The 72089-nt window shown below is 38.1% G+C and overlaps 2 protein-coding genes across 2 annotated transcripts; both read left to right on the forward strand.

Moving 5' to 3' along the window:
• The first annotated feature begins 1588 nt into the window (after positions 1 to 1588).
• Positions 1589 to 12956, forward strand: TMEM35A (transmembrane protein 35A). Its single transcript, XM_061178737.1, has 2 exons — positions 1589 to 1815; positions 11284 to 12956. The coding sequence occupies exons 1-2, from the start codon at positions 1696 to 1698 to the stop codon at positions 11695 to 11697; spliced, it is 534 nt and encodes a 177-aa protein (XP_061034720.1). The 5' UTR covers positions 1589 to 1695; the 3' UTR covers positions 11698 to 12956.
• A 1689-nt stretch (positions 12957 to 14645) lies between these two features.
• CENPI (centromere protein I) lies at positions 14646 to 43791 on the forward strand. The gene is made up of 15 exons (XM_061178451.1): positions 14646 to 14774; positions 16429 to 16664; positions 17286 to 17423; positions 21670 to 21788; positions 22075 to 22182; positions 31528 to 31576; positions 31842 to 31888; positions 35804 to 35893; positions 36238 to 36360; positions 36596 to 36763; positions 36913 to 37033; positions 38169 to 38260; positions 40099 to 40216; positions 40300 to 40364; positions 43693 to 43791. Exons 2-15 carry the CDS (start codon positions 16442 to 16444, stop codon positions 43789 to 43791), a joined length of 1560 nt encoding a protein of 519 aa, XP_061034434.1. The 5' UTR covers positions 14646 to 14774; positions 16429 to 16441.
• Positions 43792 to 72089: the final 28298 nt, after the last annotated feature.

Below are 72089 nucleotides of genomic sequence, written 5' to 3' on the forward strand. Positions count from 1 at the left end.
TAAAGTGTTACCACTCCCCAGGATATTTGCATTTAATTCATCAAATTTTTCCCAATCAAGATATATTAGGATCTGGTGCACAACAGGGGTTGTTCTAGGTACTGTAGGGGATATACAGAAGTTGTTCCTCCCTTTTAAATGCTTATAATCTAAACCAGTTGTGGAGTGGATTAGGAAGGCAGAAGAAGCAAAAAGAGAACCACATCCACTGAGGTATCATTATGTTAGACACTGTGCTAGGCAATTTACTAACATGGAATTCTTACAACAGACCTTTGAGGCAGAATTTTCATTCACATTTTATAAATGTGGAAATGGAGGCTCAGATAAATGACTTATCCAAGTTCACAGAGTTAGTGGTAGAGCTGGGATTGAAACCCTGGACCTTCAGGGTCTGATGCCAGACTGTTCTCTCTCTCTTAATGAACACTGCCTCTCTAAAAGGTGTGTGTGTGTGCACGCGTGCACACACGCACACTGTGTAATTGTGAGCACTGTGTAATTACAATGCTCAGCAGTATCAGGTAAGTGTCATATTTACGATACAAAATATTATACAGAGAGGCAGTAGAGCAATGGATAAGAACCTGGGCTCTGGAAATGACTGCCCAGGTTTGAATTCTGTCTCTCCACTTACTAGCATATACTCTTGGGCAAGTTGCTTAACTTCCCTGTGCCTCAGTGTCCCATCCATAAAATAGGAACTCATATCTAGCTCACAGTGTTGCTGTTAAGATGAAATTAGTTAATACAAGTCAAGGGCAGTGTCTAGCACTTAGTAAATGGTCAATAAATATTGGTTACTATCACAGGAAATCAGAGGAGGGAGAAATCATGTCCAGCTGGCAGTGGATCAGGGAAGGCAAAGGAAGTGACATTGAAGAAAAGGCTGAATGCTAATGAAGAGTGATAGAGCAGGGAAAGGGAATGTAGGGGAGGTAGGAAATCTCAGGTTGGATGGGACCATGAGTGGATAGGAGATGAGGGGTGGTAGTGGGAATCACTGGAAGATAAACCTCCAAAGAGAGGCAGAGGTCAAAATGTGGAGGCCCTTAAATGCCAAATTTAAAATTCTGGAGTTAACCACTGGGCAATGGGAGCCATGAAAGGTTTTGGAGGAAGAGGAAGATAAAGCCTTCTTTGGCAGCAATCAAGCTGGACAACTTTGCAGATTTATCCTCGAGTGTTACCAACTGCAGAAACCACCAACTCTGAGGACTAATGTTTTGACTGAGGGAAAGGAAAAGGGGAGAGAAGGGGAGAGGTTGGAAAAGGGGAGTGAATAATTAAAGGACTATACAGATAAAAAGCACTCCTGGTGCGAAGTGGTAGAACGGTCTTCCTTCCTCATTGCAGAGGCAGCCCAGGGACTGAACTCGAAGCATAACCTACCTTTTCCGCCATTTAAGACTTGAAGTTTCCACCTCAGTTTAGGATTTCCTTTAATATCGAGACTGTGCTTTTGGCCAGTGCGGGGAGAGCGTAGGGCATTAGGACCCAGCGATTGTTGTAGTGAGAGAGGTTGAATCTCGGTCTCTCAATTTTTCCCTCGAGCTCCCTCCTCTCCCTTTGTCATTCTAGCTGCCTGCTGCCTCCGCAGCGTCCCTCTAGCTCTCTCTGTGCTAAGTGCCTGCGCCTTAGACAGACAGGGTGCGCAAAGCAGCAGTATTAGTCGGGACCTGCCTTGGTGACCCCATGGCATCCCCTAGAACCGTAACCGTCGTGGCACTCTCAGTGGCCCTGGGACTCTTCTTTGTTTTCATGGGGACTATCAAGTTGACCCCCAGGCTCAGCAAGGATGCCTACAGTGAGATGGTAAGTGAAGCAAACGGGTGATGAGGAGCGCACCCCCAAGGGATGGCGAGTACCTCTCCCCTTCTTTCCTTCCCGGTCCACGGTCCCAGCCCTTTCACCCCTACCCCCACCCCGGACCCTCCCTTCTCCCCAACAACTTTGCAGCTGGGAAGGAGCAGCCGGACGAGAGCGATTTCATTTGCGGGCTATGCCGGGAGCAACTGTTTTGGAGCCACTGAATGCCAGTTGGGGGAGGGGTTGCCCAGTGAGTACCCCCACCCCCAAGTAAACCGGAGGGCTGAGACCTGCGTAACACCTGTCATTGGCAGGAGCCCTTCCCTCCTTCCAGCACACCCAAAGTCCCGGCAGCCAGTCTGCAAGTCTGATTCCTTCCCTTGGAGCTAAGAGTTTAGCAAGCTGGAGAGTTTATTTATCTTGGGGAAGAACAAAAGGCAAGGAGGAAATAGCTGAGGGCGAATAGGGCTACTGAAACAAGGAATTTTTAGGGGCGGGGAAGGTATTCCTCATCCCTGGCGGAGAGCCGATGGTGTTCCCCTAGCCGCCTGGGCGTGTGTCTATATCCTGGAGACAAAGCCGTCTTGGCCCAAATAAAGGTCACCGAGAGCCTGCTTCTTCCCCTTCTCTCAAGGGAGAGCTGGATGTTTTGTTTTATTTTGTTTTGTATATGGGCTAATCTGCAAAATCTGCAAAGTCTGCTTTTCCTCTCCTGCAAAATAGTCCTTAATCCCCACCTTGTCTCCTGTGGATGCCCAGGGCCAGGCCCTCTGCAGGTTTTCCCCTCCGCAGAGTTAGAATCACCTGAAGGTGAATGGCCAAAACATCTCCTCTGCAACCTGGGGGCTGGGCTGCTCTCCACAGTTGGGTGTGAAGAGGACTTGTTCCTATGCTGTGGAGTACGAGGTGATGGCAGGGGATGTTTCCAGCACTTCCGCTCTCGCTTCTCCCCCTGTCACTTTGCCTCTTCATTTCCCCACCCCAGCTGAAGAGAACCTGCTTCTCACTGCTTTTGCCAGGCTGCCAGTAATGGGAGGGAGCCCATTAATGGGTTCTCAAGGTCAAGAAGGAAAAGAGCTTAGGGGAGGAACAGGAGGGAGAAAGAAGAAAGGCAAGAGGGATTCCCCATTAGGGCTAAGGCAAGGAGGAATAACCCCACACGTTGACAGTTGACAGGAATAAATAGCTCTCCTGGAGCTCACTGCGGAGCCTTCCAGAGCCCCTCAACGTGAGCTGCAAGTGGATGGAGTCTGGCAAATTGTAGACGCTCAGAAATGTTTGCAGGCAGCTCTGGCTTCTGTCTCAGGGTTTGAGCTGGTGTTTCCCATGTCTCCCTCACCACAGGATCACCTTGGGGTCGGGGAGGGTGGCTGGGACTCAGGGGCCAAGGTCTAGCCCCAGTTGCAAATCCTAATGTGTTTCTCCTTCCCCCTTTCCCTCCTCCCAGAACATTTGACCAGATGGAATTGAAATCAGGTCAAAATGAGTATCCAAGGCCACCTGCATTGGGGAGGGGAGGGGAAGTGGGGTAGCAGAAGCCACCAAAGGCAGAGGGAAAGGGTGGAGGGGAATTGCCACTATATTTTTGTCTTGGCAGCAGTAGTTTGGTGTTAGATTATAAATAAATGCATATGCTCTTGCTTTTCTTTCCTTTTCATATATGCATACATTTATATGTTTGTGTGTGTGTGCCTTGGGTATATTTAAGCTTTCCCTTGCCTTAGGGACATAGTACCCTTCTTCAGTATACTCCCTGTCTCCCTATATCCTGCTCAGCTGCTTTAGAGGCCGCCCAAGCTGCACCCTAAGTACAGTGTTAGGTTTTGCAGGCAATCCAACTAAGATGGAGTCACCGGGAAGCTTCCTATCAGCTTGGCAGGAGCACATGAGGAGGACCAGCCACAAATGGGTTTGCAGTAGGTTTCTTCCTAGGGTGTGGAGCTGTCTATTACAGTTTAATGAAAGGCAGAAGAAATATATGAAGATTCCATATCATACAAAGGAACATATTTAAATAAGTATAATCTAATACAGCAGTACAGAACCATTGTGTGTGTGTGTGTGTGTGTGTGTATGTACGCACAGTTCCGTGCTTCTGTGCTCGGGCATCCGGAGGCAATGGAAGAACTATATCTAGCTGGGAGGTAAACTTCACAGTAGCATGAAGCTTGAGGAGGATTTTCAGACCGCCGTTTTCCAGGGTCCCCTCCTGCACTGAGCATTGGACCCCAGGCTAGAGATGGCTTTCTGGCATAGGGCCCACTGCATAGTGCCTGGGCCGGCCCAGCTTTATTGTTGAATCCATAGGGAGTGGGGACAATTCAGTTCTAGTACAAAGAAGTTGCTCAGTTTATATTTGTTGAGTGGCTGGGTGAATGAATGAGTCATTGTAGCATTGTCTTGGCTTGTCACCACCCTTCAGATTTCTCTGGTTGGCTCTTGATGATGCAGTTCAGAAGCCATTTCTTGCCCAACCAGAGATCAGCTGGGATGATTATCTGGGATTTTCTGTTTTGCATTTAGGAGTGATTCCTCTGCATTGATGGACTTAGTCATGTATTGACTGCAGTGGCTTTTTGTATAAAATCTCAAGGTGTTGTTGTTGCTCTTGTTGTTTATTTGTTCTTTAAAACATCTCTGTGAGGTAGATTCATTTTTTAAAGTTATGCTTATTTTACTGATGGATAAACTGAAACAGAGCAAGTTTAATGACTTATCCAAGATCCTAGGGTAAGCTGCTGTTGGAGCAGAGATTAGAAACCAAGTCTGTGACTCAGTATTCCCAGTAGAGGAGTCATTAATGGTTACAACTGCTTTTTTGGATGTCAGAACTTACAACCGATTCTTGAAAATATCTGGCACATTTTTTCTCCTTTTTTGGTACCAGTTTAACTGCCCCAATCCCATATTTTGGGGTTTCATTTTACTTCGAAACCAAGTTTTCAAATTTAGAGTTTTGTTTTTTTTTTTTTTTTGCTTTTCTGTCAACTATTTTTTCTTGTTCTAAAGCTATTAGTGTTATGCTTAGGTGTTATCCCCTCCGTGGAAAATCACTGCTAAAAACCAGACAGACAAATGACTATGAACTTCTTTCCTGTCTCTACTGGGGAAGCCAGGAAAGGTTAGTGGAAGGAGTACAGACTTTGAGTCATGTAGGTTTGGGTTCAAGACCTGACTCTCTTAGTGTCTGTCTCGGTCTCCTCATCTGTAAAATGAGGATAACAACCTACCACAGGAAGTTGTTGTAAATATTAACTGAGATTACATATGGAAGCATCTAGTACAGTGTATGAATATGGTAGGTGTTCAAGAAATGCTCTGGGTTGAGGTGATGATAATTGATTCTATTTTATGCAATGGTTTCCTGACTAATTTGAATGGCCAGTTTAAGGGATTGAAATCAGGCATGTAAAAGAGCAAGATGCTATTTCCTTATGCCGTGGTGAACAGACCTCTATGCAGTTAGCTAATATAGAAAACTCCACACTTGCTGCTGGGTAATACACAGTGGATCCCATGCAGAATTTCCGGATGCCTCTCTTGAATAGCCTGTTTGGTATGTGTCACTCCATACCTCCTCCCAATTTAGCAAGTGTCATTATAGAGTACTCTAAATCCCACGTGAATTCAACACGACTGACCACTCCCCTGACTAAATGCCTTCATTAATTCACTTGAAATTGTGAGACAGCACTTACAAATGCTGCTAAGCAGTTTAACATATGAAGGGTTGACTTGCTCTAAATTTGGTGTTCAGCTCTTTGTAACAGTGGTTCTATCCTATAAGCACAAAGGGCCACAAATGGAATAGTAAGAAAACACCACAAATCCTGTCACATTGAAGCCAAAGGATTTTGACCCTGAGGAAGAGAGGGCAAGTCTCTGACAGGGCAGGTCTCTGCCACTTCTTTGCATCCCCTTATAGGGAAGGTTTGTTGTTGATTTGGACGATTTGCTTATTTATAGTTAAATGCCCTCCAGTATTTCCCCAGGGTTTGTGTAGCCCTAGGAAAATACTCCAGATAGGTTTGGGCAGTTTATTTAATGTCCATAGGTGATCTTTTATACTTCCAATCACACTATTAATTGCTTTCCAACTACATAATAGTTGGAATGATAAGGTAATAATACTAAGATAATAATAATAAGATAGTAATTTACTGATGCTTAGACTGTTCTCTGAGGTGGTACAGTACGTTTATTCCTTCAGAGAGGCAACTGACCCTGAGATGTGAAATGACGTTGCTTAGTTCACACAGCTAGCCATCCTAAGCTAAACTACATTGAAATTTATGCCAGGGAGCTTATAGCCTCTCAATGGCCAACAGCTGTGCTTGTTTCAGAGCGACTTTTGACTGACAGTGGAAGTCAGACCCTTCTCCCCTTAGATGCAATCTGGGAGGGATCCACTTTGGTTAGTAGGACCAGGTTTGCCAGCTTCCTTTTTAGGTGGGCATTTTATGACAGTGGAAGGTAGAACTGCTTAAAAGGTGTTTTTCATTCACATGGATATTTGGCAATTAAACATGTGATGGTTTATTATTGCATTTAAGAAATGATCTATGATTCACATATGGCTATTTTTCCTACAGAGATTCAGGAAAATCATACTTGAAACAGTAAATTTTGCAGCACTTATGTAGCCTTTATGATCTAAGATATCAACCAGGCTGAGATTTTTAGCCAAAATATATTTTTGTCAGTGCCCTCTTTTGCTTTCATATAGTTTTTTCCCTGTAAATTGTATTGAGGTATAACATACATACTGAAATGTGCGCCTAAGTGTATACAGCTTGAGGAATTTTCAGAATCCCCCTGCGTAACCAGCACCCATATCAAGAAGCAGAACATGACCAGCATCCTAGAAACCTCCCTCCTGGCCCCTTCCGATTACTACCTCCCCAAGGGTAAATCCCAACTCCAACAATATAAGTTAGTTTCATCTGTTTTTGAACTTTATATAAATGGAATTATACAGTATATTAGCCAAAAATTTTTTTCTTTTACCTAACTAGCATAAGTGAACTAAAGTAAACCAGTTGTGAGCTGCTCAAGTTTAATGTAATTAATATGAGATCATGGCCCCTGGGGTGTTGTGAAGAATAAATGATAAAAAGAAAAAAGGTATAACTAAAGAAAGGCTCCATATGATTTTTACTCATGTCTGAATCATATCGTCTCATACTATAAAAACGGACCTGCTTGAATCATTGCTATTATCATTTAAATAATTACTGTGGCTTGCAAACATATGGATTTCTAATTGTGTGGTTCATTAATGATAAAATATGTGTGTGTGGCCCTTGGTTGATGCTATGACGTTATGATTCTTTGACCAAATCTCCAAAATGCTCATTTAATTTACAAAAGGGGAAACTGAGGTAATAAAATACTTAGTAATTTTCTGCAAGCAATTTAGGGGCAAAACTAAAATTGGAATTTAGCTTATCTTAGCCCAAGGATATTGCTAGATGACTGCCTTTGACTAAAGGGATTTGAAACATTTGACTAAACCCTTCTGTCTCCTGCTTCCTTCCCCTATAAGGAAACTATGGTTTCAGGGTCTGGGTCATGGCAATGAAAAAGAAACAGACATAACAAAGTGAACTTCCAGAGCCTTTTGGGAGAGTGACTCAGTCAACTCCCTTTATTCTTACTGTCAGAACAATTAAAGTCGTTAGAGATCTAATTACTATAGACTTAAGACACATGACCCTTCTATTGTTGGAATTGAGGTGGCCCAGACCAAGTATTGTTGCTGCTGGCAATAGCAGGATACTTTTGATGTCTCTATCCTACTCCACAGGAGAAAGAATAAAGGGCTTCCTAGACTGTCAAAACCACATCCAAGCTTAGTCCCATCTCTAAGTTAAACATGACTTCCCTATCAGGAGTCATGGAGAATAGATGCTATCTGTACCTACTCAGCTTTGAACTAAAGATTTGATGAAATGGCTTATCCACATGCAGTTTCCTCTTGAGGAAAGAAGGAAAGAAAGAGGCAACTGCTGCATAAAAATATCTACAGCTGCAGTTTAAGAGGTTAGGTAAACAACTGAAAAAGTAATATGGAGTTAGAGCAAATGGAGAGAACAATGATCACTGAAGTCATAGGAACTTGATTTAAAGACCTGGAATTTGGCCTACAGATTTCACTATAGTATAGATAAAAATCTATTCCTAAATGATGGGTGGTTAGCCCTAGGCAAAAAAGGAATGTTTCCAGAAGCCATTCAGTCAGCATCTGGAAATCTTGGCTCTGCACTGACTGTAAGAAACTCATCCTGCTTCCTGTGTTCATCATGTCAGAAGGTTACACTTAGGATTTAGGAACTGCCTCTTGGGGAGCTTTGTGTTGCTAATTTAAAAAGGTCCTAGCTTGAAAGTGTTAAGGAAAACTCTTGGGTCTAGATTTCTTTCCCTTATGTCCCTCTGCTACCATCACCAGAGTGTTGAGGGAGAGAGAGTGGGCAGGTGGCATCTAGGTTAATAGTGAGAGGAAACTACCAGATGCCCTAATCCTCGGCTCAGCTCTGCTCCACATGGGTCTAGCTCAGTTCAGCCCAGGGTTTTACTCTGCCTACTGGTCAACCTCTCTCCTAATTTCTCTCTGAAAATCCCTGATTTAACCTAAAATGGGAAGAGGGAGGAAGAACGACTGATACTTTGTGTTTCACTATATGCTCAGGAACAGGTTAGGGACTAGAGGTGAATAAAGGTAAATAAAGACAGGATCTGACAGGTCTAGGATTAGGAAGAGGTGTGAGGCAGTGTTGTGCAAGTGCAGAATCAGATCCTGCCTCTATTTAAAGTTGTGATATTTTATTTGTTGTGGATATTATTTACCTTAATCAATGAGTGTTTTGGTGCCTTCTTAAATTTTGCACTCAGGGGACATAGGCTTACTTCATCTTAGTCCCAGCCCTGCTCAGGAAAATGAGGCTCAGAGAGGGCAAATAATTTGCCCAGGGACACCAACTAGAAAATGACAGAGATGGGATTTGAAGCCAAGCCTGTTTGAATCCAAATCCATTCTTTTTTTTTTTTTTTTTTACTAAACCACTGGTCTTGAAACAGTACTCATAAAGGACTATCTTGTGCTACTCATGATAATTAATCCATGAAATAAAGGTGCATTCACTAGAGAAATGACTTAACATTTGTTCCAAACTAGAGTGTGTGAACACTATTCTAAGCACCAGATGCTCCTGACAGGTCAAGTTGGCTTTCTGCCTGATTCTTGTAATACTTGTCTTGCATCTGGTGCTTTTGACTATTCTCTTCTTAAAATTTTTGGCCCCTATGACCCCATCTCTCCTGGTTTTCCTCCTACTTTTCTGACCACACTTGCTTCTGTCTATTTTGTGGATTCTCTTCCTCCTCCCATTTTTTAAATGTCTGTCACACATTTTCCCACTGTATACATTCTACCTGGGCATACTGATAACTGTCAATTCTGTATCTTTACCCTAGACCTCTATTATTGAACTGCCTACCAGACATCTCCACTTAGGTGTCTTAGAGATACTTCAACTAAAAAACTCCAAATTGAGTTCCTCATTCCTTCCTGCCCCATCCCCCTCTTCTTCTGGATGCATTCTTGACTTCTCCATTTCCCTCAGTATCCACATCCAATGAGACATCAATTCCTGTTGATTGTGCATTCAAAGTATCCTTGAGTCTCTCCCCTTCCCTCTATCCTTACTGTCATTACTCTAGCCCAGTTCTCTCACCTGATCTCCTCGCTTCCAGGCATACCCCTTCCAATCCATCCTCCATGCTACTTCCAGAGGGACCTTCCTTAAAAGCAAATTATGTTGTTCCCCTGGCTTATAGGATAAAGTCCAGCTCCACAACGTAACACTCCATGATCTGATTCATATCTGTCTTCTCTGTCTCATCCTTTCCCCCTTCCTCCCCCAACCTATGCTGAGCTGGGGCAGTGTTCGAAACACGCCAGTCTATTTTGTGCTTCAGGGCCTTTGCTCATCCAGCTTCCTCTGCCCTCGATGCCCTTCCCTTATTGATCTTGCAAACATCTGCTCTTCTTTTAAGATTCCACTCTAGCTTTTCTCAGTCCCCATCTAGGGAGATTTGACCACTCTGGTGTGCCTCCACTGTACCTACTACATAGTTTATTTCAGCACCCATAACACTTTATTGCACTTATGTACTTCCATAAGTTTTCTTCTCATAAACTCAAACTTCAGGAAGGCAGGGCTTTTGAATGATTGATGTCTGTATCCGGAGTACCGAGTACAATGCCTAGCACAGGAGGCACTTAATAAATATTGAATGAATTAATGGATACTTCATGAAAACAAAGTAGTGGGCAAAACCAGAAAGACACTTGATAAAATCTCATCAATTTACTACAAAATGAGGATTGGGTCAATCTGAATAGTGAAAAATACGATTATCTATTACTCTAAGGTCAGTATAATTCTATTACTTTGTAGTATATCCAGTGCCTCCCTTCTCTGTTCCATGATATCTGCCTTTGGGCTACAATTAGACCTTATACAGTACTCTATTATATACCACTAACCATGCTGCTTTATAATGTTGTTTATGCATCTGTTTCCCCCCACTACACTGAGAGCTTCTTGACCCTATCATATTCATCTCTATATCTCCATCACATAATTCATAATAGGTATTCAATAAATGTTTATTGAATTAAAATTAATGAACTTGAACCAGGCTAATCAAAGTAGTGTCTTGTAAAATCCTAGGGATTTATCTCAATGACCATAAGAATGATTTTTGTCTTACCATATTTTAAAGCTATATAAGGGGCTAACATTTGCATACATTTAAATTTTTCTGTTTGCTTAGCACACACTTCTTTTATTTTTACAGATTCCACAAATGTAAACTCCAACTCAGCTCTTTTTTGAATTAACACAGATTCCAAATTAGGGAAGTCCAAATTAGTGAGGCTTTACCGCCTTGTCTCATTTTTGTTGGTATTCATATGCCTCTGGGTTTGGACAATGTAGGCACTAGAAAATGTGGATATGGCTAATCAGTACCAGTTTTTATGGGCCCAGTGAATTTTCTTTTAAATTCTTAATGTTGTTTATGATTTATGATCAGAAAAAATTTTTTTTAATAAAAGGTGCTTCCACTGCAGGGGGCATGGGTTTGATCCCTGATCGGGGAACTAAGATTCCGCATCCCGCCCACATGGCGTGCCCCCCCCCCCCAAATTTTTTTTTTAAGCTATAAAGCCAAATTCTCTTACCTTTGGTGCTGTTACTAAGGTTTAAATCACAGGGATCTCAGCAGATTGCTTGCTTTTTTCCTTAATTACAAGGCTTTTATTTAGGGGGCACAGTAAAAAAAGAATATGACACCCTTGGCTGGTGTGGAAAGGGAATGGTGGGGAAGGAGGACCTTGCTTGTGTTTTCTTCATTCTAATGTTAAAATCATGGTTAATGCAGCGATTTCCTTATGGTATTCCACTCTAGAAACGTGCTTACAAGAGCTATGTCCGAGCCCTCCCTCTGCTGAAGAAAATGGGGATCAATTCCATTCTCCTCCGCAAAAGCATTGGTGCTCTTGAGGTGGCCTGTGGCATTGTCATGACCCTTGTGCCTGGGCGTCCCAAAGATGTGGCCAACTTCTTCCTACTCTTGCTGGTGTTGGCTGTGCTCTTCTTCCACCAGCTAGTCGGTGATCCTCTCAAACGCTACGCCCATGCCCTGGTGTTCGGCATCCTGCTCACCTGCCGCCTACTGATTGCCCGAAAGCCCGAAGACCAGTCCTCTGAGAAGAAATCCTCGCTGCCAGGGAATGCGGGGAGTACCGGCAATGCGGGAAATACCGAGGAGCAGCCGTCCTTATATGAGAAGGCCCCTCAGGGCAAAATGAAATTGTCGTAGGAAAGCGGAAGTGCAAGAAAGTGGACCTTCCAGGCAGTTGCCTCCATGACACCCAGGAAGATGTCAGTGTGTGTTTTTCATTTGATTTATTTATCTTGGGGGAAAAGGGACAAATATAACCTGCAAGTTAATGGCCCTATTGGCTTGTGTACACCTATACCCTAAAATGACCTCCCCACATAGATGTATGTGCACCACCTTTAATCACTCTGGGGCAACTCTCACATCTTGCTGCATGTACATGTATATGGCTAACTATTGAAGTGTATTTGTGAGATGGACTCCAGCAAGCATGTGACTGTGAGATTAAGTGTGGGAAAATGTTACTTACTGTGTGGGTGTGTTTGCGTGTTTGCACACACGTGCGAAGGAGAAGGCTCTGATCTTGAACTAATCCTGCAAAGGTATCCTTCCCTTCATAGACTGATTCTAGTGAAGGCAGAATAAAATAAATCCCCTATAAAGAGAATCCTACTTACTTCTTGGTATAAAACAAACTATGTATTCCCATGGGATGGGGGAATCCCTCGCTAGATTAAGCTGAAAACTTAAACCTACCACCTTAGGAAAAATTTCCTTCAATTTGAGACACTGAGTTACATGTAAAATGAATTAACGTCTACTTTAACAGTTGTTTAAATTGTAACTACTCCATACTGAGTTTAATTAAAATAAGGGAAATGTGCAGTCAATAGATAATCTAATTCTTCAAGTGATAAAATTGGAAGTTTCACCTTGCCTTTGTCGGAGCCCAACCTACTAAGCTCCTTTACTCACACTTGGAAACTGAAACAGTAAACTTTATATCGGACATCTTTTTTGGATTTTCTTAAGCCAAAAGCTGCCTCACTTCCACTATTCTCAGCAGCTAACCAGGATTTGGCAGCTGCTCCACTGTTGCGGTTGAGGGAGCGAGGATTAGTCCCGTTAGAAGTCTGTGAATCTCAAAACTAGCTGTTCTCTTAAATCATCTGAAATTTGACAGAGGAGCCGTATCCAGTGTTTTGCTGCCAAACAGATTCACTATTCCTATTGAATTTTCATTGAGCTTTGCTAGTGTAAGCAGAGATCCAAGTTACCCCCACAGCTGTCTCCTCTACACCTCTTTATCATTCCAATGAGTGGAGTTTAGCTGGGGGAAGGACATTTGATATAGGTTAGTTGGATTGAGCAGTATGAAAATTTGCTTTCTTCATTACGTACTGCTGCTTCTCCTTGTTAGATGTGCTTTGATGGTTTTAATATTATTGTGCCAGGGATGGGGAAAGGGGTGGGAGTGTTGTGTGTGGGGGGAGTACAAATTATTGTATTTTCTTCGATATTATTGTTCTTGTTGATTGATACCTCTCTGTCTTATTTCTCTCATTCTTTCAAAATAAAAATTTTTGAAGTTTGGAGGAAGTGGTCTGGACAAATAATGAAAATCTGGAAAGAAAGGGTCATGTCATGGGATTCAGGTTGTCTTATTTTTGAGTGGATGAGGGAGGAGGATAAAGAGAAGGGGGAGTACAATAACTTAATATACTAATGAGGTTACTAACTTTCCAATCTCATTTAAGTTTCCTCACACTTCTGTGATGTCAGCACATAAGACAGAAAGCCACAAAATTAGATCTCAATACAGTTCCCAGGTTTGGGGAGTTCTGCTTTATTAGGTGATGCCAAGGGAAGGTAGAAGAATGAGTTCAGAAATAATTGCAGGTATATTAAATAAAGATGAACCAGTGTCTCTCACTATATATGCATCCAAAAACTGGCACAAATTCCAGTGCCACAGACTTGTCACATTAGGCAAGTTATTTTACCACTCAGGGCCCCAATTTCATTTACAAAAATAAGGGGATTGAAGGCTTAAAATTCTTTCCAATTTACATTTGAGTATGAAATGATTATGAAAAAATGACTCAAGAAATTTTCAGTTTTACTAGATAAGGAAGATCAGCTATCATAGAAAATACTGAACACTCAGTTCTCATGCATGATTAAATATGATTTCTTGAAAGTACTTTGAAAACAATGTAAGATGTGGTAAATAATCATTTTTTGCTGTAGTCTTTCCCAAATACATCAACTTAGTCTGATTCTTCATCTCTCCCCAAGATTTCAAAGTTTCCTCCCACACTTTTGCCTATAGTTTATGGGTATATTTTGGCCTCAAAAAAATCAGTGAGAGTCATTAAATTTTTATCTTTCCTCTCCAGTTCCTACTCTAGTAAGAGACTAAACTAGGGACTAAGTTCAGGTCTCAGACTAAGCCCTTGCTGCTGTTTTAGCCAGTTTCTTTAAGGTCCATCGATTCCTCAAAGTTAGGAATCTTTACTTGTTGACTGGCCGGCTACCTACAAGATGCCACATCTGGCTCAGGACATACGTTTCCAGCATACTCTAGAAGGTATGCGTGCCCATCCTCGGTAAAAGGAGGGCAAATTCAGCCGCCGTCCTTTCCTCCCACCTCCTAGCGACAGCTTCGGAGGTGTCAGACCCTTTAACCTAATTCTCTTGCCCAACATGGGAGAAGCAGCCTTTATTGAGAAGTTTGCAGTTTCATATTTTCCTACAGATTCAAAGTCCCGACCTTTGGGGTCAATCTGAGCAAATGGATCACTGTAATTGGTCTTGTTAAATTCAAGAACCGAGACACTAATTGTTCCGTTTTAGGCACAGTGACGAATGGGAACAATATTAGAACAGTGGGAACATCAGCCAATCGGCTGATTTCAGCAGCAACTGCCCGCTAGCCGGGCGTCCCCGGGCCTGGCGGGTGTGGCCGGCGGCTCTGCGGAATTGCGTTTGCGTCAGCGTGGGCGCGCGCGCCGCTTCGCGCCATTGAGCTGTGACCCAACCAATCAGGCTTCAGCAGAGCGCGCGGCTCCGCCCTGAAGCCCTCTGTGTCGCCGCGGAAGCGCATGCGCGGGGCGGAGCCCGCTCATTCGAATCCGGGAGGTGACGTTTGGACTCCAGAGGCTTTGGGACTGAGGAATATTTTAGGTGAGGTGCTTTTAAACACCGGGCAAAGTGGGAGCCCCGAGGCCGAAGGGAATCATTCTCCTGACTTCTGAGCAAGACTGTCCTACAAGGTATCGGGTTTTTCCCCAGACCGGGAATCTGCCCAGTGGGTCAGTTGTCGTGGCCAAGTTCCCTCCCTGCTGGGGCAGGCTGTGAAAGGGGGTCCTTGGGGAGCGATGGGACGGTTCCACCGGAAAGGGCCAGAAGCTGCTCGCCCGCCCTTCTTTCGTAGGACCCGAGGAAACAACTCGGAACCTGGAACCTCTCGGTGGGTTAGACATACATATTGCTCTTCTGCTCCAGCCTCATCTGTTCTAGGGAGGTGGGGTTGAGTGTCATTACGACCATTCCCTTAGTTTTTCCTATTTGAAGCCCAAAACTTAGAAGTCATTCTGGCTTCCTCTCTTTCTTTTTCCCTACATCCAGTTCCTTTATTACGGCCTTGCCCAGTCTCCTTCCAAAACATTTCACGAATACAATCATTTTCTACCTCTTCTACCATTTACACCTTAGGCCAGGTTCAGATTGCAGTCATATCTCTTCTGGACTTTTGCTAGACCCTTTTAATTGTCTATTTCCACTCCTGCACCCCTAACATTCTATTCTCCGCACTGCAGCTAAAATGATCTTAAAACATAAATCAGATGGTATCACTCCTCTCTGTAACAGTCTTCCCTTCCCCCATAGTTGCTTATGACACTTAAAAACCAAATTCCTTGTTCTGGCTTACAAGCCCCAATATAGCAGTCCCTGTCTGCCTTTTTGACTTCGTCTCCCACTACTCTGTACCTCTTTCATGCCACTACCCCACCGACCCTCGCCTCTTACCGGTGTTGTTGCTGTTTCTTTAACACACAGAGCTCTTGCTTTAAGGTCTTAGCATGTCTTGTTCTTTCCTCTCCATGAAATACTCTTCCACCAGCTCTTAACATGGTTGGTTCCTCCTGGCATTCAAATCTCAGCTTAAAGGTCACATCAGAGAGGCGTTCTCTGAACACTTATTCCAAAGTAGCTTCTCACCCCCACCTCTCTTCTATGACATCACTGTATATTATGTTCACTATTAGTTATTTACTTATTTATTGACTCTCACAACTCCTCTTCACTCCACCCCCATAAGTTTCATGAGAGCACAGACCTTGACTGTTTTGTTATTTTATCCCCGGTGAGTAGAATTGTGCATGGCATATATTGTAGATGATGCTCAGTAATTATTTATTGAATAAGTGAATTATCGGGGCATGTTTCTGTTCTGAGAATCCTTGGTTTGGCCACCAGTTTGTCTTTAACTTAGCACTGACAAAGCAGGCAGCATTAAAGTTTAAAAGCAAAATCAAGGCAGGGTGGAGAAAAATAGGAGTGGAGAAAGTAACATTGAGTTCATGAGATGGATTAGTTTTGGACTCACTTATGTGATATAGCCCTTTTAAGAGAATTTGTTATGTTGCCTGTACTCTTACTGTTTTTTTCCCCTCACAAGGCCAGCTAGTGAATGTTACCTTGGAGAGTTGTTTCTGTTCCTATTTAGGTCAAGGGCTTTTTGAGAAAGTTAACCTATAGATTTTGTTGCCTGGATTGCTGTCAGTTTTTTTATTGTGTACCTGTATGCTAGGTCCTCTGTACTAAATGTGGGAATACCGGCATGTGTGATCCCTGTCTTTGTGGAGTAAAAAGGGAGGGACAGTTTGGCTGGTTAATGGTAACTTGACACTTGTTTCTGTATAGAACACGTGCAGTAATGTCACTTCAAAGGAAAGTTAAGAACTCTCAGGCACGAAAGAGGACTTCACAAGGTAGTAATAGCTATCAGACTAGACTCTCGGCCTGGAAAGTAAAAGAGGACCTAAGTGACTCAAAGAGCATCTTGAAACATGGACAAAACAATCCAGTGGAAGATTATGAACATGCTGATGATCAAGTAGAAGGCGCTCTGCAAATAGCACTGACATACTTTGAGAAAGGTAAGACAGATTGTTTTCCTTATGTTAAGTCCTATTCCTGTAAAAATATTCAGACTTTTTTTCTTAAGGATTTTTAAAGGAAAGCATATTTTTGCTCATTCGTGATTTTTGTTTATTTAATGGACATTTATTGAGCACTTACTACATATCAGTATGCTAGGTACTAGGGATATAGCAACAAAGCATGTTCCTGGCAGAGTGGTTTCCAAACTGTTGCACATTGGGATTTCCCGAGAATCTTTAAAACCCGCTGGTACCTGGCATCCACTCTTAGACTTTCTGATTTTATTGGTATGGGATACAAGCTGGGCATTGGGATTTTTTAACGGCTCCTTAGGTGATTCCAATGTGCAGCAAAGTTTGGGAACCACTGCCCTAGTTTTTGAAACAGCTTAGTCTAAGTTCAGTGCTTTTAGTTAGTTTAGAGCAGAGAAGCCAGGGCAGGATTCAGTTTTCCTGCTTTGCTGTGAAGTGTTCTAGGGTTTTAAAGGCTTTGAAGGGTTTTTAGGAAGACATCTTTTACGTAAAGCTATTCCTTTGAAGAATCCTAATTGTAACTGTTGAGGCTGAGGAGTGAGAGAGTTTTAAAGTCCTCACTATTTAATATTGTTCCTCTTCCAGGTCCCATTAAAACTTCACAGAGTAAAGATAAAACCTTGGAGAAACACTTGAAAACTGTGGAAAATGTGGCGTGGAAGAATGGGTTAGCTCCAGAAGGAATCGACATTCTATTAAATGTGGCACTCAGTGGCAAATTTGGTATGTCAAGGGGATAAATTTTTCAGTTTGCTATTTGTTTTGCCTTTCAGACTTTGAATTAGATTGTTGATTGGAATCAGCTGCAGTTAAAGAACTATATATTTTTCCTATTCTCTTCATAAAACCAATCTGATAAGATTATATCAATAAAATGGGCCTTTCTTGTGTTCAGACTACCTTATGAACCAAAAGTTTCTATGTGCATATGCTGAAAATGGCTAGTTATCACATATCTTTACAAATAAAATGGATTCTTGTCACCAAATACATGGGAGCCATTTTTAGTATTTCTCTTAAGAAGGATAGATAATAATTTAAATAGTGTTGCTGGAAGGCACATTAAGAGTTCACTTGGTCTATTTTATTGCCTTTAGGTTCACTTATCTATGGCAAGTCCCTGTTGATACTGTCTCCATTCCAGTGTCTGTGGCCTTAATAGTCAAGATGTTTTTTCTTTTGTGCCAATGCTTCCTTTTCTGTTCTAAGTTCATTTGTAATGGCAGTGGGGGGAGATTCTTAGAAAGAAATATCTGTCCATTATTCTTTTTACTTGAGAAGAACCTTTTAACCTACTGTCACCCAAATTGAGACTTAGAGAGTATTTTAGCCCTTGAACATTCTCATTTTAAAGGTGAGGAAACTGAAGCCCAGAGTGGTTAAAGAGACTTGCTTAATCTCAGAGCTAGAACTGGGGAACTCAGATCTCCTAACTTCCCTTCTAGTGTTTATGCTGCACCACACTGCTACTGGGTTTTCTCCTTTTTTTTTTTTAAATTAAGACAACTATCAAAATTGAATACTTTATATACCATTTTCTAGCCCTTGCATATTGGGTTCCTTTGTGCATACCCTATCATGTTTGCAGGTGTGTGTGTGTGTGTGTCTGAGAGAGAGAGACAGCACATTACTAGCCGAATTCAGTATATGACTTCCAGGAATTTTAGTTCTCTATATTTTTTAAAATTTTTATTTATTTATTTTTGTCTGCGTTGGGTCTTTGTTGCTGCACGCAGGCTTTTCTCTAGTTGGGGCGAGTGGGGGCTACTCTTCGTTGCGGTGCACGGGCTTCTCATTGCAGTGGCTTCTCTTGTTGCAGAGCACGGGCTCTAGGTGCATGGGCTTCAGTAGTTGTGGCACGCGGGCTCAGTAGTTGTGGCTCACGGGCTCTAGAGCACAGGCTCAGTAGTTGTGGCGCATGGGCTTCGTTGCTCCACGGCATGTGGGATCTTCCCAGACCAGGGCTTAAACCCGTGTCCCCTGCATTGGCAGGTGGGTTCTTAACCACTGCGCCACCAGGGAAGTCCCTAGTTCTCTATTTTTACCTGATTAGTTCTCTTTGTTTTCCTAGAAAGTTAAACTTGACCTAATAAAATTGGTCTTCTTCTAAGTGGTTTCAGATTGGTTTTGACAAATTTCTAGGAATTCATATTTAACTGATTAGTGTCTATTGAGAACAATTCTATCTATCCCTTCTCCCCTTAAAACATGTATAGAATGTACAGATGTTTTCTAGTTTGGAATTTCTCTTTTCTTTTTTGATATCTCAGAAATTAATGTTTAGAAGGTTTTTGTGATGTTTGCCAGGTCTTTTTTTTTTTTTTTTTAGCAAACACGCCAGTATCTTTTTTTTTTTTTTTTATTATAGACTATCAAGGAGGAAGGAGGGCTTATTTATTTATTTTTATTTATGGCTGTGTTGGGTCTTCGTTTCTGTGCGAGGGCTTTCTCTAGTTGTGGCAAGCGGGGGCCACTCTTCATCACGATGCGCGGGCCTCTCACTATCGCGGCCTCTCTTGTTGCGGAGCACAGGCTCCATACGCGCAGGCTCAGTAATTGTGGCTCACGGGCCCAGTTGCTCCACGGCATGTGGGATCTTCCCAGACCAGGGCTCGAACCCGTGTCCCCTGCATTGGCAGGCAGATTCTCAGCCACTGCGCCACCAGGGAAGCCCTGTTTGCCAGGTCTTGTTGCAAATGCATGCATGTTTCAAAATGCATGCCTCAGACTTAGAAACTTGTATGTAACAATTTAAAAAATAATCTCTGGCTTTCTAGTCTAATTTCATTTTTCTGTTAAGCTGGAATTTGGTGACATTAAATGTAGCCTCATTAATTGCTTTTCTCCTTTTAGTTATTTCTGTGATATCCACTATCACTACCAGATCTTTATATGTAACTCTTTTGCTAAGTTGAAATAACATATTGAGGGGCAGGTGTGCTAGAAATGTCATAATTAGGTACAAAGGGACTTTGGACTCTTTAGTAATTGAAAAGTCACTGGGAAGTAAGAATAGAGTCTTTATTGATTTCTCCCTTTGAATTTGGTGCATGTGTAAAGTGTTAGCGGTCAGACTGTTGTAAACTTTACAAGGCTTGGGGGATGGGAGTAGGGGAGAAGAGAGGAGTAAAAACAAGATACCACGAGACTGGAAAGCAGAGATTTTTATTCTTGTGATTCATTACCTGCCATCACTGCTTCCTTTCTTCTCCACAGAATGATGGGGTAGGAATTGATGAGATATATTGTTGAAGTTATGTAGGATATATAAATCTAGAGATCTGATGTACAACATGATGACTATAGTTAGTAATATTGTATAGAATACTGGAAATTTGCAAGAGAATAGATTTCATGTGCTCTTACCACACACAAAGAATGGTAACTATGTGAGGAGATAAAATGTTAATTAGCTTGACTGTAGTAGTCATTTTATTATATATAGGTATATAGTGTCTGCTGGGTGTTGGTTCCAGGACCCCCTGCGGATACCAAAATCCTAGGATGCTCAAATCCCTTGATAAAATGGCGTAATATTTGCATATAACCTACACACATCCTCCTGTATACTTTAAATCATCTCTAGATTACTTATAATACCTAATACAATGTAAACACTATGTAAATAGTTGTAAATACAATGTAAATGCCATGTAAATAGTTGTCTTGTGTGGCTAATTCAAGTTTTGCTTTTTGGAACTTTCTGGAATTTTTTTTTTTAAACGAATATTTTCTGTCTGTGGTTGGTTGAATCCACAGGTGCAGAACCTATGGATATGGAGGGCTGATTATATCGTATCATCATGTTGTGCATCTTAAATATATACAATTTTTATTAAAAAAAAATAAGAGGTCTACACTAGTAGGAAAAGAAAAGATGTATAAGATGTTTCTGAGAATGCTACTTGCAGGCGAAGTTAAGAACAGTGTTATCTTGGTGAATGGATGTGATCACCATGCTATAATGCATGTAAGACAGCGTTTAAAGACCTGTATGTTTCTAAGAATGCTACTTGTGGGAGAAGTTGAGAACAGTGTTATACTGAATGGATGTGATTACCATGCTATAATACCTGTAAAACAGTGGTTAAAGACACATGTATCCAAGATATTGTTGAGGCTTCTACTTGCATGAGAAGTTGAGAACACTTTTTTCAGTGAATGGTTGTGATCACCACTGTATAATGCAAATAAAACAATGTTTAAATACAAAAAAAATTGATGATATACATGTATATTTAATTATTGAAGCCTTAATAAGCAGAAGTTGATATAGGGTATGCACAAAACTACTCGCAAAATCACTTCTATTAGCAGATGGGAGGATAGCATAGAAGCCAAGAGAGTATGATGGAAAGATTGGACCAATATAGAATGATATTACTACCAGCTAATAGTATAGTTGTTTCGTTCTGCTATCCTTCCCACTTTTTGGGGGGGGATGGAGACTAGAAATATATCTATTTATTCTTAAACATAGGAGCTCATGCAAGATATCTTAGAGTAGCTTTAAATAAATCAGAATCTATTATGCCATTTTAAAAAGTCCTTGAAATTTTCCTAGGAGTAAAAGACTTTTTGAGGTGTAATTCACATACCATAAAGTTCACCCTTTTGAAGCATACAATTCAGGGTTTTTAAAAAATTTTTTAGCATATTCATAGAGTTGTGCAACCATCACCACTATCTAATTTCCAAACATTTTCATCATGCCAAGAAGAAATCCTGTACTCATCCTCCCTTGTTAGATAAAAATATTAGAACCAAAGAATTTGCTTTATAGTTTATATTAAAAGTTAAAGGTACATTTTTGTTTCAAACTATGTTTTGTAATGATGATAAGAGATATTGAATATTATTTTATAGCCTTCAATGTGAAGTGAAATTTTTAGGACCAAGAGTTAATAATAGTAAGGAAACAGTCAAGATCCTAAAATGTAGTTTGATTTAGAGTTTGTCTGCTTTCCAGGGAGTGCTGTAAACACTCGGATATTCAAGTGTATGATTCCAGCAACTCTAATATCAGAAGATTCTGTGGTTAAGGCGGTCTCTTGGCTTTGTGTTGGCAAGTGTTCTGGTAGCACCAAGGTAATCTTTTTAAACACTTTGATGATAAGTCCTTCAGAACCACTTAAGGGCTGGCAAGGAAGAGCCACTTATGGAGTAATGGCAGTGGCCTTTTGTGCAAAGCCTGTAGTTTTGGAACAATGTAGCTTGATGCAAGGAGTCTGTTCAAACAGAAATTTTTACTGAGAGATAAAATCTATTATCCTTCTTTGTGCTAGAGGCTTCTAAAACAACCCTGAGGGGGAAATTAAGCTCCTTCCTCTGCAAGTTATATTTCTCTAAAGATAAGCATTTTGTCTCTCAATAGGTACTTTTTTATCGTTGGCTGGTTGCAATGTTTGACTTCATTGATCACAAGGAGCAAATTAACTTGCTCTATGGCTTCTTTTTTGCTTCATTGCAAGATGATGCACTGGTAAGTAAAAATTGGACAGCATCATGCATCGATCAAATGGTATGTGCTTGTATATCGATGCACCATATGTGCTTCAAAGTGCCACACAACTTTCCTTACTTATTTTAAAATATATGAAACACATAGAAAAGTATAAAGAGTAACATAACAAACATCTTTACACCTGTCTCTCAGATTATCAAATAAAATTTTTAATGCATTTGCTTTATATCTTTTTTAAGGAAATAATTGTAACAGATAGAATTGAGTTCACATTGGAGTCTCTTTGCTGATCTAGAGCAATGATTGCCATCTTTTCCCTTTTAAACCACTTCAGCAGGGTCCTTTGGGTCACTTATTGTACAGTTTCTTGATTAACACTGTGAAAACCTCATCAGAATTAATGAGGAGAGGATTACTTTTCATGAGATGCCAATGGACTGATTTTGATTAAATAGCATAATTATTCCCATTGAAAACATTAATAACTCTAAGAAATCAATCTACTGTCCACATGGAAGACTTTCAAGGACCATCAGTAGTTCACAGAGCATGTGAACCATTCATCTAACCGAATTCCTCTTGCTTCTGGAAAGGGAATTCATTCATTGATTTCATTTTTTAAAAATTGACTGTGTCCATTGCATTGATCGAGGCAATGTAGAAGATTCAAAGTTTAGCAGAGAGTTTCCATATTCCAGGGGTTTATAATCCAGTTGGGGGACTAAGGGAAGCAGATAAAGTTAAATAACAATGCATAAGTTAAATTATCAAAGACAGTATATGTTAACATGAGGATAATAATTGCTGTGATATTTCCAGGAAGGAAAGAACACTGTAAACCAGAGTGATTAGAAAAAGCATCATAAAGTATGTAGGCATTGAGCTAGGCCGTGAAGGTTGAGTAGGATTTGAGATTTGATGTTTGATATGATAGGAATATTTCAAGCAAAGTTGTGAACTGTGTAAATTGTATTTCAGGAGACCTTAAATAGATCAGACTGACTTAATTACAATTGGTGTCAGGCAGTGGTGGGTGGTAAGGCTGAAAAAGTTGGGTGAGGAAAAATTGTTGAGGTCTTTAAATGTGATGGTAAGGAATTTGAACTTTATCCTATATCCAGTGGGGAAATCACTGAAAAACTTGGGGCAGAACATGTTGAAGGCAACACTGTAGGAAGTTGTATCTAGTAGTGCCAAACATTATGAATTAGGATGGAGGCTAGAGTCAGGAACACTAGTTAGGAGACTAACATGATGATGACATCCTAAACTAGCAGTTCTCAGATATGCTCTGTGGACCCCTTGAGGCTCCCTGAGAACCTTTCAGGAGGTCTCAGTGGTTCAAGTTATCTTTATAGCAATATCAAGATGTTATTAGCTATTTTCACTGTGTTGACATTTGCACTGATGGTGGATAAAACTGCTGGCGCCTTAGCACAAATCAGGTCAGTGGGGCCAGACTGTACTAGTGGTCGTTGTGTTCTTCACTGCAGTAAAAAACAAAAATGCTAGTTTCACTTAATAATGTCCCAAATGAAGCAGTAAAAATTACTTCATTAATTATATTAAACTTCAACCTGTGAGACACATCTTTAATATTATGTTTGATGAAATGGGAAGTACAAATAAATCCCTTCTGCATACTAAAGTACAACAGTTGTCCTGAGGAAAAGCACTTGTGTGATTGAGTTGTGAGCTAAACTGGCTGCTTTTCTTCACAGAATACCATTTTTACTTCAAAGAGTGACTGACATATAAACTGTGGTTATTTAGACTTGGGTATTTGGCAGATGTTTTCTTGAAAATGAACAAAGTGAGCTGGTCATTTCAAAGAAAACAAGTGGCACTATTTTTTGCCAGTAATAAAATTTGAGCTTTTAAGCGAAAATTACAAGTTTGGAAAATTTGTATCTGCCACTGTGAACTTGACAGCTTCCCAATACTTAAAGACTTTCCTGATGAGGATGGTAGCAATATTAATGAATGTGATTTTTAGATATTGTATAATGAAATGTGTCAATATTTGGAAACTTGGTATAACTAATTTCCAAATTATCAAGTATGATATTATGAAATTATGCATGGGTAAAAGAGCTATCCAAAGTGCAAGATATATCAATGAATTTTAATGGAACAGAGTACAAAGAGAGTTCATTGATAAGATTTCAGATTCCACATTGCAGCTGTTACCTAAGAGACTATCACTTACCAAGTTTTAGTGAGGTATCAAAGACTAATATCCACAATTTTCTGAAAAGGCTATTAAAATATTACTTTCTTCTCCAACTACATATCTGTGTGAGGCTGGCTTTTCTTCATGTACTTCAATCAGAACAACATATTGTAACAGATTTAATGCAGAAGCAGAGAATCTAGCTGTATTCTATTAAGTCAGAAACATTAAAGAAATTTGTAGAAATGTAAAACTGTATCACTCTAAGTCATTTTTTGGGGAAAATATAGTTATTTTTCATAAAATATTTCATTTATTGTTAGCATATGATGGGCTTATTTTTTAAATGAGTTAGTAAACATTTAAAAATTTCCGAGTTTTAGTTTCTAATATGGTAAATATCAACAGATATAAACCAGATAAACAAAAGCTCTTTGGGGTCCTCTAATTTTTAAGAATGTAAAGAGTCCTAAGACCAAAAAGTTTGAGAATCACTATCCTAGACTCAGGGGAATGAAAAATTGAAAGGACAAATTTTAGGGGAAATTGTAAAGGAAGAATTGACTTGGTACCTATATTGGATTAAGGGAAGGGTCAAGAGATAAAGATCCAAGTTTTTAAGGCAGCATGACTCAGAATGATGGTACCTTTGACCATAAAAGGAAATTTGTGAAAAGGAGCTAGTTTTGGAAGGAATATAATATGTTTGGCTTTAGATTTACAAAGTTTGAGGCTACATTCTGTAGAAATTCACTCAATGAACATTTATTAACCACATAATATGAAAGGCATTGAACTAGTATTGGAAATACAAATATGAGTAAGAATAAGTTAACTATAAGCCTCATATAATTAACTTATATGAGGCTTATATGCCAGGCACTAGTATACTTTATATACACAGTATTTCATCATCTCTAAGATGCCATCAGTGTTAAGATACATCATTATCTTATGAACCATTACAATAGAATGCTGCCATTAAAACTATCACATGATATGGATTTTAGGATTAGTTCTGTTTTCAGAGATGTTAAAATGTAGAGAAAGAAATGTTAGACTATGTAAAGTATTTTTTTCCCAGTTCTGAGGGTCTGAAAGTTCTTTTCTTACATCAATATTCTAAAAAATATTAATGAGCACCTACTATTTTCTATACTTGTGCTACCAGTATAGTAGCCACTAGCTTCATTTGACTAAGTGAGCACTGGGAATGTGGCTAGGCCAAACTGAAATGTGCGGTGAGTGTAAAACACACACCAGATAAGAAGTGGTTTTAACTCACATGAACCTCTTGCCAGCCTTATGTGGTATACACTTTTATCCCCATTTTAGAGATGAGGAAGCTGAGGCACAGAGAAGTCAAATAATTACCCAGAGTCACGTGACTAGAGCCAGGATTTATGGAAAATGATATCCCCATTTTAGAGATGAGACAACTGAGGCTTGGAAAAGTTATGTAACTTTGCTAAGGTAAGCTATCTAGTAAGAGGCTGAGCCTTGAAGATCTTTAAATGTAGTAGGAGAGAAGATAAGTACAGTGTGATAAATCCTGTGATAGTATCCACAGAGCTCCATGTGAGTATACAGGAGAGGTATCAAAATAAGACTGGGGATCAGGGTTAAAGTCATAGGAATTTGTTTTCAACAGGAAGAGAGACATGGGTGTTGATGTCAATAAATTTGTGGGTTAGTAAGGGACATTATTGAGGGAATTCCTGCCCAGTGGTTTTAGTGATTTTTTTTCCTCAAAGTTTCACTTAAGTAGGAGGCAAGGTCTTCTGCTGAGAATGAGGATGGGAAGATAGAATATTATGTTTGAGGAGAGAGTATACATTTTGAAATAGCTTTTGGTGGAAATAGAAATAGGAGGTTAGAGACACAGTTCTGAAGGCCCAGATGAGTTCAGGGAGCACGAATTTGTGATAGGTAATTTCTCCAGGGTGGGACAAGGAGGCAAGAGAGTGACCGCCGATGGATCAGGAAGTCTAGAGAGAAAAGGGAGAAGGTGAAGACAAAACAGGGCAGATTGGGAGCACACGCAGCTGAGGTTCAGGATGCCTTGGTGACATTCAGGAAATGTATTGGGGTTAAAAACTGGAATGATAGAAATTGTAGCATTGGAGTTTAAGATTTCAGGAGGGGATGGTTCAATGTGATGACAAGATTCAGAGTGACAATGGGATGAGTTGTTGAAGTAGGGTGAGGGAATGAAGGTTATTGGAATTGAAATTTTCTCTATCCTTATGGATTTATTGTTGTTGCTGCCCATTTATCAATTACAGAGTGAGGTATGTTGAAAATCTCCCACTATGAAGGCAGATTTGTTAGTTTTCCCTTAAAGTTCTGTCAAATTTTACTTTATATATTTTGAGTCTATTATTAGATATATGCACAATTATAGTTTTCATATTGTCCTGCTGAATCAAACCTTTATCATGGAGTTGCCCTTTGTTAGAAATGCTTTTTGTTTTAGTCATTTCGTTTGATGTTGACATTGGCTAGTATATTGCTTGGTATATTACCGTCTTTTGGTTTTTTGAAAAATCTTCTTTTGCCCTCATGTCTTAGATGCCTCTTTTATTTATTTATTTTTAAAAAACAATTTATTTTCTTTTTTTCTTTTTATATTTTTGGCTGCATCAGGTCTTAGTTGCGGCATGTGGGATCTTTTGTTGCGGCACGGGCTCTTCGTTGTGGTGCGCGGGCTTCTCTCTAGTTGTGGTGCGGGCTCCAGGGTGCGTGGGCTCTGTAGTTGGGGCGCACAGGATCCAGAGCACATGGGTCTGTAGTTTGCGGCACGCGGGCAGGCTCTCTCTTTGAGGCTCACAGTGCGGGCTTTGTTGCCCCATGGCATGTGGGATCTTAGCTCCCCAACCAGGGATCGAACCTGCGTCCCCTGCATTGGAAGGCAGATTCTTTACCACTGGACCACCAGGGAAATCCCTTAGATGCCTCTTTTCAATAGCATATAACTAGATTTTATTTTTAAATCCTGTCTGATGGTTTTTCACTTTTACCTGGAAAATTAGTTTATTCACTTTTGTAGTGATTGTTGATATAGTAGAAATAAATTGAAATATCAATATCTTATTTTGAGCTTTCTAAATGATCTGCTTTTTTCTGATTCTTTCCCTCATCCCTCTTATTTTGGATTGATTGTGGTTTTCCCCCATTCTTGGTTGGAAATTACACATTCTGTGTGTGTTGTTTTAGCTGTTATTGTACCTATTTTAACATGCATATATAGTGTAAAATGTAAGACAGTGTCATCCTTCTTACTGCTTTTCTTTTGTTTGGAAAATGTAGTTATTTTTTGTAAAATATGTCATCTAGCATATAATGGGTTTATTATTTTTTAATGAATTAATAACTTTATAATGTTCTCAGTTTAAATTTTTAATGTTTTTTTCTTAAAGTCTAAAAGTAACTAATATCTTTACCTTCATCTTGAATGATACAAGGACCTCAGAATGCTTTAACTCTGATCACACCCCTCCCAGATTATATGCTATTATCTGGTTTTAGTTCTGGCTCTTTCTTCTCCATCCTCCTCCACATACACATACAGTAGACATTATTATTTTCTTCACAGTTGGTGTTTGTTTAGATTTGCCCACATATTTGCCAATATCTTTGCTCATCATTTGTTTTTGCATCTCAGACCTTCAATCGAGCTCATTTTCTAGAATATTCTTTCAGTAGAATCTTTGATGGTAAACTCTGTCTTTGCCTAAAAATGTCTTTACTATGCCCTTGCTCTTGAAAATTGGTTCTGCTGTGTGTAGAACTCTAGGGTGACAGTGAAATTCTCTCAGGACATTGACAATATTGCACTGGCACCTCCTTTCCATTGTTGTCAAATCAGTCTAATTGTAGTATGTCATTTCTTTTCTCGCTGGATACTTTTTTAAAACAGCTTTGTTGAAATGTAACTCACATACCATACAGTCCACTCAAAGTAAAATCCACTGGTTTTTAGTATGTTCACAGATATGTGCAACCATGAACAGAGTCAGTTTTAGAACATTTTCATCACCTCAAAAATCTCATACCCCTTGGGAAACCAAAAAATTCATGTGACTTGCTTTATTGTGACATTCTTTCACTTTATTAAAAAAAAAACTCATACCTTTTAGCTATCACCCCCATCTTCCTATTTAGAGGTTCTTAAGCAACTCTTAATCTATTTTGTGTCTTTAGAGATTTGCCTGTTCTGGACATTTCACATAAATGGAATCATACAATATGGGGTCTTTTTTTCTTTTTCTTTTCTTTTTTTTTTTTGGCTGCCCTGCGCAGCATGCAGGATCCTAGTTCCCCAACCAGAGATCAAACCCAGGCCCCCTGCAGTGGAAGCACGGAGTCTTAACCACTGGACCGCCAGGGAAGTCCCTAATATGGGGTCTTTTTTGACTGGCTTCTTTTACTTAGCATAATGCTTTCAAGATTCAGCCATGTTGTCAGCATGTATTAGTACTTCATTCTTTTAACCTGTTATCTTTTTTCCGTAACATAAAATTTACCATTTTAACTATTTTAAGTGTTATTAATTGTTATAAATTTTTAAGTGTTATTAATTTTTAAGTGTTATTAATTTTAAGTGTTATTAATTGTTATTAATTGCATTCATAATGTTGTGCAACCATCACTGCTATCTATTTTCAAAACTTTTGTATTACCATAAACAGAAACTCTCTAGCCAGTAAGCAATAACTCCCCATTCCTCCTCCACCCAGCCCCTGGGAACCTCTAATCTACTTTCTGTCTATGAATTTGCCTATTCTAGGTGCCTCATATAAGTGGAATCATCCAGTATTTGTCCTTTTGTGTCTGGCTTCTTTCACTTAGCATGTCTTCAAAGTTCATCCATGTTATAGCATGTGTCAGAACTTCATTTTTATGGCTGAATAGTATTCCATTGTATGTTTATACCACATTTTGTTTATCCATTATCTGTTGATGAACCCTTGGGTTGTTTCTACCTTTTGGCTAACATGAATAATGCTGCAGTAAACGTTGGCATGCAAGTGCCTGTACAAGTCCCTGCTTAGAATTCTTTTGGATACATACTTAGGAGTTCTTCCAGGCAGGGACTGAGCCTCTTATAACCCAGGTATTTAGTATTGTAAACTTCATAAGAGCAGACCTTTTTGTCTGTTTTATCCACTGCTTAATAAGTACTTGTTTCATGAGTGAATGAATGAATAGGAACTATTCATAAATGTTTGTCAAATAATTGCAATATACTTGAGTAGTTTTCATGATGCTGACGAGAGAGTTTCTTGCTCAGCATGGCAGGGGGGCAAGGGGGCCTGCTTTTTTTCCTTTTCTTTTCTTTTTTTCTATCTTTTAAAAAATACTTATTGAAGTATACATACACAAAATTACTTATAAGTGATCAGCTCAATTAATTTTTATAAACCGAACATATTTGTATAAACATCACCCAGATCAAGAAATAGGGATCCTAACTTTTAAAAGCATTAAAAGTCACAACTTGTCAGGTGCCTGACTCTGTAGTGGCTGAGATGTGGTGGTTAACTATTTGCCAGAAAAGCAATTGTAAAGTCTTAGATGCACATGAATTTTTCCTTTCTAGATGTGATTAAAGGAGAATGTCAGATAGAATGCTGGGGCCTAGGGTGGCACTCGTTTCATACCCAACATGATAAGCAGTATTGCTAATGGTTCATATCCTAGGGATGTGAGGCAGTGAGTTTTTTTTGTTTTTTGTTTTTTTTACTGAAAGTTACTATGTTTTGTGTACAATGTGGCAGACTTGGTCATAACATGTATTCTTCCCTTAAAAACAAGAAGATCCTATATATAAATCCACGCTTATTACAAATATGTTCAGTCTTTATCAACCCATTTCTAAGTAAAGGAGTGGCAATATGGAATGCTGTACTTCAAAGTTTAGAATCAAGACTACTAAAATATGAGTTTGTTTAAAGAAAATCTTTGCTTTTGTTGCCTTCTCTAGTCCTATTTAATAATTTACTTTTTCAATTTCCTAACATCTAAAGCAGGTATTGGCAAATTTTTTCTTAAAGGGCCAGGTAGTAAATATTTAGGTTTGAGTGCCATACTGTCTCTGTCACAAGTACTCACTCTGCTGGTGTAGTGCAAAAGCAGCTACAGACAATAAATAAATAAATGAATGACTGTGTTCCAATAAAACTTTATTCACAATAACCAGCAGTGGGCTGGATTTGACCCACAGGTTGTTGTTTACCCATCCCTGCAATAGAGTATTATTTCCTTGTCTGATAAACAGATATTCTTAATTTAATGAACTCTAATTTATTGGGTTTTTTTTAATGTTTTATTTTATGGTTATCATTTTTTTTTTTTAATGAAAGTAAAACACTGCCACCCACTGGTCCTGAAGATATTCTACTCTAGTTTTTTTCTAGAACAGGTATCAGCAAACTTCTCCTGTAGAGGGCCAGATAGTGAATATCTTAGGTTTTGCAGGCCACTCAGTCTGTGTCACAACTGCTCAGCTCTGCTGTTGTAGCGAGAAAGCAGCCATGGCCAATACATATATGAGTGACTGTGGCTGTGTTCCAGTAAAGCTTGATTTGCAAAAACAAGTGGACTGTAGTTTGCTGACCCCTGATCTAGAATAAAACCTCAACAAATGGATGCTCAAAATGAAGTGGTATAAGGGAACCAAGGAATCATTTAGTAGTTTAACAAATTTATTATGTGATATCTGCCAAACTGAGGGCTAAATGATTAATTAAATTCTGGTATATCCACTCACTGGAATATTAAGATCATTGAAAATGATCATTTTGAAGACCAAGTAACATGGGAAAATACTTCTAAGTGGGAAATCAGGATAAAAATTTTAAGTTTGTATCTTAATAAATACTGACCTACTAGAAGGAATACATGAATTTTTGTTAGGTAGAAGAATCTTTTTCTGGTTTTCAAATTGTCTGCATTGTCGTTGTATTCCAAAAATAACTTTAAAAATGGCATAAAGGGATGCCAATTAAAACTATTGTTTTTTTTATCACTACTATGTAGTATGGAAAAGAGAAGCTTTGTAAAACTATTGTGCAATGAAATCCCGAAGCCTTTTTTCTTAGTATAAGATTGACATTTGAGGAAAATGCATTGTTGCTCTGTTCAAGATATAGTGTCATTTTTTTCTTTTATTTTTTATATTTTGACAGTGCCCTTATGTCTGCCATTTGTTGTATTTACTTACCAAAAAAGAGAATGGTGAGTATTTTCATTCCAGTTGTATTACATTCACTCTGTAGAATTAGCATTTGTATCCGCCTTTATAAAGTTAACTGTTAGCATTAGTTCTTTGACAGGGTTTTGTGGGATTTCTTTTTAGTACTTTTATCTAAGAGCATCTGCTTAATGGCTTAATTGAACAGGGTAATTATATTCTTGATGTGTTGTAAGGAGAAGCTACATGAACAAGGTTTCTTTTTATTCTGAACCACAGACTAGTACTTCTTTTCTTTACCTTTTCTAGTCAAACCATTTCGTGTGAGAAAACTGCTTGATCTTCAGGCCAAAATGGTGAGTACTGAAAAGACCTAAAACTGGCCAGTGTACTCTGTGCTAGGTACCGAGCTAGGCTTTGGGGATGTAAAATCGAATGCGTGTTTACCTTCAAGGAACTTAATTGCCTGGGGAGCTCAGTCAACAAAATAAAAAATCAGAATCAGACTGGGGTCAAGGAGGAGTGGTGATGGTGAGTAGAATTTAACTAGGCCAAGAAAGAAGAGAAGGGCACTCTTGGCAGAGGGAACAGCATGAGCAAAGCCAGGTCGATACCAAATAGCAGAAACCGTTTACAGAACTGGGTTGCTATGGCTGGAAAATAAGTGTTAGGGAGTAGTCAAAAATGACTACTTTATTTTATTAAAGTGACTAGCTTATTTATTCTGTGGCTGTGATCTAGGAAAGCATTCTTTTCTGGATACTTAAACTTCAGTATATTCCCTGACTATTATCTCTTGTCCTTACAGCTCTCTTGCATTGTTATTTCCACTATACCTGCCAGGTGACAGAAGTCTGTGAAGCTTTGGGTGTAAAACAATAGGAAGTTGTAGTGCCTATGCCTAACTGTTGAAGCCTGCGTAACCTATGTAGAGGCATTCAAATTTCATGAAAAACACAAACACATGTGCACATGTGTGCTTCTCCATTGTGAGGTTTCCTGTTGGTACAATTCAATGATTGTTCTTGCTTTATAGCTTCCTATTTTGGCGCTCTGGGTGCAGTATCTTCTCGTAGCTCTCTGAGGATAGTAATGGTAATGTTTTTGTCCAAATTTAATTTTATTTCACATTAATAGAAATTATGAAAAAGATGTACATTTTTCCGTGTTAACAGCAAAACATTTCAATGGAATAAGAAAATCTTACCATAAATAAGATCTTGTTGATTTGTATTAACTGAGACAAGTATATGTTCAAGTTAAAAAAATGACTCAGTACAGTGTCTAAAAATTTTTAACCCAGACATTAAATATATGGCATCATTATTAATATTCTATATAGTACATTACTAAATTACCCCATTATCAATGCCTATTTATAAAGACACATTCATAAAATTGTTTTGATAAGCTGGATTTCGGTGACTTTGATCACATCCAACAATACCGAGCCTAGAAGACATAGCCATGCTCACATGTAACTGAACATGTAAAATGGTAACAGGCATAATCAGCCCATGTAAGCAAATGTATTGGGTATGTGAATTTTTGATACCTGCAGAGGCATGTGTCCCCTCTATACCCATCGTGCCCCATAACTTCCCATCACGATGGACACAAAACAGAGAAATTGTCTTTCTGGTGGCAAGCATGAATGGTGGGAAGTGGAGCAAGCACGTTGTTATCTTACATGCACCAGGCCCTTTGAGAGCAGTCTTTGGAAAAGGAAGGGGGAGTTAGGTCTCATGTTGAAGGTGGGTAAGGGTGGTTTCTGGGATTCTCCCTCTACCAGGCATGAACCTGTGTGATTTGGGCTGATTTTTTTTTTTTTCCTGTTCCCAGCTTTGTCTCTGTTTCCTCAGAGTTCCTTTCTTGTTTGTTTGGTCTTTCATGGTAGAGGCTTTTCTCAAATACCTGGTAAACCTTGTTTGCCCATATTTAATAGTAAAGCACTAAAATGGTCATTGGAAACTTGTGTACGTGAGCAGGACTTGTTCATTGTAGGATCTTGATGTTTCATTGGGGAATTCCCCAGATGATGGTGTCACTTCTCCTAAGAAATTCTCCTGGGGACTTCCCTGGTGGCGCAGTTGTTAAGAATCCGCCTGCCAATGCAGGGGACACGGGTTCGAGCCCTGGTCTGGGAAGGTCCCACATGCCGCGGAGCAACTAAGCCCATGTGCCACAACTACTGAGCCCGCGTGCCTAGAGCCTGCGCACTGCAACAAAGAGTAGCCCCTGATCGCCTCAACTAGAGAAAGCCCACGTGCAGCAACGAAGACCCAATGCAGCCAAAAAATAAATAAATAAATAAATAAAATTAAAAAAAAAATTCTCCTGTTTCCTGACTAGGGGTTGTATTAGTCAGGCTTCTCCAGAGAAACAGAACCACTAGGATGTGTGTATATATAGAGAAAGATTTTTATAAGGGATTGGCTCACATGATTATAGAGACTCATAAGTCCAACATCTGCAGGGTGGGCCTGCAGGCTGGAGATCCAGGAGAGCTGATGTTCCAGTTTGAATTCATCGGCAGTCGGCAGTCTGGTGGAGAATACTCTCTTGCTTGGGGGAGCTGGTCTTTTTGTTCTGTATAGGCCTTCAACTGATTGAATGAGGCCCACCCACATTATGGTGGGTAGTCTGCTTTACTCAAGAGTCCACCGATTTAAATGTTAATCTCATCAAAAACACCCTCAGAAACACCCAGAACATTTGATTTGGGCACCCCACGGCCCAGCAAAGTTGACATGTAAAATTACTTGTCACAGGGCTATAAACCTGGCTACTAGCACTTTGGGACTTAAGCAGTAGAAAAGATTGGGGAAAGGTTCTGGTACACTCCCTCAGTTCTGCAAACTGTATGAGTTCAGCTTTTATCTTCAGTGAGTAAAACCCTGATGTTTGCCAGTGTAGTGAAGGAATTTGGGGTTCTAACTGCTTCTTATGTAGGCTTTCAACCAGTCCTTCTGTTTTTCAGCCCTCTTGCACCTCCACTTTTCAGAGGTATCTGATCCCTCAAATTCCTGAGCCTTTCTGGGAGTTCTCAAGCATGAATCTGCTGCTTTTGAGGCTTTTTCTGTTGCTGCCTTAGCTTTTGTTTTCTCTATTCTGCTAAGTTGGTTATTGTTTGTCCATCTTCATTTGAGGTTCCGAAATCTTGTTGAGACCTCACATGTGCTATTGTCTGCCTTCTTGTTCTCTTTGAACTTGTGCTTTATGCCTTTTTCCATTCCTTTACTTTTTAGTGGGGTTTTATGAGGACCCAGAATTAAACATGTATGTTCAGTATGCCATGTTTAACTAGAAGTCTCTCTCTCGCTTTCTTTTAAGAAAGTGTTAACTTTTTAACAATAAAGATAGGTTTAGTTAACTAGACAATAAGTTCTAAAGGTCTCTCCACTCCTAAATATTTGCTCTTTCAAAAACATTCCAACTCAAAGCAAACACTCTGATACTAATTGATAATGAGTACAGAGATCAGAAGATATTTCAGCATAGATAGCCTGGGTCATTTTGGTTTTGTTATCATAAATTTACTTTCAGGAAGCTATTATAAAATAGGAATACTGTATTTCTAATCCCCATTTTCTGCCTTCCTTATGTTGTATAGTATTTGATTCAACAAAATAGTAATATAATAAAACAGTTTGGTTTCTTCCTTGGAATTTTAGTGGTATGCTTCTTCTGGATAGCCAGATATATCAAACACAGGTATCCAGCAGTAAGGACTTCTGTCATAAAATTAATGTTTTTGTAAAGACTTTTTCAGTTATATCAAGCTGTTTGACTTCTGCATACCAATTGTTAGATATCCTAGTGAATTTTCCAAGAATCATGATGCTAAGGTATTAATATTTCCTTTGCTCTGTTTTCTTGGCTTCCCTTTTTGTCCTTCCACCTTCCTGTCTAAATCAAGAATGAGTAAACTTTGAGTCCTGAGTATTATACCAGTGAGAGTAAGCCATGCTAGCAGATATGACTGGTAAGCCTAAGGCACGGGCAGAGAAGAAGAGAGAAGATATAAGGAAGAAGTAAAATCTGGAAAAAGGTCATAAAAGAGAAGATGACAAGTTGGCGAGGGTTGCTTTATGATAGTTGATTTAAATGTTCGAGTTTCTATTCCTTGATTTTCTATAGCATCTTCCTATAGCTATATCACATAATAAAATTAGGGTCTGAATATATGTTTAATCTTTTTATTTTATTGTTACTTTTTTTTTTCTTACTGGCCACAGAATTGAAAATTGAAAACTCTTATTTTATTTCAGGGAATGCAGCCTCATCTCCAGGCTTTGTTGTCACTATATAAATTCTTTGTTCCTACTTTGATTTCTGTATCTTTGCCTATGAGGAAGAAGGTAAGGGATTAAGGAGCAGTAAGTCATATTGAGATAGAAATATGTTGTTTTGAGTAAGTTAATTTATAGATTTGGACTAAAATGTTTATAGCATACTGTTTTAAGATCTAATATTGTGGCACTGTTTCTGAGTTTTTTTAGGGATTAGCACTTCGTTTTGATTCCATTCAGTGTATTCCATTCAATGTAATAGATTCCTGATTAGAAAAAAAAACTTAAATGGATTTGCATGGGTGTAAAACATTTCATAATTAATATACTTTCAATTAATGAAGAGTTTTAGGTTTTATGCTGCTCCAACTTATGGATACCTCCTCTCGTGTACTTTACATTCAAATTTATAGATCTATTTTAAGAATTCAGAGAATCTGTGGAAGACAGCTCTACTTGCTGTGAGGCAAAGGAATCAGGGACTTCCTCCAGAACCTCTAAAGTTGATGTTAGCTAATGTCCATCCTGTAAAAAGAGTAAGTATCTAAAACCCCAAGTGACTTGCACAGTCTTCTTTTATTAAATTCAAACAATAACCATTCAGATGTTGGAAGAGATTATAGATATTTAAGTACATTTTAATTACCCAGTATTCTATGCAAACTATATTCAGACTCCATTCATTAAACCACCTTAACAAGTGCTTTTACATTTATAGTTTGTAATCTGCTTAGTCCATTGATAGATTGTTTTATTATCTTTCTTTTTTAGAAATGGAATTCTCACTCAGTTATACCAGTGCTAAATTCCCGTAACTACAGTAAAGAAAGTGGGAAAAAGGGGATGAATCTTTCTGATTATTTCAGTAGCAATGGATCATTTCCACTGGAACAGCTTAAAAGCTTCCCTCAACTCTTACAGAACATCCATTGCTTAGAGGTATGTGACTGGACCATGTGCTTATTTGCATTTTCCATTTGATCTTCATGGCCTTTATTTTTGTTATATATTTCCTATCTGATGATTTCCTTGTTGCTCTGGTCTCCTTTTTATATACTTACAGTTGACCGATTGTTCTGTCTTTGCAGCTGCCTTCTCAGATGGGTGCAGTGCTGAACAACTCTCTGCTACTACACTATATTAACTGTGTCAGAGATGAGTCAGTCTTACTGCGGCTCTATCACTGGTTGAGTCAAACATTACAAGAAGGTAAAAATTGATACTTAGAAGTGTTAGATGAATGAAGAAGGAATAAGATGGTTTACAAATGGGTTTCTTTTAAAAGGGTGCCAACTTCTAGACAGGAGGAGCCTTCATATGCTGTAATTATTTTTCCGGTAATCATGTATTCAGAGCCTGAATGCTGCTGTTGTCGTAATTTTAAGGGGTAGTAAGAAAGGAGGTGTATTGTTAAGGAAACACTGCTGGATGGCCACCAAAACTCACTGGGTGGCTCCACTTTGATGACTGTCACAGTCCAAGGCCTCTTCATCTTTGTATGTTCAGAAACTTGCTGTTAAGCCCCCAGAACCATCGGATTAATGCTAACCAAACTCAGAGACTGTCGTGTAAGCCAGAATGTCAACTTTTTATTTCATAATAGAAGTAATTCTTTCTGGTGACCAAAATGTTCATGTTTGCCGACTAGAATAGCTCCTCTCTGCTATCAATATATATGGGGACCACATTAGTCATCAGAAAGTTTCTTAATTATAGAACTGAAGGAAAAGGCAGTGAGGGAGTTTTTCATCCAGGCCATAGTAAAGCCTGATCATTTCATTCCTCCAAGGAGGTCGATTTCTCTAAACATAGTATTGAGTTCACCAGATTATTTCTTTCCTGGATAAGTAAATCCCGACTCTTCAAGTGTTTAAGGTCAGTTTTAGTCGGTTCCAGGATAACTCTCCTTTTCCTACTCAGTCTTTCTTTACATAGGATATGATACAGTTTGTTAGATTTCCACTAACTAAAGTTCTGCCACCCTTAGATTACCCCCAGCTCACCCTAATTGAAGTTTAGGCATTCTCAAACTTTTAATTCATACACTTATAGTCTTTTGGATTACTGTGTGGCATAAAGCTAATCACATTCATTATATGTGACATTTACTAGTTTATTTTTTCACTGTAAGCTTTCCCCCTATATTACCAAGTTCTTGAGAAACATCACACTATCACTTCCACATATATATTATAGTCTCCAGTGTGAGTTGGCTAGGATGTATGAGACAGATAGCTTGTTTATATTTTTCATTTATTTGTCACTTTAGAGTTGTGGTGGTTATGTTTTGTGTAGTTTTTACTGTTGTGCAACCGGAGCCTTATGTTTAATATTTTTGTTCCAGAATGTATTTGGTACAAGGTGAATAATTATGAACATGGAAAAGAATTTACCAACTTCCTGGACACTATCCTCAAGGCAGAATGCTTCTTACAAGTAAGATTCTGCTTGTTTCCTACACACTTCACCACTTAAAAAAAAAATTTTATTTATTAATTAATTTATTTATTGGGCTGTGCTGGGTCTTAGTTGCGGCATGCAGAATCTTTAGTTGTGGCATGCAAACTCTTAGTTGAGGCATGTAGGATTTAGTTCCCTGACCAGGGATCGAACCCAGGCCCCCTGCATTGGGAGCGTGGAGTCTTAGCCACTGGACTACCAGGGAGGTCCCACCACTTCTTAATTTATTTAGATATCCATTAAAAACCTTTTCTTTAGTGCTTGACATCTTTTGTAAACAATATCTATTCAATTCAAAATTCATTATAAATAGAGCCAAGTTGCACTGTCATTTATCTTTGTACTGTTGGATTTGAAGAAAGAATTTGTTAAATTATGCAAATATGAGAGAAAGGTCTAGGGAATTCCCTAGCTGTCCAGTGGTTAGGACTCCAGCGCTCTCACTGCCGAGGGCCTGGGTTCAATCCCTGGTTGGGGAACTAAAATCCCGTGAGCCCCCCACCCCCCCAAAAAAGAGAGAAAGGTCTATAATTTAAGAGAACAAACTGAAGATGTAATTGAATACATTAAATTAATTGAATTAGCCAGTAAGATAAATCTCATAGGGTTACTACTTGTGTCCTTATAATCAACAAACATTTTTTTGATTGTCGAATATGCTCCAGCCAATTAATTATTTGGCCTGGGTAACCCTGAGTTGTACTTTTAAGCTGCCACTCAGGTATGAGCACCATCAAGAAGCCTTTACTCTGTCTGGGTTAGATGTTTGTTCTATGTGCTTCCTTAGCTCTCTGTGTTTGCCTGTACCGTGGTACTTTCAGCATCTGTTTTTCCACACATTATGAGCTCTGGACAGGTGGGAACCATGTCTAACTTTTCTTCATGTATGGGTGTTCAACTTGGTACCTGATACAAAAGAGATTCTCAATAAATGTTTGTTGAATAAATCTTAAGGATTTGGTGTGAAACCATTGAATTAGAAGTTGGGTGTGGATAACGGTGGTGAGGATAAAAGGATGAATTTAGGTTGATTTTTTAGATTTCCTGCTTGGGAGGATGATGATGGGAATACAAGAAAAGCAGGCTAGGAAGGAAAGATATATTTGATTTGAAAGATGCCTGTGGGATATCTAAGAGGTCCAGTAGGCAGTTAGATAATGAGTCTAGATCTCAGGAATGAGATTTGGGCTAGAGATGCAGAAATTTAGGACTCCTCATGATATAGGTGGTGGTTTTAGCTATGTTATAGATGCGATTGTCCAGAGAATTCATGTCATGAAAAGAAGGTCCAGAATAGAGTCTTGGTGCACGCCACTATTTAAGGCTCAGGACGACAAAGTTAAAAGGGAAAACCCTGGATCTTCACTCTGGTAAAAACAGAGGCAGCCTAGACATTCAGGCCTCTCCAGATGGTGCTGCCCAGAGTTTGGGTTTGGTCTATGGCCCCTAATGAAATTCCAGCCTTATTATACAACATTGTATGCACTCTATTGACTATCATGTACTCCAAAATAATACAGTGTCATTTATCTTTAAAAATATTCCATAACTTGACTTCTTACCTTCTTTCCAATTGGTAAAGTTTTATGGTGTTTGAAAACTGTGTTGATAAAGATGGTAATGTATCCAAATATTAATCATCTGATCATTTTTATGAGAAAGTCTGGCACCTAATCCAAGGCTTTTAATTATATTTATGACAAAAAAATTAGTCTAAGGGTAAAACAACTATAGCACAAAGTAAACTGGTTGTTTCAAGAGTAATTACGACTGAAGAGTTCCATGCAAGGTTTTACTATCAACTTGTGTTACAGGAGGGGTTTTATTCCTGTGAAGCATTCCTGTATAAGAGCCTTCCTCTCTGGGATGGTTTCTGTTGTCGATCACAGTTCCTTCAACTTGTGAGCTGGATTCCTTTTAGTAGCTTCTCTGGTATGTATCATGAAAATTTGGAGTCATTTAATTCAATGTAATATTAATTAAAAGGATTGAATAACTTTTTTTATTATTTTTAGAGGTGAAACCACTTCTTTTTGACCATCTATCACGGCTCTTCTTTACATCAACTATTTATTTCAAGGTAAAAAAAAAATTGTCTTGCTTAGATTCAATAGGAAATATTAGTCTGTGGCTGGTGGTACACAATTTCAAACCCACACTATAGCAGTGTTTTGTAACAGGAGTTGCTTGGACCTGGACTTGAGGTGCTGCATCATTCAAATCAAAGTTAATGTGTAGAATCTTCTGTTTTTAAGGTTTTGTTACATGTAATTTTCCTGAACTGTAACAGATGACAAAGTGAATGAACAGGTGGCAAATGAGTATTAATAAAAACAAACTGGGAAATAACTTAAGCATACTTAGTTTGATTGTTGTGGTTGATAATTTTGTAGATACACTTATTTATTTCTCAAATGTGTATTGAGCACCCACTATGTGTTATAATATAGTCATTTTCTGCTAATAAAATTGTTCCAACCTTATATAATAAAATTAAAAGTTGTTACTATTTTGAGGTGTGCTCCAAAAAAAGACCACTGTGGCTTCCAGACTAAGTTTGAGAGCCACTTTCTTATAGAATGGTTATTCCTATTCTAAAAGAGTGACAATATAAGTAATGTTTCTTTTATAACTTTTTTTCACCTTAAATCACTTACTGTTCACCACATTTACAGGAAAAATATATTGTCCTGGTTGGTGTTTGTCATAATCAAGTGGTACTTTATAATTACCTATCACATTAACTGGGATTCAGGGTTTATTTATATTATTTGTAACTTTCTACCTTACCATGTCATGTCATTCACATGACAATACACACTGCTTCTCCCAGATAACACATTTTCAGAGACTTCATTTTGCAACTTTCTGTGATTCTCTTCCGATCTTCTAATTCAGTTATTCTTTATTTCTTCTCTTATTCCACCAATCTAGAGCGCTATTTATCTGTAAATATTAGGTTAAACCATATGAATAGGTTTAACCTAATAGGTCAAAGATGTTTGACAATTGGCAGTTTCATATGTTCCAGCCTAATAAGTATATATACGTTTATACACACATGCATATATTTATATTTGAGAGTGGGGGGTGGGGAGAGGAAGGGAAACAGACAGTAGCCCAAAGACAGAAATCAGGGGAATGCTCACTGTTTAATTCTCACTGAAAAGGAGGTGTCTATGAAGGAACCTTTTCAAGAGGTATGAAAAGAACCAGGAGAACAGTAGTGCCAAAGAAACAGAGAATACAGGCTATCAAGAAGGAGTGAAGGGATAATGTTGCTACATATCCCAAGAGGGTCCAGAAAGATATGGACCAAAAAAAAGTTTCTTTTGGAATTGATAATACAGAGGTCTTGGCTACCTTTGTGAGCAGGTTCAGTGGAGTGTGGGGGTAAAAACCAAATTGTGGAGGTTGAGGAGTTGATGAGAAATGAAGACAAGACAATGAGTATTGACTGTGTTTCCAAAAGTTTGGCTAAAAAGAAGAGGGAGAGAGAGAGAGAGAGAGAGAGAGAGAGAGATAGCTGTAGTGGGACTTTGAATCAAGGGAAGGTTGTAATCTTCTTTGTCCCCAGAGTGAGAAAAACCTGCACATGTTTATAGATAGGATGCAAGGAGCCAGATGAGAAGAGGGAGAGGTTGAAAATGGGGGAAAGATGAGGGATAATTGACAGTGCAGGGTTTCAGAAAAAGCATGAAGGTATTGGTTTAAGACTAGGTAGAGGGATTTGCTTGAATGGGTGGTAAGAGGTTGGGAGGTACTACTTATTCTCTAAGATTGGGGACGAGGATGTAGAGATAGGTGGACATGTAGATATATTTGTACAGTTTGAAGAAAGAGCAAGAAATTGAAATACTTGTGCCTAAAAATGTTAAATTTCTCAAAATAGGAAGTGCATTGTAGAGGACAGAATTGAGTAGGGCACTTCAAGACGGTGTTATGTGCTTAGCCATTAAAAAGAATGGGAGAGAGAGACAGCTAATTGAAGAGAAATATAGTAAAAGGATTATTGAGCTTCATTAAGGGCCCAGATGAAGTTGGAGACCATAACTTAGGAGTGTAGAGCTGTGCTTCTCAACCATTTTTTTTTTTTAAGCCCATGCCCCCTTCTCATAAACCTAAGAATCTCATGCCTTCCTTTAATGTGGAGGCTGGATGGGGTAGAGTAGGTGAGTGGAGATTTTCTGAATATGTCATAGTAATATCGAATATCTTTTCAAGTGTTAAATTGACACCAAAATAGAAGATTGTTTTAGGTGATTCCAAGGTTGCTTTCAACTTGAACATATTTATAACCTGAATGTGAGGTGTCAATTTCTAAAAAAAAAAAAAAAAAAAGATATTTTTTAAATTAATTAATTTATTTATCTATTTTTGGCTGTGGTGGGTGTTCATTGCTGCACATGGGCTTTCTCTAGTTGCGGCGAGCTGGGGCTACTCTTCATCGCGGTGCGCGGGCTTCTCATTGTGGTGGCTTCTTTTGTTGAGGAGCACGGGCTCTAGGCGTGCGGGCTTCATTCAGTAGTTGCAGCATGTGGGCTCAGTAGTTGTGGTTCGCGGGCTCTAGAGCGCAGGCTCCGTAGTTGTGGCACATGGGCTTAGTTGCCCTGCGGCATGTGGGATCTTCCTGGACCAGGGATCGAACCCGTGTCCCCTGCATTGGCAGGTGGATTCTTAACCACTGCGCCACCAGGGAAGTCCCTAAAAAAATATTAATTGAACTGTGCTATGAAGTAGCAGTAAGCATTCTATCACTGGAGATACTCAAATATAAATAGTATCTAGACCATCATTTATTAAGGATATTTAAGAAAGGTTTCCTGTGTTAGGTTTTAGGATGGTATGGATTGCTTTCAAATTTATAGATATTATGATTTATCCTTATAAGTGTTCCAGGCACACTTATTTCAAGACTATATTTTTTGTATATGAATGAGTCCTTGGGAAATCAAGGCAAGGCCTGACAAAGGAAAAACTATAGGATTGTTTGTTTTCCACAATCACAGAAGATAAATTTTATGACCAACAAAAAGAGTAAATTGCAGTTGTAGACACAAGGCGAAAAGGGTGGCAAACTCCTATCTGTAGCAACTTCAAAGGATCTCTGAGGGGAGCTAATAAGGGGTGGGTGATGTAATATATGTTATGAATGAATGTAATTTAGAGAAACAAGAGTCTGTTCCTCACTGATAAGCTGGGGGCAGGCTTGTAGAGAAAATGGTAAAATAAACTTGTACTTGCATTAATCTGTCTCTTGGCGACCGATTAGGTTGGAGCAGCAGCTATTGGGTTCTGAATTGGATGTGGTTATCTCCACAGTCCCTTCCACCTCTAAGCCTCTGGTTTAGTCTGTTAGTTCTCAGCACTATGGTATGTCTGATGATTTTTTTGTTTTGTGTCCACAGTGTAGTGTTCTTCAGTGTCTGAAAGAGCTACTGCAGAATTGGCTGTTGTGGCTTTCTATGGACATCCACATGAAATCTGTGATGAACAGTCCTCTGTGAGTTATCTTATAACCCTCCATAAGAGTTGATCTCTACAAAACTGTTTGCATATGGATTAATAGTGTGGCATAAAACCTAATTGCTTCATGCAAATGCTTAATTGTACTTTTCTAAAAAAAATGTTTTTTGTTACTTTTCACTCTTCCCCACAATCCTGTGAGGAAGGTTAATTCTTCAAGTTTTATTCTATAAGTCAGAAAGCAACCCCCAAGCCTCTGAGTCACTTGCAAGAGTTAATATAGCAAAACATTGGCCAGCTGACGTTAGAACTTGCAACTTTGACTTCCATTCAGTTTAGCTCATTTTATAAAATGTATTCTTGCTTATATGTGAAGTCAATTTTGATGATGGCTAGGAAGATCTGTAATTTTGCTGTACAGATTTTTTTTATGTTTCTCTGATGTATTTTGCTTATATACGTTAATTTATTTTCACTTTGTAATTAAAAAAGAGCCCTGAATTTCCATTATGTTCATTACTGTTAAATGTGAAACCTCAAAGTGAAAGTAAAAGCCTGACTGAATTTTCAAGGAACTGCCTGATCAGGTTTTTTTGACTCTTTCTACCTAGAGTCTTTTGCTTCTCCTGTATTCTTTTTTAACATTAATTTCTTTTATATTATAGAAAATTACAAACATATTCAAAAGTAGAGAAAATAGTACAATTGTTACCCTTATGTACGCATCACCCGGCTTCAACAGTTATCAACTCATGGTTAACTTTTTTTCATGTGTAACACCCCTCACTTTCCTCCTCCTTTGTACTAGATATTTTTTAAGCAAAACCCAGACATCATTTCAGCTGTTGAAAAATGATACCCGTATAACACCTAAAAAATTAATAGTTCTTAATATGTTCAAATATCTAATGGATGTTCAAATTCCCTGTATTATCAGTCACATTCTTACTTTATAAGATAAGGATCCCTTAGCTCCAACTGCAAGTAGCTGGTGGTTGGCTTAGTTAGATTAGCCCAGATCTATTTTTCTATATGTTCTTTTCCCTATAGTTATCTCCTACTTTGTTAGGAGAATAGAAGCTTCTTGGGGGTTGCCTGGAAACTTTTTAATTCTTCATATTCATTATTGCAGTACTACCATATATTGTGTATGTCTGATCACTTTTAGAAGGAAATGGAGCATTAGTGAGTAGTGAAAGTATCTTGTAAAGCCGTGCTTCTCAAAGTGTGGTCCCTGGACCAGCAGCATCAGCATCACCGGGGGTCTTGTAGAGATACAAATTCTCAGGTACTACCCTAGACCTACTGAAGTAAACTCTGGAGGTAGAGCCCAGTAATCTGTGTTTTAACAAATGCTTCCACAATTTTGGTGCAAGCTAAAGTTTGAGAACCACTATCATAAAGAAATTCCATTTGAATAGTTAACCTCTTCAAACACCTCAATTCTATTAAGAATAGTATGTTTGCATTTATAATCTTTGGCCAATTTGCAGTGTAAGTCTTAGGCACCCTAATACAGGTGCTTTATAATTTCTATATTTTCTTTCTAAAAATCCTAGGATCCTTTTTAATTAGTATCATAAACTTTGAGAGGGCATTTACAAAGGGGCTCTGCTTTCTAAAATTCTTAAAACAAATAAATGGACATAATTGTAGGTAACTTTGCTTGTCATAATACTACTTGGCATTATATAATATAGCTCTTAAGTTCTCAATAATTTTTCTATCTTGGAGATATGAGTGTAATGCTATGTCTCCATCATATGACCATATGCCATATGACTGTCAAAGAGGGAGTAAATTGTAGTTGTAGATCACAAGGAGAGAAGGGTGGGAAACCATTCTCAGCAGTGGCTCTCCAGGGGGCATTTTTGGTTGGCACAGTGACTGGGAAGAGGGTGCTAACATCTTTTAGTAGGTAGGAGCCAGAGGTGCTAAACATTCTGTAGTGGGTGGGGAGTAGGAGGCAGTCCTGAATGGCGAATTGTGTCATCCAAAATGCCAGTAGTGTCCTGTGGAGAAACACTTTCAAAGATGCTACCTGAGCAATCATCATTGTACAAATTATTTCAGACACATTTGTCAGGTGCTGCCAGAAATCATAAAGTACAGTTTTGCAAGTGATGGGCTGACTGTATGTATGCCCACCTATTTGAACGGTCTCTTAATCTTTCCCTGCTTGCTCTGGCACTGAATCATCATGGTGGTGGGTAGTGGTAGAGTTATCATCTCAGGCTCTAAGACTATATGCTATTCCTTTTTCCTTGTGCATAACCATTGTTGGCTACCTAGATCTGAGGGTAAAGCTATGAAATCACATTTCCCAGTCTTTTCCTAATCCACTCAACAGTGGATTGAAGGAGAGGGGTGGGGAGATGGATGGATTGAACTAATTATACCCATGTGTAATTTAAAGACACATGGTTCATTGATTTGGGAAGAATATAAAATATGTAGGTCTGGTTTTTACTAGAAGAATGAAAGATGCCAAAAATTTTACTCATTCAGTTTTAGAATTGAATTCCAGTTAAATAAGTGAAAATATTTTTAACAGCATTTTAGTTCAGGAATTCAGGCAAAACTGGGTTTGGATTTGTGTACTTAGAAACTAATTTGCTGACTGCTATGGTCCCTGGACATAGGTGATATTATCTAAAGTCTGGAGCTTAATCCTTTCTTTCTCTGGTATTTACTAGTAGAATGGTTGCTCAGGGATGTTCTATGAATTGATCTTGATGGTTCCCTAGAGGGCTGTATAGTTTTATGATTAATCACTGTGGTTTAAAAAAAATGTGAATTATACATTGGCGCACTGATCGTTTTCTGAAATTCCCACCGACTTTCTGCTGTATATTTAATCCAGCTTTAGCTTGGAAAATGTGAGGACTTTTGCTAATATGGATCTTGGTTTCTTATTGTAGAGAGACAACTTTAGGTGGATCCATGAACTCTGTGTCTAAACTGATTCACTATGTAGGGTGGCTGTCCACTACTGCAATGCGCTTGGAAAACAACAGTACTTTCTTGCTGCACTTTATTTTGGATTTCTATGAGAAGGTAGTATACATCCCATTTTCCCTACTTAGATTTTTGTGATGGCTGTCTGCTTTACTAGTCTATTGTTTAAATTTTATGCACAACTATTAAGTTGGGCTATGACCTTATTAGCATACTTGAGATAAGCTATGTATTTTGAAGTTATGATTGTATTCTGGCCTGAATAATTGACATTCATAAAACAAAGTGGAAAAAGCAAATGCTTTTTTTGAAGTCCAGTTACCACTTTAATAGACGTTCCCCTGAATAATGCTGGCCCTAGACAGAAGTCTGTCTTTAGTATCACTTTTTGCTCATCCATTGTACATTTCCAACCCCTGGTAAAAAAACAAAAATACCTTTTATTTCTTTAGCTCTCCACCCCCACCTTTCAACTGCCTTATCTCCCAGTACCTATGATTCTGGTCTTCTTCTATTGTTTTATAGTATTCAACCTAGACAGAACTATTATCCAGGAAGTACCCACTAATCTCAGTTTTCCTGGCTTCTTCCCTTCATTGATACCTAGTTGTCTTGTGTTATATTTGCTTGGAAGCATGCTCCTTTGTTTTCCAGGTTGACAGCTAACTAATATGATAATTCAGTATTTATAAGACTTAAGAAGAAAGAAATGCTCCCTTCCCCTTTCTCCCTAACTCTAAGATCTCTCCCCAGAAAAAAATAAAAGATTTTAATAACTACCTTGCAGAAATAATCCTCTATTGTAAGGTTGCTGTTTGGTGAGGTGCATTTTTTTTTTTTTTTAAACATCTTTATTGAAGTATAATTGCTTTACAATGGTGTGCTAGCTTCTGCTTTACAACAAAGTGAATCAGTTACACATATACATATGTTGCCATATCTCTTCCCTCTTGCATTTCCCTCCCTCCCACCCTCCCTATCCCACCCCTCTAGGTGGTCACAAAGCACCGAGCTGATCTCCCTGTGCTATGCGGCTGCTTCCCACTAGTTATCTATTTTACATTTGGTAGTGTATATATGTCCATGACACTCTCTCACCCTGTCACATCGGTGAGGTGCATTTTTAAGCAGGTTGTGGCTACGTATTCTATTTATGAATCAGGCAGGCCCAAACCTGATGTTATATTATTGCTTATTCTCTAGTGGTGATTCTTTGGGTGAAGTTGGTTGAGAAGTTCTGAGGAATAATTTATATACTGGTCTTGTCATTCTTCCCAAAAGGTGTGTGACATATATATAAATTATAACCTTCCATTGGTGGTGTTGTTTCCTCCTGGGGTCTTCTATCCCGCACTCCTCAGCCTGGATTCCAGTATCCTGAACCAACTCTGTTACATTATGGACAGGTACAAAGCCTTTTTACCATTTTATGAGTTAATACATCATAATTCCATCTTCATTTTCCAGCTATACAATAATTTATAAATATACTACAATAAGTTTATTGTATATAATACAGTGAAATATTAAATACAATAAAATTGTTATCCATTTTCTGCCAGGACCTTTGGAAATAGGAAACATGGCTTTCTTTCTGGAATGACCTTCCAACATGGGACTATTTTAACTGTGTTTTTAAAATGTCACTGTGGGGGATATGGATTAAAAGAATTCACAGTTAAGGATCTTTTGTGCAGTGGTACCGCTGCACTCAGCATTGTTAATTCTCATTGCTGTGTCTCAAAGAATAATTAGTCATTTACTGACAACTGGTTTAAGTATACATAGCTTCTCTGGTAAAAAGAACATTTTCTGGGAGATAAGGGGAGCTATTACCAATTATATGAAACTGTAAGTATTATTTCTGATCTCTTCTAATTTTTTCACTTATGGACTGAAATTGCTCTTTTTAGCCCATAAGTGTAGACCCTTTTGGCGTAACTTATGAGACTATGCCAAGGTTAAAATGTTGACAAGCTACTTAGAATACTTCTCAGGCAAGAAAGATTACATCTCTCAGTTTTCCCTTTATCCTTTCTACTGCACCTTTTTTTTCCACATTAGGAAAATATGTTTTGTAATATGTTTTGTATCAGTGACTGCTTTTGAGCCTCTATTAATTTTTAACAGTGAAACATTAAAAGCATTTCCTTTCTTTTTTATTGAAGTATAATTTACAGAGTCATATCTTAAATGCATATCTTAAATTTACAAGTACTTATCCTAAATGTATAACTCAATATTTGAGCCTCTATTAATTTTTATTCTTTGAGGAAAATGTACCACAAAAGGAAAAAAAAACTTAAATAGACAGCTGGATATTTGTGTATGTGCATATATTTACATTTAAAATGTAAACTTTTGTTTATGTTTACATATCAAAGGCATTTAATGGTAAAAGTTCTCTTTGTTCTGTCTTCAGGTATCGTAAAAATTTGACTGCTGCAAAGAAAAATGAGTTGGTACAAAAGGTATGGATGATGAATCTCTGTTTTAAATCACCATTGTTTAAAAATTGAGTGTAGAGATATATGATCTGTTGGGAATAAGAAGGAAAGGGAGAATAGGTGATAAAGACAATTTTTTTTCTTTCCCAATAGACAAAATCAGAGTTCAGCTTCAGCAGCAAGACCTATCAAGAATTTAATCACTATTTGACAGCCATGGTTGGTTGCCTGTGGACATCCAAACCCTTCCAAAAAGGATTATATATTGACCCCGAAGTCTTAGAAAAAGCTTCAGTAGCAGAGTACAAAAACAGTTTAAATTTAGTCCATCATCCTGCTCTTTTGAGTTATGCTGTTTTCTTTCTGCTACAGGTAAGAGTATTTAAATGATTTTTAGATTTTCTATAGGAATACTATGATGGCAGAAATAGGAAATGCCATAAATTTAGCGTGTCTGAATTGCAAGACATGTGTTCAGTCATACTTTTTGAGTATCAGCTAACTTTTGGGCATTGTGCTAGGCTCTGAGGATTCAAAGTTAACTTAAGTAATTAGTTTCTACCCACAAAGAGCTTGGGCTTGTGGCAGAGACAAATTTGTGAACATTACTGCAATACAGTTAGGTGAAGTGAGAAGAGATACAATTGTGAGAAAGATGGGAGAGTGAATATTAGTTCAGTTCTACCTGGGTAGAGGTGGTGCCAGGTAAGAAAAGGGTACAGAGAAGTTGAAGCTTTAGTAAAATCCTTCTAGGCAAGATGGAAAATGTAGGCTAGATGATGTTATAATTAGAGTTGGAGTCTTAGCCAAAGACTGCTGATTTAATGGGTTGATATCACTATGTAAGCAAGGGGGTCTTCTCAGGACTTTACACCAGCCCTGTCATTTTCAACATTATCAGTGACTCAGAGAACTCAAATGGTGTGCATATCATATGTGTGGATGACACAACAGGATGGGATTACAAATACACTGATAGAATCTGGATTCAGAATTCCCTGAACAGACTGGAACATTGAGAAATCTAACAAAATGAAAAAAGTGTATAGAACGGGGGAGATATTCATTGAGTAAATGTTTAATATATTCATGTAAGAACCAGGCACTGTGGTGAACAAGACACATCTGAGTACTGCCCTCATAGAGCTTGGAATCTAGTCAGGGAGGCAGTCATTAAACAGACATCTCACAATAACGAATGATGAATAATATAGGGAAAGTACAGAGAATGATGAAAAAATATACAGGGGGGCTTCTGTAAAGCCACTTCAGGCTTTACAGAAGTGATGCTAATTGGCGTTTTGAAGGATGAATATGAGCTTGTCAAGACAGGAGCAGTATTTGGGGAAAAGTGCAAAGCTAGAACAGGGAACAACAAACTTTTTCTGTGGAGGGCCAGACTGTAAATATTTCAGGCTTTGCAGGCCACATGGTCTCTGTCAAGATTACTCAACCTTGCTGTTGTAGCGTGAAAGTGGCTATAGACAATGAGTAAACAAACGGGCATAAACAGTTTATTTACAAAAACAGGCATTGGACTGGATGTGGTTTGTGGACCCCTATGTTAGAGCATGCTATGTTTGAGGAATTTAAGCAGAATTATAGGGCTTGAGCAGGGATTCTACCCTGACTCAGCAGCATAAGTACCCGGGCTGCTTTTCCAAAGTATACATCCTTGATTGCTTCCACACTGACATTTTGATTTACTAACTGGGGTGATATCCAGGATCTGCTTTTTTTTTTTTTTTAACATGTTTATTGGAGTATAACTGCTATACAATGGTGTGTTAGTTTCTGCTGTATAACAAAGTGAATCAGCTATACACATACATACATCCCCATATCTCCTCCCTCTTGCGTCTCCCTCCCACCCTCTCTATCCCACCCCTCTAGGTGGTCACAAAACACAGAGCTGATCTCCCTGTGCTATGCGGCTGCTTCCCACTAGCTATCTGTTTTACATTTGGTAGTGTATATATGTCCATGCCACTCTCTCACTTCGTCCCAGCTTTCCCTTCCCCCTCCCCGTGTCCTCAAGTCCATTCTCTACGTCTGTGTCTTTTTTTTCTTTTTTTTGAATTTTTGAATTTTATTTTATTTTTTTATACAGCAGGTCGTTATTAGTCATCAATTTTATACACGTCAGTGTGTACATGTCAATCAACATCTGCGTCTTTATTCCTGTCCTGCCCCTAGGTTCTTCAGAACCATTTTTTTTTTAGATTCCATATATATGTGTTAGCATACGGTATTTGTTTTTCTCTTTCTGACTTACTTCACTCTGTATGACGGACTCTAGGTCCATCCACCTCACTACAAATAACTCAATTTCGTTTCTTTTTATGGCTGAGTAATATTCCATGGTATATATGTGCCACATCTTCTTTATCCATTCATCGGTCGATGGACACTTAGGTTGCTTCCACGTCCTGGCTATTGTAAATAGTGCTGCAATGAACATTGTGGTGCATGTCTCTTTTTGAATTATGGTTTTCTCAGGGTATATGCCCAGTAGGGGGATTGCTGGGTCATATGGTAGTTCTATTTTTAGAACTATCTATTTATTTTTTATAAATTTTTTTTAAAATTTTTATTTATTTATGGCTGTGTTGGGTCTTCGTTTCTGTGTGAGTGCTTTCTCTAGTTGTGGCAAGTGGGGGCCACTCTTCATCGCGGTGCGCGGGCCTCTCACTATCACGGCCTCTCTTGTTGCGGAGCACAGGCTCCAGACACGCAGGCTCAGCAATTGTGGCTCACGGGCCTAGTCGCTCCGCGGCATGTGGGATCCTCCCAGACCAGGGCTCGAACCCGTGTCCCCTGCATTGGCAGGCAGATTCTCAACCACTGCGCCACCAGGGAAGCCCTAGAACTATCTATTTTAAGGAACCTCCATAGTGGCTGTATCAATTACATTCCCACCAACAGTCCTTTGCCCATTTTTAAATTAGGTTATTTGTCTTAATGGCTTATAAGACTCATGTCTATATTCTAGATTCAAGTTGCTTATCAGATATATGATTTGCAAAGTTTTCTCCTATTCTTTGGGGTGTCTTTTCATTTTTTGGTTGGTATCTTTTGAAGCACAAAAGTTTTAAATTTTGATGAACTCTATTAATTTTTTCTTTTATCACTTGTGCTTTTTTTTTTAATGCCTCCTCATTTCCTTCTCCCCCCAGCCCCTGGCAATGACCAGTCTACTCTCTGCTTCTATGAGTTTGATTATTTCAGATTCATCATGTAAGTGGTATCTTGTAGTATTTGCTCTTCTGTGTTTGGCTTATTTCACCTAGCATAATTTCCTGCAGATTTGGTCTCTCAGTAGATTGTGGAGGATAAGGGTTATTGATTTCTCCTCATGATGTCTGTCTGGTTTTGGTTTCAGGTTAATTCTGGCCTCAAAAAATAAGTTAGGAAGTATTCTCTCTCCTGTTCTTTGGAAGAGTTTGTGAAGGATCAGCATTAATTCTTCTTTAAATATTTGGTAAATTTTACCCATGAAGCCATCTGGTCATGGGTTTTTTTTTTTTTTAATTTATTTATTTATTTTATTTATGGCTGTGTTGGGTCCTCATTTCTCTGCGAGGGCTTTCTCTAGTTGTGGCAAGCTGGGGCCACTCGTCATCGCGGTGCGCGGGCCTCTCACTATCACGGCCTCTCTTGTTGTGGAGCACAGGCTCCAGACGCGCAGGCTCAGCAGTTGTGGCTCACGGGCCTAGTTGCTCTGCGGCACGTGGGATCTTCCCAGACCAGGGCTCGAACCCGTGTCCCCTGCATTGGCAGGCAGATTCTCAACCACTGCGCCACCAGGGAAGCCCCCATGGGCTTTTTTTAATGGGAAGGTTTTAAATTACTATTCAGCCTCTTTTCTTATTATAGGTCTATTCAGATATTCTATTTCTTCTTGAGTCACTCTCAACATTTATTTTTCTAGAATTTCTCTATTTTATACCATTTATATAATTTATTGATAATACTTTTTTAAATAAAAATTTCTTTTTTTTACATTATGGTTTATTACAAGATATTGAATATAGTTTCCTGTGCTATACAGTAGGACCTTGTTGTTTTGATAATACTTTTTATTTCTATAAAGTCAGTAATGTTTTCCCCCTTTTCATTCCTGATTTTAGTAATTTGAATCTTCTCTTTTTTTCCTAATTTAATCTAGCTACAGGTTTGTCAATGTTGTTGATCTCAAAGAACAAACTTTTGGTTTCACTGATTTTTCTCTACTTAAAAAAATTAAAAAAATTTAAAATTGTGGTTAAATACATAACATAAAACTTACCATCTTAACCATTTTTAAGTATACAGTTCACTGGCATTAAGTACATTCACGTTGTTGTGCTAGTATCACCATCATGCATCTACAAAACTCTTTTCATCTTGTAAAACTGAAACTCGGTACTTATTAAACAGTAACTCCCTGTTCCCTCCTTCCATCAGCCCTTTGTTGCCTTCATTCTACTTTCAGTCTCTGTGAGTTGACAATTCTAGGTACCCCAATAAGTGGAATCATACAGTATTTGTTCTTTTGTAAATAGCTTACTTCACTTAGCATAATGTCTTCAGGGTTCATCCATGTTGCAACATGTGTCGAAATATCCTTTTTTAAGGCTGAAAAATATTGCATTGTATTTATATACCACGTTTTGTTTATCTGTTCATTCTTTGATGGACACTTGGGTTGCTTCCAGCTTTTGGCTGTTGTAAATAATGCTGCTATGAACATGGGTGTAAAGTTCTCTCTTCAAGTCCTTGTTTTCAATTCTTTTGGATATATACCCAGAAGTGGAATTATTGGATCATATGGTAATTCTGTTTTTACTTTTTTTGAGGAAACACCATTCAGTTTTCCGTAGGCGTTTCCATATGAATTTTACATTCATACCAGCAGTGCACAAAGGTTCCAATTTCTCCATATCCTCACCAGTACTTAATTATTTCCTAGTTGTTTTTTTCATAATAGCCATCTTAATGTGTGTGAAGTGATATCTTACTGTGGTTTTGATTCACGTTTCCCTAATGATAAGTGGTGCAGAGCATCTCTCTATATGCTTATTGGCCATTTGTGTATCTTCTTTGGAGAAATATCTATTCAAGTCCTTTGCCTATTATTTTAATTGGGTTATTTGATTTGTTGTTGAGTTGTAGGGATTCTTTATATAAGAAGTCTAGATGTTAATTGCGGATATATGATTTGCAAATATTTTCCCCCATTTTGTAGGTTGCCTTTTCATTTTGCTTGATTGCATCCTTTGATGCATAGAAGTTTTAAGTTTGATGTAATTGAATTTAGCTATTTTTTTCCGTCTATTTTTGCTTTTGCTTTTGCTTTTGCTTTTGCTGTCATATCTAAGAAATCTTTGCAAAATCCAGTGTCATAAATCTTTCCCCCTATGTATTTTTCTAGGAATTTTAGAGTTTTTAGTCTTATGTTTAGATCTTTAATCCATTTTCAGTTAATTTTTGTATAAAGTAAGGATACAACTTCATTCTTTTGCATGTGGAGATTCAGTTTTCCCAACACCATTTGTTAAAGAGACTTATTTCCCCCAGTGAATGGTCTTGACACCTTTGTCAAAGATCATTTGACCATATACATGAAGGTTTATTTCTGAGCTCTCTATTCATTTCCATTGGTCTATATGTCTGTCTTCATGCCAGTATCACATTATTTTAATTTGTAACTTTATAGTAAGTTTTGAAATCAGGAAGTGGGAGATTCTCTTTTATATTTTTTATTTCAATTATTTCTGCTCTAATCTTTATTTATTTCCTTCTTGCTTTGGATTTATTAATAGTTTGCTCTCTTGTTTCTAGTTTCTTGGCAGTAAATTATATTATTGATTTGAGATCTTCATTTTTAACATAGATGTTTACAGCCCTGACTCATCAGCCATGCTCACTAGGAAGGACCAGTGGCTTACATTGCTATTCTTATGGAATTTTAGTAGATTTTCTTGAATAAATATTTTTATATTTTCTATATGTCATTAGGGCAGTTTCCAAAGACTTTAAATGCTGGGTTTGTAAAAACAGTTTTTGCCAACTTTGCCCATTTTGCTGGGGAGTGGTTCCACAGAACTCCTTATGATCTCATCCTGGAAGTAGAACTCCATGTGGACACTTTTTATCGTAGAGCAACCACTCTCCGTTTCTTGAACATCCTTCCAGAGACATACTGTATGTTTCTGTATAAATGATCTTTTTCAACACTTTTCTGCCTCTTGATTTTTTTTGACTTAATATCTTGGCTTTTGTTTCATGTTTGTACATAAAGGACTGCCTCATTCTTTTTGTTATCTCTGTAGTATTCCATTGTGTGGATGTAGTACCAGTTAAGCATATAACTTATAAATTGAGCATTTGAGTTATTTCTAATCTTGTTATTAGATTATACTCTAATGAATGTGTTTGAACTATATATATCATTTCATACATATGCAGGTGTGTCTGGTGGATAAAATTGCTCCAAGTGGAATTGATTTCAGAGGGTATATCTTCGTAATTTTGTTAGGTATTGTCAAATTGCTTTCAGTAGAAGTTATACCAATTTACATTACTGCTAACAATGAATGGGTGTCCAGTTTTCCATACCCTGTCAATACAGTTGCATCCAATTCTTACTTGGAAAAGTATGCGACGAATCATAGAGTGGAATTGATTTTTGTAAGTCAGTTCTTTTTTTTCTTCCAGACTGTGTGTGTATGTGTCTTAATTATAAGATTCAGTCTCTAAAGTAGTAAATATTATCAACTTAGGCATAGGTAAGCAAAGTTGTTTTGGAGGATCAGGAATTAATATATTCTTTTAAATTGAAGCGTTTTAAAAAATATTTTAGGAAGGTTAATTCTTGAAGGTTTAATTCTAGCAGCATTGAGCACATTTGGCAAACTGTGAAACTACCGTTTTGTAATTGATGATGTTTCTGTATGATTCTGAAAATACTAGGCTTTAATGTCAATTTTCTTATAAAAGAATGCCTTTTGAGCCTCGTCACCAACTAACTGCTCAATATCTAAGTATCATACCTTTGGGGTGGTAAAAATAACCTCTGATACCGTGGTAATGTGATGTAATTCTGACAGTTTTACTTTGCTGAATTATCACATTGTAAATATTTCAAATTGGCCATATTTTTAGAGATAATTTAGTAAATTTTATTTGGCCAATCAGTTCTCAGTATCAAAAGAGCTCAGGTCATTTCATGAGTTTGGACATTTGTAGAGCTTACATTTCAGGAAATTCAGAAGCTCTAGGTTTTCTTATCATCAATTACCTTTGAATTAATAACTAGTTATTTCTTTATTCATTCAACAAATATTTGGTGTCCACTGTGCTTTGGACACTGGGAATACAGTGCTTAAGAAGATAGATACCATCTCTGTCCAAATGGAGTTTATATTCTAATGAGAACAAACAATAAACAAGTAATGAAATAAGTAAACATGATAATTTTAAATTTTTAGAAATGCTATGAAGGACATAAACAGGGTGGAGTGAGAGAGACTGTGAGTGGGGAGTTGTCAGGGATGGGTGTTCAAGGATGGCCTTTTTGAAAAGGCGACAGTTGATTTGAGATTTCTTCTAAAAGATGAGAATAAGCCAGCCTAGGAATAGCTGGAAGAAGAGCATTCCAGGCAGTGGGAGCAGTACTTAAGGGGTTCAAAGAAAAAAAGGCCAGTGTGGCTTAGATTAAGGAACAAGAGGGAGAATGGAATGAAATAAGGTTGGAGAGAAGCAGGGGCCACTATCTTACAGATCTGTTAGGAGTGCAGTGGGAAACAATTGAAAGATTTTTTTTAAAATTTTTTAATTTAATTTTATTTTTTTATACAGCAGGTTCTTATTAGTCATCAGTTTTATACACATCAGCGTATACATGTCAATCCCAATCGCCCAATTCATCACATCACCACCACCGCCCCCCCCCCCCCGCCGCTTTTCCCCCTTGGTGTCCATACGTTTGTTCTCTACATCTGTGTCTCAATTTCTGCCCTGCAAACCGGTTCATCTGTACCATTTTTCTAGGTTCCACATATATGCGTTAATATATGATATTTGTTTTTCTCTTTCTGACTTACTTCACTCTGTATGACAGTCTCTAGATCCATCCACGTCTCAACAAATGACCCAATTTCATTCCTTTTTATGGCTGAGTAATATTCCATTGTATATATGTACCACGTCTTCTTTATCCATTCATCTGTCGATGGGCATTTAGGTTGCTTCCATGACCTGGCTATTCTAAATAGTGCTGCAATGAACATTGGGGTGCATGTGTCTTTTTGAATTATGGTTTTCTCTGGGTATATACCCAGTAGTGGGATTGCTGGGTCATATGGTAGTTCTGTTTTTAGTTTTTTAAGGAACCTCCATACTGTTCTCCATAGTGGCTGTATCAGTTTAAATTCCCACCAACAGTGCAAGAGGGTTCCCTTTTCTCCACACCCTCTCCAGCATTTGTTGTTTATAGATTTTCTGATGCTGCCCATTCTAACTGGTGTGAGATGATACCTCATTGTAGTTTTGATTTTCATTTCTCTAATAATTAGTGATGTTGAGCAGCTTTTCATGTGCTTCTTGGCCATCTGTATATCTTCTTTGGAGAAATGTCTATTTAGGTCTTCTGCCCAGTTTTGGATTGGGTTGTTTGTTTTTTTTAATATTGAGCTGCATGAGCTGTTTATATATTTTGGAGATTAATCCTTTGTCCATTGATTCGTTTGCAAATATTTTCTCCCATTCTGAGGATTGTCTTTTGGTCTTGTTTATGGTTTCCTTTGCTGTGCAAAAGCTTTTAAGCTTCATTAGGTCCCATTTGTTTATTTTTGTTTTTATTTCCATTACTCTAGGAGGTGGATCAAAAAAGATCTTGCTGTGATTTATGTCAAAGAGTGTTCTTCCTATGTTTTCCTCTAAGAGTTTTATGTGTCCGGTCTTACATTTAGGTCTCGAATCCATTTTGAGTTTATTTTTGTGTATGGTGTTAGGGAGTGTTCTAATTTCATTCTTTTACGTGTAGCTGTCCAGTTTTCCCAGCACCACTTATTGAAGAGACTGTCTTTTCTCCATTGTATATCCTTGCCTCCTTTGTCATAGATTAGTTGACCATAGGTGCATGGGTTTATCTCTGGGCTTTCTATCTTGTTCCATTGATCTATGTTTCTGTTTTTGTGCCAGTACCATATTGTCTTGATTACTGTAGCTTTGTAGTATAGTCTGAAGTTAGGGAGTCTGATTCCTCCAGATCCCTTTTTTTCCCTCAAGACTGCTTTGGCTATTCGGGGTCTTTTGTGAAATATTTTTAAGCAGGGTTGTAGTATGGTTTGAGGTGATGTTTAGTGGAGATCACTTTGGCTTTTTAGTGGAGGATAGAGTTATAAGAGGAGGCCTGAGTGGAAGCAGAGGCACCAATTAGGAGGCTCTTGGTCTAGACAAAATAGATTGATAGTGATCTGTATACAAGTGGTGGTAGTGAAGATGCATAGAAGTGGACTGATTGGAGATATACTGCAGAGATAGAGCAGACAGGGCCTGATGGCTTGATCAGAAGTGGGAATGAGAAAAAGGAAAGGACTTTTGAGTTTTTTGAATTGAGCAAGTGGGTTGTTGGTGGTTCCATTTATTAATAAGAGGAATACTGATAGAAGAACAGGATAGGTTATTTTGTTTTTTGCGGAGGACAAGTTGAGAATCAAGTTTTGTTTTGACCTACTTAAGTTTGAGATGCCTGTTAGGTATCCAAGAAGAAGTGTAAGTAGGCAGTTTGAAATAGGGGCTTAGAACTCAAGAGAGTGGTTGGAATGAGAGAAATCAATATGGAATTCATCAGCATGGACTATACTTCATCAGTTCCAAAAACACACATTTTTTTTTCACTTTTTATAACTTCTCAGAGATCAAGATGCATCTTGTGATCGATGTCAGCCAGGCAGCGATCATGATATAGTTGTCATTTGCTGTTTTTGAGTGTGCGCAGGCAGATTGCCAGAATCAGACCTTGCAGATTGGATGTCAGCAGCATGGGGGAAAGATTGGAGACGATGCTGGAGCACTGTTTTAAGCTCTCAAAACCAAATGACTTGGAGGAAGAAGGGAGGGAAGTGGTGAACCATACATGTTATGGACTTTCCTTGAAGTAAGGGCCAAAAGTAGGTTAGATTTATGCAGTTGGGACCCAAGCACCATAGCCTTTATTAGTTCCTTTAAGAAATGCTACATAATCAACACTCTGGCACAGAGGATGATATTTTGTGAAAAAACATAGATATCCACAACCCTTGAGTAGAGAAGTAATTCAGAAGAGTTGGACTCTGAATGTGAAGTTTTAGAAATACTTTCACCACTTAATTTTGTTTATATTTACCATTTCATGTTTGTAAAAATGATATATGATCAAAATCTGCCTACATCTAAAACTCTTTCAATCATTATAAAATAAAAACTTCTAAGTGTTAAAAGTGCATTGTGTTATATATAGTTCAATAGGCAGAGTTTTTTCTTAGTGATACATAAAAAAAGTTGTTAGAATTGATGGCTGTTCAGTGAAGTACAGTAGGTGATAGTTAAAGCCGGGGAATAACTAGCTAGCTTACCTAGCTCTGAGTTTTTATAAAGAATTACAAATTCATAGAATCTACTGTGTACCCAGACTACCTCACCAGACTTCATCCTCATCCTTCAAAACTCAATTCAGGTAATCATATTCCTCAGAAAAAGCCCACCTTCCATCTCCACCCCAGTGGCTGAGTACAGAATTTTAAAAAATGAAGCCAAATATTAGCAAAATGGTGCTCACTTTATCCACTGTGATTTTATTTTTTTCTGTTTGTGCTTCTAGGGAGAAATATGGAAGGTTATAGTGGGTGCTTATTCAAAAGGAATCCAAGAGTGTTGGTAGGAATAGAACGTAGCAAATGAATCAGATAGTGAAGAGCCATCTTAATTTTCTGGTAATTTTTGCTAACCAAATATTTTCATCCCCATTTCTCTCCATTTTCTTTTCTGTTTGTTTTTTGTTTTTGTTTTGAAAGGAATGGCCAAAAGAAAGGAAAGTAAACATGAGCTCTATTTGGGTAAGTAAATTTATTTTCATCATGTTCAGGGATTTCATAAAGCTTCATTTCATCAGAAGAATTTATACCTTTACTTTTTCCCAAATCCCAAGTCTGATGCCTAGACAAAGTCAAAGTGAAGTGTTTGCCTTCTGAATTAATTCCAATGACTTTTATGTGACTTCGTTGGCACATACCCTCTACATAGATAAAACTATTCATAGTTTGACTCTTGCTGTTGTGTCTGTGCATCATCTTATTTTATAATACACTTGCATGTAGTCAAAGTGTCACTGTAATGCGTCTTATTTAACAAAGCCAAGCACAATTGTCTCAATATAGAAACTCTGCTGTGTACATATTTAATATAGGAAGTAATATAATAATGTCTGTGTTGTCTGTTTTAGATGTTAAATTCTTAGAGTTCAGGAATGATGACCCATTTCCATTTCACAGTACTTGTTCATTTGAACAGCTGAATTTTTTTGCCAATATAATAAAAGGAATATTTAGCCCTTAAACTTCGGGTACTCTCTGGTTTGACTGTTACTTAGTGACTGAGTTTCAGTTACGAACCTGGCCACTCGAGCTAACTCTTGGTATGTGCATCCAGGATGCTGGGAACTTTTCCTAGGCAAAGAAGAGGAGGTAGAGAACAAGCAAACGAAATATTTGATAAGTAATTTTCCCTTTTTTGTGCCTGCAGGGGAAGAAATGGAACTGGTATTTGGACTATTTATTTTCAGAAGGGTTACAAGGCTTGAAACTTTTCATAAGAAGCAGTATTCATCGTTCTTCTGTCCCCTGAGCAGAGAGCATAAATCACCTGATCAACATTAAATGAATGTTGACAGAAACAAACTGAGCATATGGGACTAAATTCCTTCCTTGTTGCTGGAGAGGTCAAGTGGCTCAACTTGAGTTTCCATACTCATTTCACCAACAGACTGCCATCCTCAGGGAGCGCTTAGATTGGCCTTCTATCCATGGCTCAGGAGAGCCTCAGTGTGGCTAATTTTATTTTTCAGGATCTAGATTCTTTAGCTCATTAGTGAAAAATGACTTCATCATCAGGCTCTGCCTTCCACCAAATTATACATGAAGAGACATATCTGTTATGTGGTGGGATTTTTCACATTCTTGTGGACTATGAGCTGCATTTTTGATGGAAGAGAGCAGGTAAATAATATATGGTGGCAGTTAAGCTACAGACATATTCATGCAAAATACTCAGCTGCCTCTGTAAAACCTCTGTGGATATTGCCATTTTTCTTATTGTGAACAACCACACCAACACCAAGTTAAGAGGATACATTTCTAACTCTAAAAGGTGGCTCTAAGTAGTTGGTAGATTCCTGGGCCTTCACTGGTAGCAGTTTGATGAGAGAAGGAAGGGAAGAGGATTGTGGGATAATCTACATTCCTATTTATACCAGTTTGATTTCACGAAACTGCTCTATTTTGTGTGTGTGCGCATGTATGTGTATGTATATATCCCATTTTTGAGTGTTTAGGTCCAAATAAACTAACTGTAACTATTTTCAGGAATAATTCTGAAGCTTTTAAAAAGTTGTATAATAGCTAGAGTATCTTGCTGAAAATTGACTACAAAATTTTGCTTCCGCGCTACTGAATAACTCTCCCTCTTTTAATAAAATTCGTATCATTTGAAAGAAATCAAGCTGAATTTATTTTTATTTTTAAGTGCACATTGTGGCTCTTTTTTTTCCTTTTAAAGCAAAACAGAACCCTAAACTATATTATTGGATGGTGTTCAAACTAGAAATACTATTTATTCATTCATTTTTGATTTAATACATATTTATTGAGCTTACCATGTACCATGTATTCTTCTGTGTGCTGGTTATACAGTATCTGCTTTTGTGGAATTTACTACATTCTATTGGAGAAGACATATAATACAGATGTAAACAAATGTATAATATCAGGTGAAAAAGCAAGGAATAGGGACAGAAACAAACTGAGCGTATGGGACTAAATTCTTTCCTCATTGGTAGAGAGGCCAAGTGGCTCCACTTGAGTTTCCATACTCATCACCAATACACTGCCATCCTTAGGGAGTGCTTGGATTGTCTTTCTATCCATGACTCAGGAGAGAGAGCCTCAATATGGCTAATTTTATTTTTCAGGATCTAGATTCTTTAGTCCACTAGGGAAAAATGACTTCATCATCAGACTCTGCCTTCCACCAAATTATACATAAAGAGATGTACATGTTTGAGGGGGTTGCTACTTTAGATAAGATGGTTAGGGAAGGCCTGTTTGAAGAGGTGACATATGCAGAGGCCCTAATGAAATAAGTGTATGAACCATGTGAATATTTGGGGAAAGAGCATTCTGGGAAGAGGTAAAGGCAAGTAAAAAGGCTTAAAAATGTTAACTTACTTGGCATGTTTGAGGGATAGCAGAGGCCAGTAAGGTTACAACATAGTGATTAAGGGAGAAACATGGTAAGAAAAGAAATAGGGGAGAAAGCCAGAGAGTAGTTCATGAAGATCCTTATAGCCTGGTATGGATACGTAATGTGAAGCCATTAGAAGGACTGAGAGCAGAGGAGTGACATCATTTTACTTACCTGTATGGAACTGCAGTGTGAAGGTTAGACTGAAGAGGATTAAGGGTGAAAGCAGAGAGACCAGTTAGGTTATTACAGTGTTCCAGGCAAGAGTCTTAGACTAGTGTGGTGGATGATGGAGAGTGGGGGGGTAGTTAGATACTGGCCGCAAGCTCTAAAGGTAAAGAAGATAGGATCTGCTGATAGCTTGGATATGAGGAGAGAGAAAGGGAGGAGTAAAGGATGACTCCTAGGTTTTTAACTGAGTAGCTGGGTGAATTCTGGAACAGAGAGATGAACAGATTTGGAAGAATGTGGAATCACGAGTTCTTTTTCAGTCATGTTAGTTTGGAGATGCTAAATAGGCAGTTGGCTATCCAAATCTAGAGTTCAGGGTACAATTTGGTACTGACAAAATTGATTTGGGAATCTTTCCTGAATAGCCATGACATTGGATGAGATCACTTAGTACAGCTTGAAAAGAAAATGGCAAAGGACTGAGCCCTGGAGTATGCCAATGTTAAGAAGTAGAGGAGAAGAGGAGGAACCAGCAAAAGACTGAGAAGGACCCACCAGTGAGCTTAAAGAAAAGTCAGGAGACTGGTGTGCTGGAAGCCAAGTACCGAAAGTGTTTCAAAAAGGAAGGGTTATTTAATGGTGTGGAATGTAGCCTATATACCTGGATAAAAGAAGCTTTAGCTGCTTTGAGGTAAATCTGATAGCTTCCCCAATGGGTAACTATTTAGAGAATTCTCTTTTGTTTTTACGTTTGTACTCCAAATAACTTCCCATATTGTTTTTCAGAACATGGTATTTTGATACTTAAGATCATGTAGAACTTTAAATTGTGAGAAGGGGTTTGATTAGTTTTTATGAAATTTAACCAGTAACAATCTTCAGATCATGGAAGAAACTTTTCTAAACTTAAGTTTATGTTCTGGGAGAAAAAAATTTTCTCCTTTAGTTTGCCTTTTTGTTCAATAATGATTCCCTGGGTACCTTTTTGACCATATTCTTCTCTTGATCAATTTTTTTAACCCACTTAAGATTAGATATACAGCTATGCAAGTATGCCAAATCTAGTTATTTGAAAAGTCTTTTTTGAAGAATCTTCATGGCAAAGAAAAACAAAATTTAAATAAGAATAGCTATTTTGTTTCAGTGCCAAACATGTCTAGAAAAGAAAAGAAATAGAAAATGTGGTTTATTTTCCCAATTGTACAAAAAGAACACTTTGTTTACCCAGTATTTGTGTAAAATTGTTGATGTTATAAATATTGACTTAATATTCAATAATAACACTGCTATTAGATTTCTAACGTTTTATTTTTCTTTTTATCATAACTTCTCCTTTGGTCTTGGGGACAATCTGGAAAGAAAAGTAGATAAGTCTATGGTGCCTCACATAACTTTTATTAACATAGTAGAAATTCTCTTTATATCAGATACATTTTTTTATCACAAAATGGTTTACTAGATAGAAGAAAAATTATTCTCTAAAATTGGTATTATATTTTTAAGATTTTTTTCAATTGATACTACTTTTCACTTTGTTTAAATTACTAGGTTTTTTAATATAGAGAGCCTCTGTTTCTGTCATGTAAAAAAAAAATTAGTTTCAATTAAAGATGGATGCTATGGACTGAATGTTTGTTTCCCTCAGATTCATATGTTGAAGCCCTAACCCCCAATGTGATGGCGTTTGGAGATGGGGCCTTTGGGAGGTAATTCAATTGTGAGGGTGGAGCTCCAATTAATGGGATTAGTGCCTTTATAAGACGAGACAAGAGAGATATGATCTTTCTCTCCACTGTGTGAAGATCCAGCAAGAAGGCAGCTGTCTACAAGCTAGGAAGAGGACCCATGCTGGCACCCTGATCTTGGACTTTTAGCCTTCAGAATTGTGAGAAGTAAATTTGTTTTTTAAAGCCACCCAGTCTGTGGTATTTTTGTTATATAGCAGCCTGATCTGACTAAGACAATGGGCAATAGTGTTTAACAGAATATACTGTTGACCAGAATCATTAATGCTTTATTTTTATAATATTCAGAAGAGGATATCTTCCCAAGGAGCATAATAGTACATGTGAATTAAAGTCCATTTTAAAGTATATAACAGGAATGCAACATTTTTCAGCTTGCCAGGAAGAATATTAGCTTATCTAAATAGATTTGGTGCACAGAGCTGGAGGCTGGATGTTAAGGAGTCCTTCAATTGCTTCTAGTTTTGGGTTCATCATTAGTGAATTGTACGACCTTGGAAGTCACTTAAATACTTTGCCTCTTGATTCTCTCTTTGGTAAAATTTAGATTCTGATGTCTGTCTTTCAAAGGTTTGGCATATAAAAGAATAGAAAATTTGTAGAATTTTCATTGAAAACCCACTAAGGGGAAAAGAGATACAAAAGTTTTTCCTACTTTGGAAGCTGTATTTGATCAAAGTATATCTTATAGAAATGCAATTAAAGACTATCCCAGGAGGTATTGGCTTACTGAAGTAATGTGCATTCTCTGTACTTTACTTTCTGTGTGAACAGAGGTTTCCTGAGCCTTTCTGAGAAAAGTGCTGAAAGTATGAATGAATAAGCACCTACTTAACAGTTTGACATCCTAAACATTTATGAGTATTCCAGCCCTGGATACAATAACATAGTTAATATCACATATGAAATTGAACAAGATTGAATTTTTAATATGCTGTACTTTCCCCTTGTATCTATTTGTAGGTGAACTTTCTATTACCTGGGGTAGTGAGGAAGAAGATAGTATATAATTGTTTAATTAGACGTGAATTTCAACTTAAAAAAACTGAATCCTTTTTCTATTTGTAATCAGTTTTGTGGACTAGGTTAAATTCACAAACTTGATCGTCAGTTTCTGCATAGTCAAGCTCAATGGAACTTCTCCCTAGAAAAATATCTACCTAATTGGTCAAGATTAGCAAAGACAGTCATTCAGAGTCTCTGGAGAATGATAAAGGGATTTGCAACAAATTGAAAACCATTTATTCAAAATGTACAAAACTCAGTAATAGTAGTAGGAGTCTTTAACATGTGAGATAGAGGTTACACCCATTTTCCCACCCAACTCTGCGTTGCAGAAGAGGTATTACAGTGAGCTTGGCAGCCAAGTGGCAGCTCCTATCTCCCCCAGATACTGTTCCATAATATAGAGGTTCCAACAGGGTCAGAGAAAACCTCAAAGGCTGGCAACACCCTGGCCCTGCCTGAGGGACCTGACTTTATTTGGATTGTGGAGCAATTTGTGCCTCAAAGGAACTGTCCAAAATAAAAATCAGCAAACAATCAGTGGAGGCCAAAAGCATGGTATGATACTAATAGAGGCAGACCAGCCAGAAGTTTAACAGACCAGAGAAAGAGCCAGCAAAGGAGGCCTGGTGATATGGAAGAGTGTGCACATACCTAAGGCCACACTCTCTCAGGAGCAACTGGAGAGGAAACTGCTTTGCTATTAGTCCTTGACTAAATGTGAGACAAACTTGTAAGCTCCCTGAAGTGTGAAAGCAGTCTTTAAGCCACACAGGTCAAACAGCAAAAAATGAAAACCTTATTGGCTCAGGGGCTTAAGTACAACTCCAATCAATCAGTGGATGACTGCTAAACTATACTGACCCAGGGATTACCCTTAGGAACCCAGGTGTCACGATGAAAAATAAAAAATCCAAACAGGAAAATTAGAGGCTACACACTATGGGGGAACTGATTTCACAGAATTAGTCTAGCCAAGTTGCTGTAAGACTCTGGAGCAGGGACAATCCAGTGCTGTTACAATACATTACCTAATTGTTCAGATTAATAAAGAAATAGGAAAGTGTGACCCATATTCAGGGGAAAAAAAGACAAATTGCCTTTGAGGGGGGATCAAATATTGAACGTGGTGGACAAGGACTTCAAAGCAGCTATTATAAATATGTTCAAAGAACTTAAACCATGTTTAAATAATTAAAGGAATATGTAATGACAATGACTCATCAAAAAGAAAATACCAGTAAAGGATCGAATACATACACACCACACCCCAAATGGAAGTGCTGGACTTGAAAACAGTGAAGAAAAATGAACAGAGCCTTATGAAAATGTAGTACAGCATTAAGCACACAAACACACTCATAATGGGTATACCAGAGGAGGAGACAAAGGGACAAAAAATATTTAAAGAAATGATGGCTGATAATGCCCCAAATTTGATGAAAAACAGTCTATACATTCAAGAAGCTTGGGAAAATACTAGCGAAGCAAATCCAGCAACATATAAAACGGATTATAATCCATGACCAACTGGGATTTACTCCAGTAGTGCAAGGTTGGCTTAACATCAATGTAATACACCATACCAAAATGTTGTTTAAAGAAAGTACAAATACATCTAATAAATGCAAAGACGTCCCATGATCATACATCAGAAGACTGAATACTATTAAGATAGTAATACTCCCCAAACTGATCTACAGTTTCAATGCAATCCCATGTTCATTGCAGCTCTATTTACAATAGCCAGGACATGGAAGCAACCTAAGTGCCCATCATCGGATGAATGGATAAAGAAGATGTGGCACATATATACAATGGAATATTACTCAGCCATAAAAAGAAACGAAATTGAGTTATTTGTAGTGAGGTGGATGGAGTTAGAGTCTGTCATACAGAGTGAAGTAAGTCAAAAATAGAAAAACAAATACAGTATGCTAACACATATATATGGAATCTAAGGAAAAAAAAAAAAGGTCATGAAGAACCTAGTGGCAAGACGGGAATAAAGACACAGGCCTACTAGAGAATGGACTTGAGGATATGGGGAGGGGGAAGGGTAAGCTGTGACAAAGTGAGAGAGTGGCATGGACATATATACACTACCAAACGTAAAATAGATAGCTAGTGGGAAGCAACCGCATAGCACAGGGAGATCAGCTCTGTGCTTTGTGACCACCTAGAGGGGTGGGATAGGGAGGGTGGGAGGGAGAGAGATGCAAGAGGGAAGAGATATGGGAACATATGTATATGTATAACTGATTTACTTTGTTATAAAGCAGAAACTAACACACCATTGTAAAGCAGTTATACTCCAATAAAGATGTTAAAAAACAAACAAACAAACAAAAAAACCCCAGCTGGCATTTTGCAGAAATTGATAAGATGATCCTAAAATTCAAATGGAAATGAAAAGTACCATGAATAACCAGAACAATACTGAAAAAGAAGAACAAAATTGGAGGACTCATACTTCCCGCTTTCAAAGCTTACTACAAAGCTACACTAATCAAGACAGTGTTGTACTGGCATAAGGATACACAAAGATCAATGGAATAGAATCGAGAGTCCAGAAATAAACCCATTCATCTAGGGTCAATTTGATTTTCAACAAGGATGCCAAGACAGTTCAATGGGGAAAGAAAGTGGTGCTGGGAAAACTGGATATCCCCATGTAAAAGAGTCTGGTTGGACTGTTTATCACGTCAAATACAGAAATTAACTTAAAATGGGTAAGAAGCCTAAATGTAATGTCTAAAACTATAAAACTCCTAGACAAAACATTGGAGTAAATCTTCATGACCTTAAGTTAGTCATTGATTTTGTAGCTCTGATAACAAAAGCACAAACAATAAAAGAAAAAATTCATGAACTTCATCAAAATTAAAAACTTTGTGCTTCAAATGAGACCACCAAGAAAGCGAAGAGAAAATTCACAGAATGGGAGAAAATATTTGCAAATCATATATCTGATAAATGTCTTGTATCCAGAGTCCATAAAGAACTCTTACAACTCACGAATAAGGACAACTCAATTACAAAATGGGCAAAGGATCTGAATATTTCTTCCCAGAAAAGAAGGGTAATAAGAACATGAAAAGGTGCTCAACATCATTAGTCGTTAGATAAATTCAATCAAAACCATAGTGAGATACCACCTCACACCCTTTAGGATGGCTATAATAAAAAAGACAGAAGTGAGGATGTGGAGAAATTAAAACTTATACATTGCTGCCTGGGCTATAAATGGTTGTAGCCACTTTGGAATACAATTTGGCAGTTCCTCAAAATTTTAAACATAGAGATACCATATGACTGAGCAATTCCACTCCTGGATATATACTCAAGAGAAATGAAAACATGTCCTCACAAAAACTTGTACACAAGTGTTCATAGCAGCATTATTCATAATAGCCCCAAAGTGGAATCAACCCAAATGTCCTACTGATGAACGGATAAATAAAATATGCTATTTCCATATAATGGAATACTGTTTAGCAAAAAAAAAAAAAAAAAGGAATGAAGTCATACATATTATAATATGGACAAACCTCAAAAACATTATACAAAGTGAAATAAGCCAGTCACAAAAGAGCACATATTGTATGGTTCCATTTCCATGAAAATGTCCACAGTAGGCAAATTGATAAAGACAGAAAGTAGTTAAGTGGTTGTCTGGGGCTGACGGGGATAGGGTGGAGGTAATGGGGAGTACTATAGACTGAAAGTTTGTGTGCCCCCAAAATTCATATGCTGAATTTCCAATGTGATGATATTTGGAGGTGAGGCCTTTGGGGATGATTAGGTCAGGAGAGTGGACCCCTTATGAATGGGTTGAGTGCCCCAGAGATCTTCCTTGCCTCTTTCATCAGGTAAGGTTATAGCAAGAAGATGGCTGTCTATGAACCAGGAAGCTGGTCTTCACCAGACACACTGAATCTGCCAGCACCTTGATCTTGGACTCCCCAGCCTCCAGAGCTATGAGAAATAAATTTCTATAGTGTATATGCTACCCAGTTTATGGTATTCTGTTATAGCAGCCCCAAAGGACTAAGACGGGAAGTGACTGCTAATGGGTATGAGGTTTCTTTTTAAGATGATAAAAGTGTTCTAAGCTCTGTAAATATAATAAAAAACACTGAATTTTATGTTATTAAATTATATCACTAAAGCTCTTAAAAAAAACTTATAAGAACTGTTTCGGGCTTCCCTGGTGGCGCAGTGGTTGAGAATCTGCCTGCCAATGCAGGGGACACGGGTTCGATCCCTGGTCTGGGAAGATCCCACATGCCGCGGAGCAACTGAGCCCATGAGCCACAACTACTGAGCCTGCGCATCTGGAGCCTGTGCTCCACAAGAGAGGCCGCGACAGTGAGAGGCCCGCGCACTGCGATGAAGAGTGGCCCCCGCTCGCCGCAACTAGAGAAAGCCCTCACACAGAAACAAAGACCAAATACAGACAAATAAATAAATAAATAAATAAAATTAAAAAAAAAAAAGAACTGTTTCAACTCCTGTTTTGGAAAAGGATGAGATGAGTAATCTTTTTTTAAAAAAATTATTTATTTATTTATTTTTATTTATTTTTGTTTATTTATTTATTTATTTTTGTATTATTTTTGTTTTATTATTGTTTTGTTAAATTATTTTATTTATTTTTTATTTTCGAACCCGTGTTCCCTGCATTGGCAGGCAAACTCTCAACCGCTGCGCCACCAGGGAAGCCCGAGATGAGTAATCTTAAAGGTCGCATGTTTGCATAATGATTATCTTAACTGTATAATAAGAAATTTGGAAAAATTCTAGTCATAAAATCATTATTTGCTTCTCTTCTATGTCATACCTTGTCCTCTTCCAGTCTAGGAAATTAGGTATATGCAAAGAGAATTTTATGTGGTAATTGTGCAGCCATCAAGCATTTTAAAGAATTTTTAAAGGTAGATACCAGATTTACATGTTTATTTGAGATATTTTAGGGTCAGTAAGGAAAAAAGATAGGCTGGAATAATTTTCTAAAGTATAGATAGGCAAGTGGAAGTAGGTTATGAAATAGTGGGTAAAAATCATTGTAATATTGTTTCTCTTTAAAAAGGTTTCTGATCAATTTTAGAGGTATTTGCATATTTTTCTACCAAAAATAAAAATATAATATAGCTATAATGGATGTATTCAAACAAATAAAGTGCAACTGAATTTCTAACAAAATATTTAGTTAATTTTCCTTATTCTGAATGAGGATACAGCCAGAGTGAATGATATTTTAAATAGAAATGGGAAATTTTCACTTTTTAAAAAAATAAATTTATTTATTTATTTATTTTTGGCTGTGTTGGGTCTTCACTGCTGCGCACGGGCTTTCTCTAGTTGCGGTGAGCGGGGGCTACTCTTCGTTGTGGTGCGCGGGCTTCTCATTGCGGTGGCTTCTCTTGTTGTGGAGCACAGGCTCTAGGCGCGTGGGCTTCAGTAGTTGTGGCACGCGGGCTCAGTAGTTGTGGCTCGTGGGCTCTAGAGCACAGGCTCAGTAGTTGTGGCGCACGGGCTTAGTTGCTCCGTGGCATGTGGGATCTTCCCGGACCAGGCATCAAACCTATGTCCTCTGAAATTGCAGGCAGATTCTTAACCACTGAGCCACCAGGGAAGTCCAATTTTCACGTTTTTATATGGATAATTGTAAAGAAAAATTTATTAATCTATTTAATTTCAGGTGAGAATTGTAAAAGTTAAGCTTATTTCAATTATTTAACCGAGTTTCTAAGATGCTCTGTGTAAAAAATTCTTGGTTGTGTTTAGAATTCCTTATTACTATTGAATCTAGGATAGCCTACCATCTCCCCCTGCTGGACGTTTACCCCACTACAAGGAATTAAGAATTCGACCTCTGCTTCTTAGCCTCTGCTAGTGCAGAGAAAGAAGAGGAAATGAGTGTGTTGAGCTGAATGGCGAGCTAGAGTACAGTTCTTCTGATTTCTGCCCTTCCCGACTTCAAAGATCCACTTCCCTTGGGTTTGGAAATGAATTGAGCTTCCCTCAGCTTGAGGATTCTTGGCCTATGACTTAGGGTCTAGGGGGTCAGACAGTAATTGAGTCTGGCTGGGACCTACACTTGAAAAACCCTACCCCTATCAGCCATTTACATAAGAGTAGACATATTGAGACATATTGACTAATAAACTACATTAGCTCTTTTTACCCTGGACCTCAGATTTTTCCTTGACATTAATAAAGGTTAATTTTTTCTTAGCATTCTGTCTTATTCTAACACCAAATAGGTTTAACTTTGACAAGTTAAACGTTTCATATTTTGCATTTTTGTGTTATTAGGTTTCTTTAAGAACTTTGTAAGACTAGTTTTAGTAAGATGACTTTTTCTTTTACATTTTACTACATTTTCTTATTCTGTAAAATACACATAATATTTACTATTTTAATCATTTTAAATTATACAATTCATTGGCACTAAGTATATTTACAATGTTGTGCAACCATCACCAATATCTAGTTCCAGAACTTCTTCATCACTCAAAAAGAAAA

This window comes from Eubalaena glacialis, chromosome X (assembly GCF_028564815.1).
Source record: "Eubalaena glacialis isolate mEubGla1 chromosome X, mEubGla1.1.hap2.+ XY, whole genome shotgun sequence".
Lineage (NCBI taxonomy): Eukaryota > Metazoa > Chordata > Mammalia > Artiodactyla > Balaenidae > Eubalaena > Eubalaena glacialis.

Excerpts from the sequence above, each read along its gene's own strand:
- TMEM35A (XM_061178737.1), top strand. The coding sequence starts at position 1,696 with ATGGCATCCCCTAGAACCGTAACCGTCGTGGCACTCTCAGTGGCCCTG. Across the intron at positions 1,816-11,283 it reads AGGATGCCTACAGTGAGATG|AAACGTGCTTACAAGAGCTA; the intron begins GTAAGTGAAGCA and ends ATTCCACTCTAG.
- CENPI (XM_061178451.1), top strand. The coding sequence starts at position 16,442 with ATGTCACTTCAAAGGAAAGTTAAGAACTCTCAGGCACGAAAGAGGACT. Across the intron at positions 21,789-22,074 it reads AGTGTTCTGGTAGCACCAAG|GTACTTTTTTATCGTTGGCT; the intron begins GTAATCTTTTTA and ends GTCTCTCAATAG. Across the intron at positions 40,365-43,692 it reads CATCAACTATTTATTTCAAG|TGTAGTGTTCTTCAGTGTCT; the intron begins GTAAAAAAAAAA and ends TTGTGTCCACAG.